The sequence below is a fragment of the Mauremys mutica genome, chromosome 22 (genome assembly GCF_020497125.1).
Source record: "Mauremys mutica isolate MM-2020 ecotype Southern chromosome 22, ASM2049712v1, whole genome shotgun sequence".
Lineage (NCBI taxonomy): Eukaryota > Metazoa > Chordata > Testudines > Geoemydidae > Mauremys > Mauremys mutica.
Genome location: NC_059093.1, coordinates 21288734 through 21343113, shown reverse-complemented (window position 1 = coordinate 21343113; position 54380 = coordinate 21288734). Strand labels below are relative to the sequence as shown.

General features: G+C 50.2%; 1 long non-coding RNA gene and 3 other non-coding genes across 4 annotated transcripts; 3 read left to right on the top strand and 1 right to left on the bottom strand.

The window, feature by feature from the left end:
- The first annotated feature begins 12839 nt into the window (after positions 1–12839).
- On the top strand, positions 12840–22161 carry LOC123354908. The gene is made up of 3 exons (XR_006574956.1): positions 12840–12874; positions 20226–20339; positions 22109–22161. It is a non-coding gene; the product is annotated as an uncharacterized LOC123354908 (long non-coding RNA).
- Positions 22162–28888: 6727 nt separating this feature from the next.
- TRNAT-UGU lies at positions 28889–28962 on the top strand. Its single transcript has one exon. It is a non-coding gene; the product is annotated as a tRNA-Thr (tRNA).
- Positions 28963–30646: 1684 nt separating this feature from the next.
- Positions 30647–30728, bottom strand: TRNAS-GCU. Its single transcript has one exon. It is a non-coding gene; the product is annotated as a tRNA-Ser (tRNA).
- A 13289-nt stretch (positions 30729–44017) lies between these two features.
- TRNAR-CCU lies at positions 44018–44090 on the top strand. The gene has a single exon. It is a non-coding gene; the product is annotated as a tRNA-Arg (tRNA).
- The last annotated feature ends 10290 nt before the right edge of the window (positions 44091–54380 follow it).

The window sequence follows — 54380 nt, the reverse complement described above, 5'->3', positions numbered from 1 at the left end:
ATTATAACAAATCATATTCACTACCTTAGTGCCTAAGGACCAACTAACAGTGGGTTCCCATTGTGCTAGGCAAAGTACAAACAGAGAATAGTAGATGGCCCATGCCCTGAAGAATTTACAATCTAAATCAGGGGTAGGAAACCTGCGGCAGCGAGCTGATTTTCAGTGGCACTCACACTGCCTGGGTCCTGGCCCCTGGTCCGAGGGGGGGGCTCTGCATTTTAATTTACTTTTAAATTAAGCTTCTTAGACATTTTAAAAACCTTATTTATTTTACATACAACAATAGTTTAGTTCTATATTATAGACTTATAGAAAGAGACCTTCTAAAAACATTAAAATGTGTTACTGGCACACGGAACCTTAAATTAGAGTGAATAAATGAAGACTCGGCACAGCACTTCTGAAAGGTTCCCGACCCCTGATCTAAATACACAAGACAGACACAGAATAGGGGAAGGGCTAGAACCCACTGTTAGAATAGACATATTCAGGCCTGCCTGTAAAGCCTAGACTTTAAGAACTTAGGGGTATTTTTATCACTTTGTCTTTATACCCCTGTAACTAGCTAAGAATCAAAATCTCAGTCTGCCTGTGTCTGGGCCTTCTCTCACTGTGACAGTCTGAGGCCTTGTTCTTAGGCTAAGGCCTTTGGCTAAGCAGCAGGGGCAGCCATAAGCTGGGAAGCGAAGGGTCACATCCTCACATCCCAAACCAGTCACACTGAAATAAGGTGCTATTGGGCTGTTAGGAAGATGATCCTGTCCTGATAGCGCCCATCACCACCAGATAAAGAAATAGATCTTAAGATGGTTAATGAAAACTTAGTCTGACAGCAGCCTGTCTGGCAAGAAATCACTTCTCAATGGTTGTGGTTCTGAAACCCTCATTTTTGTATTGTTTTATCTTTATGGCCACCACTTTTACCTTGTTAATCAGTCTGGTTCTCTAATTGTTTCTGTCTGCTGCATAATTAATTTTTCTAGGTGTAAGTTCATTAGGGCAGTGGAATATGCTTGCTTGGAAATAACCCCAATAAACATCGCATTATCTGTGCTTCAGACTTCTGGTCTTTCGCTGCTTGCTGTCTGCGTGACAAGAACCAGGGAAGTGGGAGGGTGAAGGGAAAACCCTCTAACAAATGGACATGACCTGATAACCAAGAGGTGAGCCTTTAAGGAAGGTTTTAATACACTTTGGAACGGACCAGGGATTCCCCTGAAGACTGAGAGGGAGCGATGGTAAACACGCATTTAGATCCTTTTCTTGTTTTATATCTTTTCCCCATAAGGCTTAACCTCTGGCACACTGTCATGGATCCATAGGATCTCTGCAATGCCCTGGCTTTTAAACAGTCCTTGGGAGGTGCCTCTTGAGTGCACTAGACACCCAAGGGGTCCCACTCTTCCACAAGGACAGGCCACTTAGTTTCAACACCTGAGACTGAGCCACTTCCTCGGTGCCCTTCCTCCACACTCCTCTCCACTTCTTCCCATTACTCTCAGCCGGCACCACCTGCCGGCACCTTGGGAGATTCTTGTGTTCCCTCTTCACCTCTCACTACCTCGTCCCTCCCTGCTGCTTCTTAGCTCTAACCCTGCACACACCCTCCCCATGTCCTGGCACCCCAGAATTATCTACTCCCCCCTTCTCCTCCCCTCCCATAGCTCTGTTCTCCCTTCACCCGTGGGGTCCTGAATGGCAACATTATACGCTCTCCTATCGAAAGAGGAGCTCATCTGACTGTCACACAAGCCATGCATGAGTCATACATTTACTCAATTTAGAATTCTACAGGAGGTATATTTTCCTCTTAAAATGAGGAAAAGGCATGAAAGCTACAGTTATTAATGTATCCAATAAGGATACATTAAATTCAATTTTAAAATGACTGATGGCACTAAAAAGGCACATGTCCAAAATGATACTAGTGGGTGGGAGATAAGGCAAAAAAGGGGGGGGCAAGGAAACTTGTCAAAACTTGTATGACAAATAAAGGTATAAAGTTATCACTACTCGGGTTCTTTAGAGACCCCACAGCTTCTAATAACCCAGGGGACAGGACTCCTTACCCAGCGAGGTCACCGTCTCATAGTTCTCCTGCATGACACCCCTGTAGAGGGCTCTCTGAGCGGGGTCCAGCAGAGCCCATTCCTCTCTGGTGAAATACACAGCCACCTCCTCGAAGGTCACCGGCCCCTGAAAGAGCAAGAGTCCAACATTCAGTACCTGCTGCTCCACTCACAGTCCCATTATTCACAGAACAGCAGCACCAGGTAAATGGAAGCTCCGGGAGGCACATGTTAACAGAGTCCCACCTCACCTTGTCTAGAGCAGCCAGGAGGCATCAGAGGGTGGAAAGAGAGAACCTCTGTGTCTCCCAGCTGACAGACGGAGGCAGGGTCTTCACGTTTATCACATACCTACTAGCCAGAGCTTAATATAGGAGATGAGGCTGTCTCTGGACCCTGCTGGTGGCTCCCTGGTAGGAATCCCAACACTCTCCAAATAAAATATATGGAAGAAAGGGGAAGTCAATAGTAAAGAATAGGTCAGAATTGTAGAAAGTTAGCAAGGGAAGCTATCAGAAATAAATGACCAATTAATGAAACAAGAAGGAAGTTTTTTAAAAGTATATTAAGTACAAAATTAATCCTAACAATGGAAGTGGCAAATTACTACATGGAAATGGCAGAATTATCAAAAATAATGTAGAAGAGGTAAAAGTGTTAAATAAATATTTCTCTCCTGGATTTGGAGAAAAACGGATGATGTAAGTCATATAAGACGTTGACGACGACAGTCTTTCCATTCCAACAATAACTCACGAGGATGTTGAACAGCAGCTATTACAGTTAGACATGTTTAAATAAGCAGGTCCAGATAACTTGTATCCACGAGTTTTGAAAGACCTGGTGGAGGAGTGTAGTGGACTGTTAATGGTGATTATAATTAGGACTTGGAACACTGGGGAAATTCCAGAAGACTGGACTAAAGCTAATGCTGTGCCAATATTTTAAAAGTGTAAAAGAGATGACCCAGCTAATTACAAGAGTGTTAGTCTGATACTGGGCAAGATAATGGAGCAGCGAATATGGATTTAATTAATAAAGAATGAAAGGAGGGTAGTATAATTAGTACCAATTAACAAAGATTCAGAGACAACAGATCCAACCAAACTAACTGGATATCCTTATTGGATGAGATCAAAAGTTTGGTTGCAACTAATAGTATTGATGTAATATACCTAAACTTCTGTAAGGCATATGACTTGGTTCAGCACAACATTTTGACTAGAAAACTAGAAAGATACAAAATAAACACGGCATACATTAAATATATTAAAAACTATGATTGTAAATAGGGAACCATGGTCAAGTGGATTTCTTTCTAGGGGGTTCCCACAAGGATTGGTTCTTGGCCCTGTGCTATTTAACATTCTTATCCATGACCTGGAAGAGAATATAAAATCATCACCGATAACGTTTGCAGTTGCCACAAAGATCGGGGTTGGTGGTAACTAATGAAGTGTCAGTAGGTTCAGGCTCCAGCACTGGGAGTCTGGGAAGTTTTCCCAGCCCTGGCTAGAGGGTTATTTCCTGTTCAACAAAGAGGGGAAGTTCCATTCACAACACCTGTGCCTTGAAATTAGGCCCTGACACTACACCCCACATTCAGCATAGTGGTATGATTATCAAATGATTAGGACATAATTATGATGCATTTTGTGCAAGATGCGTCATGTTCAGTGTCATTGGAAAAGTTATGATTTGCTGAATATGATTGTCCTATTTGTGTGCATGTTTCATATTCGTATCTGAAGTTATGGATATTGACTCTATATCTGTATTTCAAATGTGCTTACTCTGGGTAACATCCACAACGAGCCTTTCAGGTACAACAAAGAAGCCAGACAGTGTTCATGGCTCATCAACAAAGACAATGGACCATGGAAGAGCTTAGCCTTCCTGGGAATGTTTCAGCCAGCCTATGAGTCATGGCTACTATGACTCAGCAGGCCATGGTAGGGCCTGTGACCAGACCACATGACACTAAACTCCATTTTGGTACCTCTATTTTTCCACAAACTGGACTGGGAATTGAGTTTGGAACAAATGGTTCCTGCCATATGGAAAAGCTGCATAAGGTGGGGTGTGACGTCATCTCTTGGCCTCATTCCCCACACAAGAAAACTCCTGGAAACACCTGAGAACAAAGACTGAACTGGGGGAAAGTGTTGGTCCCAGGGTAAAGGGATTTCTAGCTTGTGTATGGAAACTTGGTGGACTGCTTCTATCATCAGTCAGGGTGAGAAATTGCTAATTCAAATTTTACCTAGATAGTATGTTAGGCTTAGTTTGAGTTTTTGGTTATTTAAGTAATCTGCTTTGATCTGTTTGCTACCACTTACGGCTGGGAAATTGGCTTTTGTCTTCTATCTGTCCTTGAGTGGCTTAGGTAAAACACTCAGGTAGCTCAGTTGGCTGCATGGCGCCACCTGCTGTCGTGTTGGGTGATAACAGGGCCTGGAGAGGCTGGCTGAATCTCCAGCAAAGCAGTGTGAGAAGGGCCAGCCCAGCTTGAGGGTTAGAGGGCACAGCGGTTCCCAGAAGCCCCCCAGACTGCACCCCGGGGTGACAACCCATCACACCCTAGAGTACACAAGTCTCAGCAGGTTTGTCACATCCTGTCCCCTCCCATTCCATACCCTAGATAGTTCCTGCCTCCCACCCTCCTGTACATTTACTGCTCCTCTCCCTCCAAGCAGAACCCACCACCAGCTCTCTGATAATCCCTTACCTGAGCCAGCTCCATTGCAGCCATTTCCTTCCCCCTGGGAGGAGGAGATGATTTGGGGCGAAACGTGGATGTTATTCTGTAGCCTGCCAGGGTGAGAAGGGCAATGTGAGAGAATTCAGACAGGGTTTCTGTCCTTTCCACATGTCGATTCCCCCCAGGATTTTCCCCTGCTAATGGACATTCTAGGTTCTGCCACACTGTGAAGCACAGAGTGACCTTATCCCAGTACAGGCCTAGCCCCCTCCCACCAGGGTGTAACCCTCCGAGACAGGGTGACACCCTCCCAGCAGCAGAGTGTCTCTGTTAAACTTATCAAGTTTGTGGGCGATACCAAGCTGGGATGGGTTGCAAGTGCTTTGGAGGATAGAATTAAAATTCAAAATCATCTGGACAAACTGGAGAAATGGTCTGAAGTAAATAGGATGAAATTCAATAAGGACAAATCCAAAGTACTCCGCTTAGGAAGGAACAATCAGCTCCACACATACAAGACAGGAAATGACTGCCCAGGAAGGAGCACTGCAGAAACGGATCTGGGAGTCACAGTGGATCACAAGCTAAATATGAGTCAACAGTGTTACACTGTTGCAAAAAAAAGCAAGTATAATTCTGAGATGTATTAGCAGGAGTATTGTAAGCAAGACACAAGTAGTAATTCTTCCGCTCTACTCCGCACTGATTAGGCCTCAACTGGAATAGTGTGTCCAGTTCTGGGTGCCACATTTCAGGAAAGATGGGGACAAATTGGAGAAAGTCCAGAGAAGAGCAACAAAAATGCTTAAAGGTCTAGAGAACATGACCTATGAGGGAAAACTGAAAAAATTGTGTTTGTTTAGTCTGGAGAAGATATGATCAGCTTTCAAGTACGTAAAAGTTCGTTTCAAGGAGGAAGGAGAAACATTGTTCTTCTTAACCTCTGAGGACAGGACAAAAAGCAATGGGCTTAAATTGCAGCAAGGAAGGTTTAGGTTGGACATTAGGAAAAACTCCCAAACTGTCCGGGTGGTTAAGCACTGGAATAAATTGCCTAGGGAGGTTGTGGAATCTCCATCGTTGGGGATTTTTAAGAGCAGGCTGGACAAACACCTCTCAGGGATGGGCTAGATCAGGGGTGGCCAACATGTGGCTCTTTACAATTTAATATGTGGCTCCTTGTATAGGCACCAACTCCGGGGTTGGAGCTACAGGCACCAACTTTCCAGTGTGCTGGGTGTGCTCACTACTCAGCTACAGGCCCTGCCCCCAGTCCACCCCTTCCCTGAGCCTGCAGTGCCCTCGCTCCATTTCCCCCCCCACCCCCGAGTGTCTTGCATAGCGTGAACAGCTGATCGGGAGGTGCGAGGAGGGAGGGGGAGGTGCTGATTAGTGTGGCTTCCCATGGGTGGGAGGCACTGGGAGCAGGGGGTGGGAGCTGATGGGGGGCTGCTGACGTATTACTGTGATTCTTTGGCAATGTACATTGGTAAACTCTGGCTCCTTCTCAGGCTCAGGTTGGCCACTCCTGGTCTAGATAATACTTCGTCCTGCCTTGAGGGCAGGGGACTGGACTAGCTACCTCTCGAGGTCCCTTCCAGTTCTGTGATTCCATGAACCAAAGGCCAGAGATGAGCAGAATCAAAGGAGTCACTCTGGGGATTCTCCCTGTCACTGTCCCCAAGGCAGCTCTCTCAGGTTAACTAAGTTGTTGGATGCTCCAGCCTTTATACAGTCTCTCCTGGGAGTGCCCCTTTCATGGGCTGGGCCTAGTTTTAGCTTTTGGGAAGTGTGACCCCGGGGGCACTGAGACTGGGCCTTCTTGCCTCAGCACATCTTGTTTCTTTCTGTGGCTCCCCAGCGAGTCCAAATGAGTAGATACTCCTCAGACAGACTGTGAACATAAGAATGTGTTTAGTGTTCAGACTTCATTGAATGCTTGTGAGTTGCTGCCTGGGTTAACATCTGACTAGTTGCATTGTGACCCTCTGTGACTCTGTAAATCATCAGACAGGAGAGAGACTTTACCTGTGCAAAGTGCTGATTGGCAACAGAATGCATTGCACCCTGCCTGGCAGGAAAGGCCCATCAACATCAGAGAGACTATTATGGGACGTTAACGAAGACACAAAAAACTGTTGTTGTGCTCTTGATTTCCCATTAGCTGAGTTTCCAGGACAGATCACATGGTAGGAAGGGGATATAAAACCCCATGCAGAAGGAACTGATGATCTGTATGCTGCTTGGACTCTGGGGGGCAAAGTTTCTAGGCATAAGCAAGAGATCCCCAGCTGCTTAGCCGGGGTTAGTCCTAAAGAATATGTAGAGCTTGCTTATTATAGAAGCTTCTATTACCTTTGATATTTAAGACCACAACTCGTCTGCATCTATAGGATTACCTGCTTTAACTTTGTAAACAACTCTCCTTTCCTTTTAAACAAGTCTTAATACAGGTTATGACAGGACTGGCTACAAGTGTTGTCTTTGTTGGAGATCTAAGATTCAATTGACCTAAGGAAGTGACTGGTCCTTCGGGACTGGCAGTAACTTGAACATTGCTGTGATTCGTGGGGTAAGGCAGGGGTTCTCAACCAGGGGTCTGGGGCCCCCTGGGGGGCCGTGAGCAGCTTTCAGGGGGCTGCCAAGCAAGGCCGGCATTAGACTCGCTGAGGCCCAGGGCAGAAAGCTGAAGTCCCAGCGCATGGGGCTGAAGTCCAGGGCCCTGAGCCCCACCACCAGGGCTGAAGCCAAAGTCTAAGCAATGTAGCTTTGTGGGGGCCCCTGTGGCGTGGGGCCGCAGGCAGTTGCCCTGCTTGCTGCCCCTAATGCCAGCCCTGGCTTTTATATGCAGAAAACCAGTTATTGTGGCCCACATGGGCAGTGGAGTTTTTATAGCATGTGTGTATGGGGCGGGGGGTGGGGGGGAGCTCAGAAAGATATATGGGATCACCCAAGGGGACTGTCTGTGGTTCCATGTTAATGCTGTTACAGAGCCTGAAGTGTTTACACTGGATTCTAGGTTGGTGAAATCTCCATACAGACCTCACACCCAATTTGGGGTTTGTTCCCTGCTTCTTACCAGTCTGCCCAAGGCTGGTGCTCGTGCTCTCGAGTCACTGGAGACAGCGTTACAGAGAGCGGGGCTGTGACTTCCCCACGGTCACTAAACAGGTCTGTGACAGAGCCAGGAACAGACCCTGTTAGCTCCAGAGCCCCGTCACCCGCAGCTTGGGAAGGTCCCCCGAGCACACTGGATTAGGCTGCAGGAAGAGGTGTGCAGGGACTGCAGCTGAGCTGCCCTGCCAAGACAGCCTGTGCATCCATGGACAAACCACCTCGCTGGGGGAGTCTCCCCTGGGTCAGGAGAAGTCAGTGTCCAGCCCTGTGGGGCTGTGCTCCTGGCTCATACCTCCAGCGCTCACTGCTGCCCCTCCCTTCCCAGCTGCACTGTTCAGCCAGCCCCAGGCCTCTGTGAGGTCACTTCCCCCCACCCCCACCTCAAACCTTCAAACTGGGACATGGTGCACCAGTACCAATCAGAGTGTACTAGTGTAAATTCTGTCTGTACTAAGGGTTTGCACCAGTGCCTAAAACACCAGTGTGACAGAGACCTTCAGTGCCCAAAACAGCAGTACGGTGGCACTAGAACTCGGATCTATTTCTAGCTCTGTCACGGACAGCCTGGGTGACCTCGGACACGTCAATTTTTCTCCTCCCAACTTCAGTCTCTTTACCCAGCTGTCCACTCACTGGGGTCTCCTCTCTCTGCAGAGCTGCTCACCACTAAACTCTGTGTGGGTGTCCCCAGAGCTAAGGCAGTTGAGCTCTGGAATAGTCTTACAAGGGGGGCTGGGGAGTCTCTTTCCCTGGAAGTTTTTAAGAACAAGTAGGACAAAGCTCTGTCAGAGATAATCTACAGAGACTTGGTCCTGCCTCGGCAGAGAGAGCTGGACTTGATGACATCTTGAGGTCTTATCTAGCCCTACATATCTAGGATGCGATGCAATATATACATATAAAAACCCAACATACAGAATAAAACCCACCACAACATAATGTCAGGCAATTCAGGGGGGAAAAAACACAACCTGCACTCCACAGCATAGAATGACAATACAAAGGAAAAGAAAGCAACACAATGCAAACGACGACCTCCTAGGACAAAAGTACACAATGGAAAATAGCTCAACTCAAACCAACACAGCACAGGCACCAAACAAGCTGAGGCAAAACAATGCACCATAAAACTGCTACACAACATGGTGCGATCACAGTTCCAAACGGCACCATGCAAAACAGCTCAGCATAGAACAGGGCACAGCACAAAACAGAAATATTTCAGTGTAGGCCTGGAAGGAATCTTGAGAAGGCGTCTACTCCAGCCCCCTGTGCTGAGGCAGGACCAAGTATCCCTAGACATTCCCAGACCGGTGTATCTCTAACCTGGTCTTAGAAACCTCCAGTGAAGGAAATGCCACAGCCTCCCTTGGAAGCCAATGCAAGGCAGACACAGCCCCAAACAAGCTGTACACACACACGCTGGGCTTAGGGTTAAGGGGAGAGGCAAGAATTCAAACAATCTGGGTTCAGTTCCCAGTTTTGCCCCAAATTCTCCATGGAAACTTGAACAAATTACTTCAGCTCTTGGAGCTTCAGTTTCCCCATCTGTAAAATGGAGACTCGCCTCCCACCATTGGCCTATTTAGCCTCTGAGCTTTCTGTGGCAAGGCCTCTCTGTCCCTGTGGGGACGTCTACACTGCAGTCAGACACCGGCGGCTGGCCCGTGCCCGCTGACTTGGGCGCACACGGCTCAGGCTGTGGGGCTGTTTAATGGTGGTGTCCATGTTCCGGCTGGGGCTGCAGCCCAAGGTCTGGCACCCTCCCACCTCGCAGGGTCCTACTGCCTGGCTCCAGCCCGAGCCCAGACATCTACCCGCCAATTAACCAGCCCCTTCGCCTGAGCCCTGTGAGCCTGAGGCAGCTGCCACGGGCCAGCTGGGGGGGTGGGGGGGTGGTTAATGGCAGGGTAGAGATACCCTGGCTGTCTGTTCAGCACCTGTCACAATGGGGACCCTGATCTTGGTCGGTGTCTGTGCAGAGTCCTGACCAACAGGGGGGTGGACCTCAGCTGGGGGCTCTGCAACTCCCGGCATTACAGGATCCCGGATTTTGTTCGGGGTCCCTGGAGCATCTGGTAAAATGTGGGGCCAGGATCTCTGTCAGGGTCTGTGCAGTGCCCATTACAGTGGTGGGGTGTGATCTGGGTCGGGGTCAGTGCAGGGCCAGGCCCAGCGGGGACACAGATCTCAGTCGAGGTCTCTGAAGTGCCCAGCACAATGGAGGCAGCGGTTTGGGTCGCAGTCGTTCGCTGCCCGGCACAAGGGGGGCCATGATCTTGGTCCAGGTCTCAGTTTTACCTGGCACAACAGTGGGGTCTGATCTCACGTGGGGTCTCTGCAGCGCCTGGCAGAACAGGGCCCAGATCTCAGTTGGGGTCTCTGCAGCACCTGGCAGAACAGGGCCACGCTCAGTGTGATAAGAGCCCTGATCTCAGTCACACACCTGGGGAGAAAAGGGGGAAGATTTTTGAACATTCGATATCAGTATTTCAGAACGGAGGAGAAAATGGGGCACAAACTAAATATTTGCCAATATAAGGGACAAGCATCAACAGGTGGGGAGATTTTGTGTCACCATTCAACCACTCAAGAGAAAAGAGGGGAAATTTGAGGCGATTATACAGCGATATTGAATCAACAGCAGAATGGGACGGATTCTTCTTGCCTCACATTCCCATGGCCGGCAGGGAGCCCTGGGTGATGTGGCTTTGACCGGGAAAGGAGTGGGGCTGGAGTCAGAAGGTCGCTGGCTGTGACTGAGAAAGTCACTGGCTGTGGGGTCTGGGAATGTGACGGGGGGGGGGAGGGGGGGCTGCTGGGTTGGGCAAGGTGGGGGAGGGGGCAGTAGCTGGATTGGGAAACCTGGGGCTGGGCCGTCTCCATGGGGGACACTTGTTCCTCCCCCCCCTTCCTGGGCCTTCCCAGGCCCTGTTGCCAGCAGAGAGAGCCCCCCCCCCCCACCAGCCCAGCCCAGCCCAGAGGTGTCCCTGTCTCAGGGCCCCCCAGCCTCTGCCCAGCTCAGGAATCCCTCGGGGGAACCATTTCCCACCCGCACAAGGACAAATCCCTGCAGGGAAAATGGGGGGAAACTCCCCAAACCCGAGCTCTGAACTGGCCATTGGCGAAGGGGAGAGAAAATGGGGCACAATCGGGGGGGGGGGGGACAGGGAACTTCTCAGGGGTTGGGGCGGGGGGGGTCACCCTGGGGGCTGCTCGTGGCTCTCTAGGGAGAAAGGGGGCAGGGCGGGGGGGGCGGGGGTCCCCACGGGGGGGGCAGCGGTAAATCAGAGGGGATCTCAGCCCCCCCCTTTCTCTCCCCGCTCCTCGGGGGTCACCGGCTCCTCCCCCCCGGCCATGTCCGGGCTGCACCGACACTTCCCCCCCCCGCCCCCTTCCCAGCCCCCCCGGGGGGGGGTCAATGGGCCCCGGGACCCCCCCCCCCGGCTGCCCCGCCCGGGCTCCCAGCTCACAATGCAGCAGCGCGCGGCGCTCACCCAGCAGCTGATCACACTCCGCCCCGCCCCCGATCTGCGCATGCCCAGAGCCGGGAGACACAAAACTCTTCTCTGGCTCCGGGAGAGGCGCCAACGGCCACGCGCGAGTTCGCAGTCCGGCCCCGCCTCCCTCGCCAACGTCACGTCCGGTCCAGGGAGCGTGAGGAACTACATCTCCCAGCCTGCCCCGGGGGCGCTTCCGCCCTCCCCAGCCCAGGGAAGGGAGATCCCCGGAGCCAGCCTGACCCTCCCCCCACCGCTCATCCTTCCCCCCGGCCCCGCCCCCTCTCCCAGCCGGTGCCTCTCAGCCCCCCCCCCGTCTGTTCCCGGGGAGCGGCAGAGCCGGAGGGGCTCGTGACCCCCACGTAATAACCGGCCCGGAACAGCCCCCGGCCCCGACCCCGACCCCGACCCCGCCCAGCAGGAGCGTGTCCGCCCCACGCGTGTCCCCGGCCCCGGGCCCCACCGCGCTGCCCCCGGCCATGGGGCACGGGAAGGGGCTGGAGCAGCCGGAGCGGGGGGGGGGGCGGGAGGAAGGAGGCAGGAGCGGGGAGCGCACAGAACCGGGAGCATCAGCCCCCGACAGCTCCCGAGAGACCAGACGCTGCTGCCTCCATGGGGAGCTGGGAGCTGAGCAGCTGCTGCTTCCCCAGCGGGGTCTGTGCGGGGGGGAGCCTGACATTAACCCCTCCGGGCCGGGCGGGGGCTGCTCTGGCTGCGGTGAAGCCAGCTCAGGTCGGGTTATTGGGGGGTGGCTGGTGGGTTCCTGCTGGAGGGGGAGGGGCAGTAAAGCAACTTCTGGGGAGTTAGGGCTGGAGGGGCAGGGAATTCGCTGGGTGAGGAGAGGGAGGGGACAGAGTGTGACAAACCTCCTGGGACTTGTTCAACGTGGGCCTAGATCCTCAGAACAAACGCTTGGGTGTTGGGGGAGAAAATTCCCTAATTTGTGAAACAGGAAACAGACAAAGCAACCCCCTGGGTGGGGCTGGGAAAACTGACCAGACTTCCAGTGCTGAACCCCTCAGCCTGGGAGCCAGGGGCTGGTGTGACATGGAAAGGGGGCACCCACCCGGGAGGTGTAGGGAAGATGTCCTGGCCCCTCACATCCAGCTGCTGGCAGTGGGGAGGGTGTTGGGTTCCTACCATGGGGCTGGATCAGCCTCTGGCTCCTAGGGGTGTGATGGATCTGCTGGCAGAGACAAGGGGTCTCTCTTTGTTCTCTCACCGTGGTGCCCCCCAGCTTTCTCGGCAGTGTGGGGATAGGACTCTGCTGACTGTCTCTGTCTCAGAGCTTCCATTTGATTGGTTCCTTTCCTCCATGACTAGTGGGGCAGCAGGTGTTGGACTCTTGCTCTTTCAGGGGCCGGTGACCTTCGAGGAGATGGCTGTGCATTTCACCAGGGAAGAGTGGGCTCTGCTGGACCCCACTCAGAGAGCCCTCTGCAGAGACGTCGTGCAGGAGAACTATGAGAATGTGACCTCGCTGGGTAAGGATTCCCGTCCCCTCCCTTCTTAGAAGGGGAAATGAAGAGTTAAGGTTCACATCACCCCCACAATGCCACCTCTGCTCTGCCCTGTTTCAGCATCACCCCAACATGCCAGAGAGACACACACTAGCCCTCTCCCGTCCCCGGTTACAGAGCGCTCTGGGAACAGAGCAGTACAGCAGAAAGTCTCACGACTTCTCTTTGCTAAGATAATATTCGGGTTCGTCTCCGTCATAGCAGATAGAAGCTTCCTCCCCCCGGCCTGCTCTCCAGTACTGAACCTCCTGCACACAGACCAGCTGAGACTGTCAGTGTTACCACCTCTTTGCCCTCAGCCTGAGTTTGCCTTTTGAGTCACTGCTTCACTTACCCCTCACTAAGCCCCACAGATCACTCGAACATACGCCGCCAGGGTGCTGACAACCCCCATGGCAAGAACACGCCCTTGGCCACCTTTGCTGACAAAGCCTACAACACTCAGCACAGAACTGAGGCAGAATTGGCCCCCCAGGTTTCACATGCACCTCTCTGCATAGCACAGGCACAGCTCTGCCCAGCTGCTCCAACCCATCCCTCTGTCAGCCAGTCACAGCTACAGCTGGCCCCGTGCACACAGCTGGAGGCATGCGGATAGATGCTGGGATTCCCACCTGTGAACACAGCACAGACAGTGGCACGTTCTCTTAGTCTTTCCTCAGATCGATGATAGGTTCATAGCTTTGAAGGCCAGATGTGACTAGGTCATCTACTCTGACGTCCTTTATACCACAGACCATAGAATTCATCCCGTTACTGCTGCATTGAGCTGAACACCTGAGTCCCTGTGGCACTTTGTTAACCTTTGCACGGCCCACACAGAACCATCCTCAGTGGTTCTTGCCAGGTTAAGGGTTGGGGGCAAAGTTAAGGTTGCATTGGAGGGGGGGCGTTTATATTAACTTCTCATTTCCTGGTTCGCAGAGGTTTGTTTAGTCACCATCTATACCAGAGGTGGGCAAAGTGTTGCATCGCAGGAGAGCATGGACAGAGTCTGACAACCCATGTGATCATAAGCAGAGAGTTCTTTATTCATTTCCAGCATGCTCTTATATACAATTATGGCAAGCAATCAAACAATTGCTAATTGGTTAATTAAATTTACACAGCCGCAGCTGTAACCCCATAGGGTAAATATCATCCTGTCCCACTTTCTAACTTATTATCCTGTTTACTGCCTACCAGCAGATAAGAAGTAGCCTCAACCTTGAAACTTGCATGTCAGTTTCTCACACTCTCATGCACAACAATCCCACACCTCCCCCCTTTTCTCATAATAAAAAAGGGAAGGCACAGTAAAACATTCCCAGCTCATAGCATCACATTACTACAATCTATTACACAGCAAAACTAAAAGCAAATCTAAACACCAGCTGCCTAACTAAACCGTAACAATATCTTCCGCAGTGCCCTACTTTTACCTATACATCCCTCCTCCAGGTAACGCAAGTGGCCCAAGGGGCCAGGAGGGTTCTGCCTGCTGTCGCGCCCGAGGACGCAGCCAAGGCCGGTCCCACTTCGCCGGAATCCACCTTGCTTACTGATTTCCCATTTCCCATGCAACTTATCTGATCCCAGTTAGGCCACCTGGCATTTGCCTCGCTCTGGCAGTTCCCTACTTTTTCAGAACAACTTTATCTCATCCCTCTGTTCTTGTGACCACGCTGCTGTAATTTTCCACCAAGGCAGCATAGGGAAAATGCAACCGAACATCTCCCCCCTATTCTTATACACAAAAAAAATTAAAAACATCCAAAAAACTACTCCAAACTGTATAGCAAAAGGCATACAAAACAAAACAAAAAAAAATAATATATCTTATGCTACAGGGCTCACCTATAACCATGCAATTCATAACATACAACACCAACAACATGAAACAGAACAAACATAAATCAACAAAAATAAAACAAATAAACGGTGTAAATTCTGCAGGGTTCCCCCATACTCTATTGCACACCATCTTGTGACAAATTTTTATTACCAATTCATCCCTCATATGTCAGGTGATCAAACTGACACTGAGGGAGGGGGGGGTCCTAGAGAAAACACAACATAAACCACAAACATTTTAACAACACCACAGCAATTCTGGCCAGAAAACACACACCACAAACAAACATAAAACATAAATTTAAACTTCATAATAAATGCATGGTCCTTATTAATTTCAGGCAAAACAGGGGAATCACTTCAGCAATTAAATCATTTACAGTAATACAATTGCATCCTGGCTTACTTCTAAATTCAAAGCTATTCACAGCTTAAAAATTCTTACTATTAACTTCTACTTTTAAACACTAAAAAAAAATCACCACTTATATGCCCTTAGCCTAATACAATTACAATTACATAGCACAATATACAATCTTCAACTAATGCAACAAAATATTTATGGCCAGGCAATTGCAAACTAATTTCTTTGCCTAAATTCATTTACAAACATTTCAAAAACACCAAAAACTTTTCTCTTTAGCATCTTTACAAAATTCAACTGCTATTCCCTCCAGCAATCACAGAGTTAACTTTTTACTCTGCCTAACATTACTCGCTTGTAGTTAATTACCTTTTCTATCAACTACACCCTCAAGGTTATCAACCAGTTTTCCAAGCTTGTTGTCTGTCGCCCGCCGCCTGGGCCCGATCCTTTTTTCCTCTTCAGCTTCTCTGTCTGTTGCCTACCCGCCTGGGCCCGATCCTTATTTCCTCTTGCTAAACCGTTCCTTTCATGAACACCAACTTATTTCACTATCAATTTAGCTAGGAGGGTGTACTTCTTAACTAGCCCCCACCCTTCTAATCTCTACTGCGAGCAATTATCTATACTTTCCCACCATGGGGGCTACATTTTTATGCATAACTTTAATTACAACATCTGCATTCAACCTATCTATTATAATATAGGCTACATCTAATATCAAGCAATCTTACAGCTACCAATAATCAGCACATAACACAAAATTTACAAAAATCTAAAAAGGCTAACAAAAGCACTTTACATAAAGGTACTTTGGGTCACATAAATTCAAAGCCATTCTCCCAAATTACCTAGATTTATGCCTAGTAACCTACAACTCCCCCCTTTGAGAATACTCAACAAACCTTTTGGCCGAGTTTTCTAAAACTCTAAAAACAAAAAACAAATAGGCTCTAAAAAACAGGGGTTAGTAATGGGGGGGGGGGTAATATCATTTACAATCCAATTAGGGAGGGCAATACATGCTAAAAAAAAATTCCACAACACAGGGCGCAGCCTGTAAAATAAACCCCAAAATCCAATTAATACCACATTTTTTAGCAGGAGTCCCAAATTTCTTCCTGCCATTGTGCAATTCTTTGCTTCTTTACCAGGGTCAGTTCTCAATGTCCTTTTAGTCAGGAATTTCTAGACATTGGCAATATCAATGATGTAAGTGTTTTTTCTTCTTTTCCACCACCGTTGTGGTTCAACTTCTACGGGGGAAATTATCAGGACATCATCCTATACATTCAGGCAAAGCAAAAATTATCTCAATCAATTAAATTATTCAGGGAGGATCAAACAAAAAGGATCCTGGCACAGCTAACAAGCAGTTGTCCTCCAGGGGCTCAGGTTGTGTAAATCTTGTTGCTTTCTCAGTCATTCCATCCACCATTGCAGCAGTCATCTTTGATACTGACACTGTTGCAGTTTCTTCAGTCCTACTGTTTGCAGCCTCAAATCCCGAATGAGCAGTGGTAATATCTTGGACTAGTTTAGGAAATAGTTTTTCAGGCACTGCTTCTAAAGGCTTTAAAGTTTCAGCTGAGGTTTCCATAGATGTTACAATTTCTGCAATGATTTGTTCTTCAATTGCTGCAGCTGTAACAGGCACAGATGCTTTTTGAGCCTCAGAGCTTTCAGTACTAGGAATGGGTGAGCCAATATCTTCCAGCTGCACTGGAGTTGAATAAAGTTTATCACCGCTTGCAAGTTCTAATTTTCCAGATTAAAACAAATCTTTTTCCACTTCCGTCATTAGCTCAAACTTGGTTTCCTCTCGCTGATTGTCATTTGAACTTGTCGCAGTCAGTAGAAGTGTTTGTTTTGATACTAGGTTAGATGGCGCATCTTCTACATCATTCTGCACGGGAGCCTCAGCTGCAACCGCTTCAGTGTGTTTTAATTCCAAGGTAAACACAGTATCTTCTACCTCTGTCTTCACAGGCGCCTCAGTTACCCCACTCTGCATTGCATCCCCAGTTAAAGCTTCCTGAGTGATCTGCCGCCCATCGGATCCCTGAAGCCGAGCAGTTCGGGTGGGCTTGCGCAAAGTGATGTCCATAGCAAAGGCAGTGTGGGGAGGGCCAGTGGATCCAAACCCTCGAGACCCGCGGTCAATCGGGGTCGATCGGGGCACACATCCCTTGAAAGGTATTAACTGAGCAAGACGTGTACCAGCAGTTATAGTCACAGGGGGACAGAGGGCACGTACCATTATCCCAATATTCCCCGTATAGTCGGCATCAATAAGGCCAGGCAAAACAAAAATACCTTGTTTCGATGTTAACGAACGGCCAATCAAAAGGGCACTCAGTCCAAATCCTAATGGACCATCGATGTTGGAAGGAAGAACTTGAACCTCGTCAGTCTCTAAAACTACATCTGTCGCTGTGGCCAAGTCCACTCCGGCACTGCCACGGGTTGCTCCGGTGAGGCGTTCCAGGCAACCGGGTTGCTGGTTGGAGGCACTTGTGTCGTCGCGCTCCTCCGAGGGGCGCTCTGAAATCCGTTTCCCGGCAGCGGTGTTCCATCCTTCTTGTAAGGCGACCAACAGTCAACGGCGCGATGTCCAAACTTATCACATCGTGTACAAGCGCCGGTAGCGGCTTTAGGTGACACATCAGAGGCCCGCTGCCCAGTTTGCATAGGGCAGTCGCGCCGGAAATGCCCGGATTTTCCACAACCAAAACAGGGGCCGGCTGGCCGGGTCGGTCTTCTAGCCCCCCGCTGTCGCCCGAGCAGGGGTTGTAACGCCATGGCCAGTGTAGAGGCCTGTGCCTTAGCATGAATTGCCGCCTTATCCGTCTCCTCAAGCATAGCGGCCCTACCACATGCCTCAATCATTTCCATCAGGGTCGCAGTCTTGGGCAAGGTGGCTAATATACGGCGGCAAGTGGGATTTGCATTCTGGGTGGCAAGATCAAGCCCAACTGCAGTTCTGGCTTCTGGCGTCAGATTGGGAGATCTATCAATAGCCTCTCGAAGGCGATCCAAAAAGGTGGAATACGGTTCCGATGGGCCTTGTGTAATTTTAGCGTAGGGAGGGACCGGCTTTCCCATCTGGGGCACCGCTTTAAAGGCAGCCAAAGCTAGTTCCTGTGATTGCTGCAGGATCCGGGGCTCAAGACGAGCTTGCAAGTGCGGGTCAACAAAGCGACCGGCTCCCAAAAGCATCTCAGCAGTGGCCACGCGCCGAGGATCATCATCCGATAAATCCAAATTGCGGACAAGAGCCAAGTCAACCCTCTTAGCCCAATCATCTTTCCACAACAGTTTCTGTGTAGGCGTAAGAAGCATATCAGCCAGTTTAATCGCATCGTATGGGCACATTGCTTGTCCAGCAAACACCTGTTCAATGAGAGACTGTACATACGGATTATCTAGTCCATAAGCCATAATCGATTTCTGCGCCTCACGGATCAACTTCCAGTCCAAGGGAGCCCACTGTCGATGATTAGGATGTCGAGGGTCTGGCGTAATCACTGGAAAGGCCTCGGGTGTCAAGCCTTCAAGAATAGCTTCCCTTATAACCCCATGCCAGCGCTGTACCGGGTCCGGAGGGTCCCCGGTTGGAGGGTCCCCGGGGCCAGGCGGGGCGGGGGGGCGAGTCGAATGAAAGCACTTGTGAAGATGCGATCGCGATGATCCCGGTGGAAAACCTTCCAATTGGTCCAACTTGTCACACATATGCTGCAGCTGTCAACCCTGGCGCTCCATCTCCTTATAGAAGGCATCAGACTGAGTAAACTGAGTAAACGTAGTCAAATCGGGATATGGGTTTGATGGCACATGTTCCACCCGAGCCTCCTCTGTCCCCCCGCAATCGTGGCACCCCCAGGCCCCGTGGACACGGCATGGCTTTGGAGGGTGTGCATACGGCAAGGCTGTCTCCATAGGCTCGGGTGTATCGGGGGGTAACGGGACCGTAGCAGGATCAATCATGTCGGGGCCGATAGCCACATTGGAGGGTAGTGGGGCCGTAGCAGGGGCAACATCATCCATAGGGTAGGGGTTGGAAGCCAAAGGTATCACCGTGTCCTCACCACCGAAAAACTCTCTGGCTCCAACCGGCAACACAGAAGGCATTCCGGGCGTTGGGCGGCAGAGCTCAGAAAGGGCCGCCTGCACTCCTGCCTCGGCCACGAGAGTTTCTACTATCTCCTTCGCCTTATTCCATACTGGACTCAGGGAGAAGGCCTCCTTATCGCCCTGAGCCACCGACTTCCAAAGCTCGGAGCCTAGCCGCTCCCAAACAGTTTTATAAAAAATTGTACTTGGTTGAACAGAAAGTCCCCTTCTCCGTCCCCACCGCAGCAGACGGGATAACGTATCAGAGGGGAGCTTCTCTCCCTGCCGCTCCGCGATGCGCATCAAATATTCATGCACCGTCCTTTCTTCCGCTGATGCAGCGGTTCCCATGTTAGCTGCTCACCTCTGGGCTGGGGTGTGCCTCCCTTTTCAGACGCCCTGCGGCTTGCCGCTCGACACTGAGCTCAGGTGCGCCCCTCTCTTCGGACGCCCTGCGGCTCCTAGCCGCTCGACACTGAACTCAGGTGCGCCCTTCTTTTCGGACGCCCTGCGGCCGCCGCTCGACACTGAGCTCAGGTGCGCCCCTCTTTTCGGATGCCCTGCGGCTCCTAGCCGCTCGACACTGAGACTCAGGTGTGCCTCCTTTTCTTCTTTTCAGTTCAGGCCACCAACACTATCCTCATTCAATCACGTCGGGGTCACCATTTGTTGCATCGCAGGAGAGCATGGACAGAGTCTGACAACCCATGTGATCATAAGCAGAGAGTTCTTTATTCATTTCCAGCATGCTCTTATATACAATTATGGCAAGCAATCAAACAATTGCTAATTGGTTAATTAAATTTACACAGCCGCAGCTGTAACCCCATAGGGTAAATATCATCCTGTCCCACTTTCTAACTTATTATCCTGTTTACTGCCTACCAGCAGATAAGAAGTAGCCTCAACCTTGAAACTTGCATGTCAGTTTCTCACACTCTCATGCACAACAATCCCACAGGCAAAGTACCCTCCTGCCTCCCTTGTTTTCTTTCCCTTGAGCAGGGTTTCCAGTTTCCAAACCCTACGTGATCTCCCAGCTGGAAGGAGGAGAAGAGCCGTGGGTCCTGGATCTCCAGAGTTCAGAGGAAAATGGGATCCTGAGAAGTCCCTGGACAGGTGAGTAAACATGAAATCAACCCAGAAACTGTCAGTGCCTGAGAGAACCGGCTGGGATTCACCACACAGACTCTGTGAGCTCAGGACGGTCCCCAGCAGATCTCACTCCTGGCTTCCTACAGATGATGACTGACAGCTTGGCTGGAGCTCCCTCCCTTCCTACTGAGTGTCGGGATGGGATGTGAGCAGGACCGGCCTTGGGGACATGGCACCCTGGGCAAACTTGCATTTTGGTGCCCCTGGCTCCCATGGGCGTGGCACTCCCCCTTCCCTCTGTCCCCCATGGGCTCCCCAGGCTCCTCACCCTCCCTTCCCCCCAGCCCCTGCACTGTGCCCCCTTGGCTCCAAATACCTGCTCCCCCTTCACTCCTAACTTCTGCCCCCTCCAGCCCCTCCCAACCCCTGCTCCCTCCTGTGCCCCTAAGCCCTGCACTGTGCCCTTTCACCCCAACCCCTTCCCCTCTCTCATGTGCCCCTAATCCCAGGACTGTGCCCCCTGCACCTCCCTCCTGCACCCTGAACCCCTGCATGGTGCATACCCCCTTCACCCCAAACCCTGCCCCCTGCACCTCAACACCTGCCCCTTCCTGAGCCCCCAGCCCCTGCACTGTGCCCCCTTTGCCCCAAATGCCTTCTCCCCCTCCTGCACCCCTAATCCCTACACCCCCTTCAACCCTAACTTCTGCCCCCCGCATCCCAACCCCTGCCCCTCCTGAGCCCCCAGCCCCTGCACTGTGCCCCGTTTGCCCCTAACCCCTGCATCCTCCTGCACCCAAGTGGGGAACCTGACCTGGATGCACAAAGCAGCTGGCATTGCTGCTCGCTCCCCCACTGGACTGCTGCTCCCCCGCCCCACGCAGCCCTGGGGGGCTGGGAGAGGGGAGTAAGGAGCCACGTCAGGGCTTCCTGCACCCAGGTCACTTTCCCTGCAGGCTGTGTAAGGGGAGGGCAGGAGAGCAGCTGCTCCAGATGTCTCAGCTCAGCCCGGGGGGCAAGTGACTTGGATGCAGGGAGCCCTGGGGTGTGTGTGTGTGTGTTGAGGGGAGTGTGTGAAGGACTGTGTGTGTGTGCGCCTGAGTGAGTGAGCGCACTGTCTCTTTAAGAAAGCTCTCAGGGTCAGGAGCCTGAACTAGGCTTGTTCAGACACAAGCAGCTGCCCGCAGCTCCGGCCCCAGAGAGGCAGCAGCACACGCAGATTCCCCCCTGTCCTGTCACCCCAGCTCAGTGGAAATCGGGTACCCGGTTGGGGGGGAGGGGACACCCCGCCATCAATCAGCACCTCCCCCCTGCAGAGCAGTCAGGAGGATGCTCCCAGTCGGGAGTGGACGGGGCGACTCTGGGGGTGAACGGGGGGTGGGGGGCCAGGAACAGCAGCAGCTGCACACGTGGAGCAGGGCGGAGGAGGGGCCCCTCCGCTCCGGAGCAGTCACCTGGCTCTGACGGCTGGTCGCCCCCTGCAGCTCGGCTCTCTCCCACTCCCCCACGCTGCTGCTTATCTGCCTTCCATGCCACTTTCATCAGCCCAGCGGCAGCAGGTCAGGCAGGAATCCAAACCCTGCGCCCGGCACCCCCTTGGGTGGGGCACCCGTACGGCCCCCCCTAAAGGCTGGTCCTGGGTGTGGAGCAGAATTGATCCCCTCCACTGTCCTCTATGGGGATGAGTTTGGGGGAATTCAGTCCCCGATTTTTATTTTCTGTGTCCTCAGCACTTACTTGGGTTTGTTCTCTGCCTCTCCATCCCCCATTCTGAGATTTCTCCTCCCTTCTAGCAGGTGATGGGGTGGTGATGGAGAGCGAGGAGCAGAATCCTCCCCAGGAAGATGCTGAGCTCGTCGAAGCGAATGGGGAATTACTGCGAAGAGCCAAAGGGAGTGTGTCCCGCCCCCGTGAGCAGGGAAAAGCTGGTGAAAGTTACCCCAGACCAGAGAGAGAGCAGGGAAGCCACTCAGAGGAGAGAGTGGATGAACCCATTGATTGTCAGGGAACTCACAGGGACCTCACGGAAACTACATCCCAGGAGAAAATCCTCAGGGAAAAGAGAGAGACGACATGCAGTGAGTGTGGGAAAAACTTCCATTACCGCTCAGCCCTTATTCGACATGAGATAATCCACACGAAAGAGAGACCCTACAAATGCTGTGAGTGTGGGAAAAGCTTCAATCGTACCTCAGCCCTTAGTAGGCATCAGCAAATACACAGAGGAGACAAACCCTATGAATGCTGTGAGTGCGGGAAAAGTTTCACTCAGAGATATACCCTTATCTCTCATCAGAGAATCCCCACGGGAGAGCGACCCTACAAATGCTGCAAGTGCGGGATAAGCGTCACTCAGAGATCAGCCCTTATCTCTCATCAGACAATGCACACGGGAGAGCGACCCTACGAATGTTGTGAGTGTGGGAAAAGCTTCTCTCAGAGCTCAAACCTTACTGTGCATCAGAGGATCCACACAGGAGAGACACCCTATGAATGCTGTGAGTGCGGGAAACATTTCACTCACCTCTCCTCCCTTATCTCTCATCAGAGAGTCCACACGGGAGAGAGACCCTATGAATGCAGTGAGTGCGGGAAAACCTTCTCTCGGAACTCAACCCTTATTACACATTACAGAATCCACACAGGGCAGAGACCCTATGAATGCTGCGAGTGTGGGAAAAGCTTCACTCATAGCTCAGGCCTTTCTAAACATCAGAGAATCCGTAAAGGAGATAAACTTCATAAAAACCTTCTCTAGAGCTGTCAGAAGATTTTTTTTTCCTTGAATTCTTTTGACAGTTCCCAGATAGTGACTATTAAGGTATTTGCATCTTTTGCACATTGTGGTCCCTCAGCTCCCACACATGAGTTGCCCAGTTTTGAAGCTCACCTGTCTTTGGGGTTATCCTGTGATCCTTTCTATCAACTCCATTGTCCTGCGAGTCATGGGAGTGGATGTCCTTTCTACCAGGAATGTCCGTCACCCCAGGTGAGGGAGATAGGGGGTGTCTTCAACCAGTTACATTGAGATAAAATCTACCTGGGCCTCATCACTATGGTTGCCATGGAGTTAGCTAGCTTGAGCTCACTTTCCTGATGTAAAAAGAGAACTATTCTTGCACTAAAGATATGGGCCATGGAAAGTAGGTGGAGTTATCTTGCACATTTCCTCCTGATCTGACCTAACCACCGTCACATTTCCTTGTCTAAACAAACCTGGAGATTCACATTTGTACTCCTCCTCCCAGTGCAAAGTTATTGTTCGAGTTGCCACATTCCTCTTTGAGGACAGATTTTCTCATTCCCAGTTGTTGTCACATTACCCTGGATTGTGCAGAACAGCAGTTATTTTGACTTTTTTTCTCATTTAAACTATATTTAAATATGATGAAGAGCTGGAGCAGTGTCAGGGAAATAAGTGCCATTTTAGGCTCTGTGACACTGGAAGGAGATGGGGAAGGATGAAATCTCTGAGTCACCCCATCACCCCAGAACTGTTACCTTGTGCCTGAGACATGCAGAGTTCACCCCTTCATATTCCTTCACTTCCCAACGTGTCCGGTGAGGTCATGTTCTTGGCTGTCACTTGGGAATGGTGCTTGTACGTCTTTGATCCTAAATCAGTCAGTCTGGCAGGAGGTGAAAGTGTCACAGACTTGGAAGGGGATTTCAAATGGATCCCAAGCACTGTTCAAATCCCCTTTTCCCTCTATTGGCAAAGCCACTTCTGGGAAGGTCAGCTGTTTTTTCCACCCATTATGAAGGTGCTAAAACTTCTGTAAATAACACTAATGAGACAGCTCTGGGTGAAGCAGGTTTCAGTGGATCATTGGAGAATTTCTCATCCTGATTCTGAGACATCAGAAGTAACCTAGTCTGGAATTTCACTTTAAATTAAAATGAAAGTGTCTTCTACCTCTCTGTGATATGAGTTTTCCATCTTTCATGAAGGGTCCTTGGTCATATAACTGCATGTTCGTGGTGTTTGACAGATTGTAGCTCAGATTTATTGGGAAATTTCAGCCAAATGACCATCGTTCTTTACTTTAGGTTTGTTTTTCCCCTATCCCTGCATGGTGACATGGAGAAAATTCAAATGCAGTTCAGTCAATAGGAGAGAATACTCCAAGCTGCTGGACATATTATCAGAGAAACAGTCTGGTTTTAAACCTCCAGTCTGAAAAGGTGAACAGCAACAGACCCCAAACCATGTAACCGACGGAAGTAAGTGCACATGGTCACAGGGTAGTTCGATTGTTTAAGTCAATATTGTCTCAGATGATCCAGGGATAGAATTCCACAGTAAGTGACTTGGAACTAGGCAAAATGCCCAGGTATTTGGTTCCCAAGGTATTTGTGACCCAGTCCCTACAGGAGGTTACTCCTGAAGAGATCTCCTAGCTAATCCCAACATTTGGGAAATGCTGTCTGTGATGAGGTGTATCAACCTTGAACTGGCACTGCTAGGGTTAACTGCGCCATGTGGGCTGAAGAGGCCACACCCCCTCACCCTCTCTGGGCATGCGCCGACTGGAGGCAGAGTATAAAAGGGAGCAGCTCAGCTCAGCCTGGGTGGACTGAGGAGGAGAACCAGCCTATGTTGTGGGCTCCTGCCAGGAAGCTGCTGGACCCCCAGGCTGCACCATCCAGCCACCCTGAGGCCCCTGCAGACACCCAGTTGACCGCCAAGGATGCGACGCTGGATGCCGGGACATTACCGACTCCGGACGTAAGGGTGGGAAGTGACTCAAGGAACGGGACTGTTGCAGTGAGAGATCAACCCTGGACACAGGAGTATTGGTTCCTCAAGGCCCTGGTGGAGTTGGGTGGTCCGAGGTCCCTCTACCCCGCACTGCACCCACCACTGGATGGAGTCACCACCTGAAGACAAGCTGTCTTGACCCAGGGGACAGATTTCCCCTCCCCCCTCCCCCCAAATCCCTGCCTTCTTCCGTACATGGCCGCACACCCTGTGACAGGATGTATCAACCCCACAACACTGTCCATAATGATGTAGATGTGGAGGAAACAGAAGTGGTGTTTTTGTTGAACTCACCATTTGTGAGTGATGGAACTGTGTGTAGAACGAAATCAGTGTTGTATGTGAGATGGCTGCATTTTTAATAGGAACCTCATCTCTGTTATTTTACAGAGATTCTGATCCAGGACTGTATCTAATCCAGGGGTGGGCAAACTACGGCCAGGGGGCCGCATCCAGCCCTTCAGACATTTTAATCCAGCCACTGGGGAGCAGGCTCTAGGGCTTGCCACATTCCGACACTCCAGCCGGGGAGCGGGTCGGGGGCTTGCCCCGCTCCGCATGTGCTGTGGCTCCGTGCGGCTCCTGGGAGCACTGGCATGTCCCCCCTCCAGCTCCTACACATAAGGGCAGCCAGGGGGCTCCACACACTGCCCCCACCCCAAGCACCACCTCCACAGTTCCCATTGTCCGGGAACTGCATCCACTGGGAGCTGCCTGGCCATGCCTCCGTGTAGGAGCCAGAGCGGGGACATGCTGCTGCTTCCAGGAGCTGTTTGAGGTAAGCGACAACCGGAGACTGACCCCATCCCTTGCCCCAGCCTCCCACTCTCCTAACCCCTCAGTCCCAGCCTGGAGCACCCTCATCCCCCCCCCAACCTCTCCTCCCTCACCCCACCCCAATCCCCTGTCCAAGCCCGGAGCCCTCTCCCACACCCTGAACTAATTTCTGGCTCCACCCCAGAGCCCACTACCCCAGGCAGAGCCCTCACCCCCTCCCATACCCCAACACCCAATTTTGTGAGCATTCATGGCCCCATACAATTTCCATACCCAGATGTGGCCCCTGGGCCAAAAAATTTGCCCACCCCGATCTAATCCCTAACCACACCTGTACTCAAGGGTTCACTAGTGGAAAGGGGGATTAAAGGAAAACTGCCATATATGAGAAAATTCTTTAATTGTTGAGGATTTATTATTACCAATGAAAATGAAATTAAACACGAAGTTGCTCTTTAACGGAGAAGAGACTTAATTGTGTGATCAACTGAATTATACTGGAGAAATAAAACTTGTCTTGTTTTTCTTTTTGTTAGTAATGTAGGAAATGGGGGCTAATCCTGAAAAGCTTCTTTGATGTAACTTACCCCCCTTGGCCTAAAATGTCCGGCTGTAAAACCTCACTCCAAAGGTTGGGGTGGGGGAATGTATGTGAGAAATAGAGTAGAGGAGAAAACTGACCCAGTATCGATTTGAATGATTTGTATTTCAAATGGAACTTATTTTGATTAGCTTCAAAGTCAATTTCTACGTAGGTGTGTTAGCAAAAAGAAGGTGGTCAGGGAAAGTGTGGGACCCTTATTGAATGGGGCAGGCAACCTAGGGACAGATGATGTGGATAAAGCTGAAGTGCTCAATGCTTTTTTTGCCTCGGTCTTCACAGACACGGGCAGCATAGTATGGGGAGGAGGTGAGCAGCCCTCAGTGGTGAAAGAACAAATTAAGGACTATTCAGAAAAGCTGGACATGACCAACTCCTTGGTTCTGGATCTAATGCATCTGAGGGTCCGGAAGGAGTTGGCAGATGTGATTGCAGAGCCGTTGATCATTACCTTTGAAAACTCGTGGTGATTGGGGGAGGTCTCAGATGATTGGAACAAGGCAAAACTAGTGCTTATATGTCTGCACTGCAATTTTAGTCTTGCAGCCCAAGCCCCAGAAGCCTGGGTCACACCCTGGGTGTGAGACAGGTTCCCTGGGTGTTTTAATCACAGACATAAGGCTACATCAACAGTGCAATGAAACACCCATGGCTGGCCTATGCAGGGGCGGCTCTAGGCACCAGCAAAACAAGCTGGTGCCTAGGGCGGCAAAATCTAGGGGGCGTCCCCTGCGGCCGGGGGGGGGCGGCAGGCTGGGCCGGCGGACCTGCCACAGTGATGCCTGCGGGAGGTCCACCGGAGCCCTGGGACGACTGGACCTGCCGCAGGCATGACTGCGGAGGGGGCGCTCGTCCCGCGGCTCGGCTGGACCTCCCGCAGGCATGACTGCGGCAGCTCAAGCGGAGCCGCCAGACCCGCGAACCGTCCGCAGCCACGGGAGGTCCAGCCGAGCCACGCGGGACCAGTGGTCCCTCTACAGTCATGCCCGCGGGAGGTCCGCTTCTCCCGCGGCTCCGGGGCACCTCCCGCGCATGACTGCTTGGGGCGGCCAAAAACGTAGAGCCGCCCCTGGGCCTATGTCACATTAATCAGGGTCATGCAGCTTGATCTGGATAAAGTTGCAGTGTCCGTGTCTTGGCTCAGGCTCAGTCCCCTGCTCTAGAAGCCCAGAAGGTTGGGAGGGAGTTTAGCGAGTGGAAATGGTGAAACATTACTCTGGACTCAATGGCATTTCTCCATTGGTCTGTCTGCTCTGGGGCAGGGACAATAACACGTCCTGCTGCATTCGTTATTTCAAAGGGAGGTTTAGGATTTTCATTCTCTCACACGGTGCACAAAGCAGGACTCAATCCTTGGTGTAAACTAAATGAGCTGCCCACGGATTCTGGCAGCCAGAATGAGCCATTTGGTGTGAGAGCCCAGACCTGCCCCTGTCCCAGAGGGAGGGGGTCATCTGTGACAGGCTGAACTACTGACCTATCAGCTCTTAACTCCCAAACTTTCATTAACTCTATTATCAGTGCCTGTGAGCATAATTTAAACCATACTGGACTGGACCAAAGGTCCATCTAGCTCTCTGTTTTGTCCTCTGACAGTAGCTAATACCAGGTGCTCCAAGAGGTACTCAACAAGGCACCACTGGGAGTTGAACCCAGGATCTCCTGTTTACAGGAGAGGTGCTTTAGCCAGCTAAGCCATGGTGCCTGCCTGTGGCTAAGGGACACTCTCTGCTCACACATGACTCCCTGCCATCCCCAGTGGGGACTGACAAGCTTTCCATGTGTTTGGATTCTGCAAAGCAGCGAAGCAGGTGAGGTTTTCTTTGCAAGCTGTGTCTCTGTGTGTGAATCTTTGGCCAGGTCTGCACTACAAAGTTATTTCAGCAGAATTATATTGCTCAGTTGTGTGAAAAACACACAACGCTCCCTCGGTCGGCACCCTTCTCCTCTGTCCCAACCCACAGCCCCTCCTATTCCCAGTGCCCCGCAACCCCAACCTCGACGAGAGGCCTAGAGCTTTTTGCAGCAAACTTCAAGCGACAAAATGTCAGTGTAAATGCTGCTGTTCATTATATCACCATAAGTGGCCGCCTCCAGTATCCCACCATGCCTGCCGTGAACTCGCCTGCCCTGCATTCCTGCTACAGAGGCTGGGCCCCTCCCCTTTCATAGCTCCAGAAAGTTCTGACAGCTGAGCCACTATCTACACCGGGATTAGGTTGATAGAACTGCATTGCCAGCCTAAGTAATGTAATTACACCAACCTAATTTTGTAGCATAGACCTGTGCAAATAATCACTCACACATCTTGGGAGTAAACCTTCCCCTGCTCCTCTGCTTTACAGAATCCAAATACGAGCAAAGCTTGTCAGGCCTCTGTGGGGATTGGCAGAGAGTCAGGTGTGGGCAGAAACAAGGCTGTAAGTAACAGCAGGTACCATGGCTTAGCTGGTAAAAGCACCTGTTTTGTAAACAGGAGATCCTGGATTCAACTCCCAGTGGTGCCGTGGGGAGTGGCTTTTGGGGCACCTGGCATTGGCTACTGTCAGAAGACAAGATTCAGAGCTAGATGGACCTTTGGTCTAGCCCAGTGCGGCTGTTCTTATGGTTTAAATTACACTCACAGGCACTGATAATAGAGTTACTGAACGTTTGGGTGTTAAGAGCTGGTAGGTCAGTGGTCCAGTCCCCTCAATGCGGTTTCACCATTTCCACTCGCTAAACTCCCTCCCACCCTTCTGGGCTCCTACAGCCGGGGACTGAGCCTGAGCCCAGACATGGACACTGCAACTTTACTCCAGACCAAGCTGCATGACCCTGATTAATCCGACACGGGCCAGCCAAGGGTGTTTCATTGCACTGGAGACGTAGCCTAGTGTTATGTCTACACTGTGATTAACACACCCAGGCCACCTGTCCCAAAGCCCTGGTCAGCTGACTCAGGGTTATGGAGCTGGGGCTGCAAGACTATAAAATTACAGGGCAGACAAATGGTCTTGAGCCCAACCTCTGAGACCCCAGCAGGGGTGAGGGTTTCTGAACCCAGGCTTCAGTGTGAACACAAATATCTGCACCACAGTTTTTAGCCCCTCAGCTTTATGTCCAGGAGCCCAAGTCAGATGACCCAGGCCAGCCCTGCTGCCATCTTTATCCCAGGAGAGATGGACTCTAAGGGTACGTCTCCATTGCAATGTAAGCCCAGGTGTGGCACGATGTGCTCAAAGCAGCACCTGGAACCCCCATATTCACCACTCTCATATAATGATGCCATGGTTTGTACAAAGTCTGCCTGGTGAGGTATCATTTCAAAAGTCTTGATCTGTTGAACATTAATATCGTGTTGGATTGTGTGTGCTCACATTGGTTGGGAAGTTATGAAGTTTTGCTCTGTGTGTGTTACTGAGATATGTTATGAGGTTGGGAAATGCCCCCCACCAGCCTTTCAGGTGCGACAATGGAGGAGCCAGACTCGCTGCTGGCCCATTGAAGGGATCCACACTCCCAAGGACTATCCCAGGAACCGTGTACAACGCAGGCTTCTCCGAGATAGCACAGAGACAATGGACACTGCTTGACTCACATGGTAGCAAAGGAGCTTCCTAGCAAGTTGGAAGAAACTATGAAAGAGGGGAAGAGACATCATGACTTGGCCTCTCTCCCCCACAACTCAGCAGCTGGAAACACACCTGGAGGACAAAGACTGAACTGAACTGAATCAGAACAGAATAATAACAATAATACTTTCAAACCAAAGTCCCCAAACAGACTAGTATTGGTTTTTCAGCAGAAAATTTTCAGTTTGGGGAATTTTGTTTTCTCAGTCAGACCTTGCCACGGGAAGCAGGGAGAAAATGTTTGAGTTGCCTCCTTCAGAACAGTTTGGCCTAGACACTAGCTCTGGTTCACTGCTCTGGCCTTGCTCGGGTTGAGGGTATTTTAATAATTTGGGCAGGTCCCAGGGTGTTTGGGGGAGATGATGAGGATGTTTCCTTTTGAGATAAAAACTAAGAAATACAGCACTAGAGAATTTTTTTCTTAAGAAATCTGGGATTTAGCCATTTTATTTAAACCAAGGGAGTTCTGACTTTCTGAGATGGTTTTTGTTTGCAAGAAGCAACATTGTTTGATCTGTCATTGTACCAAAGGGGGAAGATGGTTGTCTATAAAGGAGAGGTGAAGACTAAATGCATCCGATGAGGATGGGATTTGAACCCATGCATGCAAAGCACAATGGATTAGCAGTCCATCACCTTAACCACTCGGCCACCTCATCTCAGCTGTCAAAAACACACACAAAAGGAGAAATCTAAGGGCAGCAGAGATAGGGACACTATGGAGTTTTTAAATACTAAGCAGAAGCAGGGTCTGAATGAGCTCCCCCCTCACATCTAGTGAGGAGCTGGGGGAAAGACTTCAGGAGCAGACCGTGTTTGCATAGACACACCTACTCTGCCTAGCTATGCAGCATGATGGGGCCACTTTCCCAAAATGACCCGTTTTGGCTGGTGGCGGGTTACAAATCACTTTAGGATTGAGTGGAATGAAATGTTATTATCCTTCCTGCATGAGTGAAGGGCAGCAGAACATACCTAGTCTGTCCTGATGGAGGGGTAGGTGGCTGAGGAATTGCTTTTATTGGACTTTGTAGACGTGATTGAGAACATCACCCTAAACCAGTGGTCCCCAAACATTTCACACTGTGGCCTCTTAGCCATGGCTGTGGACCCTCGGAAGCCGCAGTCAAAAACCGAGGTTGGGAGTGGGTCTGTTGCTTGCTGGGGAGAGGGGTGCAGACAAGGGTAAGGGGGTTGAGGCCAAGCTGGGCACCAGAGTCCCAGGCTGAGGGTGGGGTTGGGGAAGAGCTGGGGCAGAGTGGGGCTGAGTGCTGCTCCCTCCATGGGGGCTGGCTCAGGCCCTGAGGTGTCCCCATGAATGTTCCCCTGTGTCCCCCTAGGAGTCATGCCCCACATTTTGGGAACCACTGAACCCTACTCGCTAATCAGGGGCTAGTGATGCCAAAGCCCAGGGAAAGGGAGAACAAGTGCGGGGCCCCCAGCACTGGAGCCATGTGAAGGGGCTGTAGGAGAGGGGCAATGGCTGGTGGCACAGGGAGTTAAGGGCAAAGGGGGCACAGGAGGGGGCAGGAGTTAGGGGTGAAGGAGGTGCAAGGGTTGGGAGTGCAGGAGCTAGTGGTAAAGGGGGAGTGGGGATCGTCCAGGGGCAATGGGGAAGTGCCAAAGTACAAGCTTTGCCCAGGGCACCATTTTCTCTAATGCTGGTCTGAGCAAACAATTGGAAATGACCCTTCAGTGAGAACAGAACCATAGTGTAGAAAAGCCCCTTTGTTAAGTGTTGGTGGCTGAGGGCTTAGGGAGATGGGTTAGAAAACAACAGGCATCTTTCTGTGGAGGTTTGATTCTTGCCTGCTAGACAAGGCTGGCGTGTGGTGTCTCCCTGGCTGTACTTTCAGTGTCTGATAACCCCCAGTGCCACAGGGAGCCGAGACATATTCAGAGGCTCTATGCCAGGGTTTCTCAAACTTCCTTTCACTGCAACCCCCTTCTGCCAAAAAAATCTTACTACATGGCCCTGGAAAGAGGGACCAGACCCCTCCACACTGAGCAGAGGCAGGGGAGACAAAGCCTGAGCCCTGCCCCAGTTAGGTAAGGGCAAAACCAGAGCTTGAGGGATTCAGCCCTGGGTGGTGGGGCTCAGACTTTTGACTTCAGCCCCAGGCACCAACAAGTCTAATGCCAGCCCTGGCGACCCCATTAAAACAGGGTTATGACCCACTTTGGGGTCCTGACTCACAGCTTGAGAACCACTGCTCTATGCTGAGGGGAGAGAGTTTTCCTGTGGGTGCAGTTAATCCACTTCCCAAGAGGTGGCAGCTATGTCAGTGGGAGAAGCTATATTGTTGGGTGTGCAAGCTGTGGTGTTTACCACATTTAAGAAGTTTAATCAAACCCCATTTTTAAAACCACCTGTGGTCTGGGAATGGCAAAGGAGCTCGATGAAGCAGGGTTTGTCCTTCAAAGTCCTGGAGATCATGAGTCCATACTTCTGTTGTCATGGGGGTATAGCTCAGTGGTAGCATGCTTGACAGCTCATTAAGTGCTCTTTGGTTCAAACCCCAGTGTTTTCTTATAACCTTTTTTCTTTTTTTTTAAAAAAAGGAAAACATTTTCATTTCCATTCTCCATTATGTTCAGGAGCTTCACTATACAGGGGGGCTTGATATGAATGTAAACAATCAACATTTTGCTGTCCAAATGCATAAAAACCTAGCAAAGCTGTCCATCAGCTGAAATCAGTTCCAATCCTCTAAGTGTCTAGTTTATGTTTTCATCATGGACAAATAACCAGGGAGGAGTATAAAAGTATTGCTCAGGCATGCAGGAGTGAAATCAGGAAGGCCAAATCACACTTGGAGTTGCAGCTAGCCGGAGATGTTAGGAGTAACAAGAAGGGTTTCTTTAGGTATGTTAGCAACAGGAAGAAAGTCAAGGAAAGTGTGGGCCCCTTGCTGAATGAGGGAGGGAACCTAGTGACAGAGGATGTGGAGAAAGCTAGTGTACTCAATGCTTTTTTTGCCTCTGTCTTCACAGACAAGGTCAGCTCCCAGACAGCTGCACTCTGCAGCACGGTATGGGGAGGAGGTGACCAGCTCTCTGTGGAGAAAGAAGTAGTTTGGGGCTATTTAGGAAAGCTGGACGAGCACAAGTCCATGGGGCCGGATGCGCTGCATCCGAGGGTGCTAAAGGAGTTGGCCGATGAGATTGCAGAACCATTGGCCATTATCTTTGAAAAATCATGGCGATCGGGGGAGGTCCCGGATGACTGGAAAAAAGCTAATGTAGTGCCCATCTTTAAAAAAGGGAAGAAGGAAGATCCAGGGAACTACAGGCCAGTCAGTCTCACCTCAGTCCCTGGAAAAATCATGGAACAGGTCCTCAAGGAATCAATCCTGAACCACTTAAAGGAGGGGAAAGTGATCAGGAACAGTCAGCATGGATTCACCAAGGGCAAGTCATGCCTGACTAACCTAATTGCCTTCTATGATGAGATAACCGTCTCTGTGGATGAGGGGAAAGCATTGGATGTGCTATTTCTGGACTTTAGCAAAGCTTTTGATACAGTCTCCCACAGTATGCATGCCAGCAAGTTAAAGAAGTATGGGCTGGATGAATGGACGGTAAGGTGGATAGAAAACTGGCTAGATGGTCGGGCTCAACGGGTAGTGATCAATGGTTCCATGTCTAGTTGGCAGCCGGTATCAAGTGGAGTGCCCCAAGGGTCGGTGCTGGGGCCGGTTTTATTCAATATCTTCATTAACGATCTGGAGGATGGTGTGGACTGCACCCTTAGCAAGTTTGCAGATGACACTAAACTGGGAGGAGTGGTTGATACGCTGGAGGGTAGGGATAGGATACAGAGGGACCTAGACAAATTAGAGGATTGGGCCAAAAGAAATATGATGAGGTTCAACAAGGACAAGTGCAGAGTCCTGCACTTAGGACGGAAGAATCCCATGCACTGCTACAGACTAGGGATCGAATGGCTGGGCAGCAGTTCTGCAGAAAAGGACCTAGGGGTTACGGTGGACGAAAAGCTGAATATGAGTCAACAGTGTGCCCTTGTTGCCAAGAAGGCTAATGGCATTTTGGGTTGTATAAGTAGGGGCATTTCCAGCAGATCAAGGGATGTGATCATTCCCCTCTACTCAGCACTGGTGAGGCCTCATTTGGAGTACTGTGTCCAGTTTTGGGCCTCACACTACAAGAAGGATGTGGATAAATTGGAGAGAGTCCAGCAGAGGGCAACAAAAATGATTAGGGGGCTGGAGCACATGACTTATGAGGAGAAGCTGAGGGAACTGGGATTGTTTAGTCTGCAGAAGAGAAGAATGAGGGGGGATTTGATAGCTGCTTTCAACTACCTGAATGGGGGTTCCAAAGAGGATGAATCTAGACTGTTCTCAGTGGTAGAAGATGACAGAACAAGGAGTAATGGTCTCAAGTTGCAGAGGGGGAGGATTAGGTTGGATATTAGGAAAAACTTTTTCACTAGTAGGGTGGTGAAGAACTGGAATGGGTTACCTGGGGAGGTAGTGGAATCTCCTTCCTTAGAGGTTTTTAAGGTCAGGCTTGACAAAGCCCTGGCTGGGATGATTTAGTTGGGTTTGGTCCTGCTTTGAGCAGGGGGTTGGACTAGATGACCTCCTGAGGTCCCTTCCAACCCTGAGATTCTATGATTCTATGATCAATTAAACAAAGGTATCATATGAATGTACATTTGCAGATCCCTCTTCTCCAGAAGCTATGCTGTGCAGAAGAACAAGCTACAGTTCAGGAGTCTGATGACCAAAGAGGTACCAAATGTTCTGAGGGCTGGAGAAAAATGCCTTCTAGGGAGCTATTGAATGAGCTCAACCTGTTTAGCTTATCAAAAGAAGATTGAAAGGTGAATTCACTGAAGTGTTGAAGGGCCTTAATGGAGAGAAAAGATTGGGTATGAAAGGCATACCCTAATCTAGCAGAGAAAGGCATAACAAGACCCAATGGATAGAAAGTGAAAAGAGACAAATTAATATTACAAATAAGACACAAATATTCAACACCGAGGATGATTTGCCACAGGAACAAGCTACCAAGGAAAGTGGTGGATTCTCCATCTCCTGATATCATTTAATGAAGACTAGATGCCTTTCTGGAATGTGTTTGCCCCAAAAGTAGCTATTGTGTCATACAGGAGGCCTGTGATATGCAGGGAGTCAGATTAGATGCTCTAATGGTCTCTTCTGGCCATAAAGTTGACTAATTTCTGAAAAACTGAGTGTAGCATTGGGAGCAGCGTCTGATGTTTTCCTATCTAGCTGGCTTGCTTCCCAGAACGAACGCTCCTTGAGTGGGGTGATCCACAGGGAGTAGCTCAAACCTCCAAAGTGCCTGGCCAAGGGCAGGACATTAGCACAGCAAGGGAGGGGTGTACAGTGACATCACAAAGGCTTTTTGCAGGACCTCAGACTATTAGTCAAAGGTGGTGTGGAGGTGGTGACCTCACAGAGAGATGCTGACATCAGCCAGGCAGGACATGGACTAGGGGTCAGGGAAACCTCAGAGACTCCTGTGGCTTTGCTTCAGCAAGTCTCCTTCTCCAGGTCTCTCTTTGAGGACTGAGAGAGTATTCGGGTTCACGTACGTGAGCGCCAGGAGGAACCTCTTTCGAGTTTTCTCCTTCCCTTTTAGTGATTTTACTAGAAAACAGCCGTCCCTGTTTAGAAGGTAAGAGCCTCCTCAAGGTTTGAAACCTGTTCAGTATGATCCATCTAGTGACAGTTGAATTTTAGGCATGGAAAACACGAGCTTAAGGAGGCAGAATTTTATTCTGCACCTGGGATTTTGTCCCTTAGAACCACTGGGGACATTAGGGTTTGTCCTTTTTGTTTCACCTTTTCCTGCATCCCTCCCCCCCTCCTTTCTCTTCGTCTCTTGCTTCTTTTGTCCTTTCTCCTGTTCCCCTCCCAACACCAGGAAGGGTGTGTGTGTGTGTGTGTTGCGGGGGAGTGCTCGGCAGCTTCCACTGTGGAAGGGCCACCCAAAAATGTGGGGCTGAAATAGTGCTCGGGCAGTGATCCCCACCGGTGATCTGGGCCATCCTTTGGGCTCTCTGGTGAGAACCCTCAGCCTCCCGTCCTCAGTCTCCACCCTGGTTGGCTGAGCAGGGGGTTATTGACAGGGAGGAGACTCAGGTCCTTTTGTTCTCTTTTAAGCCCAAGGAAATAAGTCAGAACCAGTTCTATGTTTGATGAATTTTGCTGCTTCGCTGCATTAATGGTCTCTGAGCAGTTCATGATTCTCTCTAACATTGCAGTTCTCCTCAAATACTTGCTGAATAATTCCTGTGTGTTATGTCCTTGGGGCAGCCGGAGTAGGAAGCAATCACTTGAGGCCAGAGAGCAGACAGCTAACCAAAACCTCCATTTTATTTACAGACCATAATACTCTAACTCAGTTGCCATAGCAGCAAAAACCATGACAACCAAATACACAACATATTCCTCCCCCCCTAATAAGAACATCCCCTAAATAAAAAAAAACACACACTAGACTAGAGAAGGAGGGTAGACTGCCTCCATTCCCGGCTAAACCCTGGGGATTATTTTGCCCCATAACCGTGGGTTCGCCCTAGCTAGAGATCCAGCCGATGAGGAGGCCTTCTGTCTCTAGGTGGATTACGGCGAACTTCTGGTGTTATTGCACCTGAAAGCACTAGGGGCTCAGGATCCGCAGCACGAACTGGTGAGGAGGTGGTATCAGCTCGTGCTGGGCAAAGGGGTATCTCAGCCGCCGGCAGTAATGGAGGAGAACAGTCAGGAACAGGTGACTCGTGATTCGGTGCCTCACCAGAAGAGGTGAAGTCAGACCCCTCAACTGCAGATGGGTCCTGAGGACTGGCATGACCTGGCAACAGCTGATCTACATGTCGCCGCCAGGTAACATTCTCTGCAGTCCGGACTGTGTAGGAAACAGGTCCTGTTTGAGTGATGACTGTGGCCGGGACCCATTTAGCTCTGGAAGTATAATTCCGAGCCAAAACTGGCTGTCCCGGGCTAAAGGTTCGGTCTTTTGCTCTGGGTGCCCGTCTGATGACTTGATATTGCTGCTGATGTTGCACAATTTGTCGGGGTTCAGAAGGTTTCAGCAGATCAAAGCAAGTGCGCAGCTGTCGTCCCAACATTAGAAAGGCTGGGGATGCCTGGGTCATAGCATGAGGGGTGTTTCTGTAGGAAAGTAAGAAGATATCCAGACGCTTTTGAATGGAGTGTTGTCCCCTTGCTGATTTCAAAGCGTTTTTCATTGTCTGCACAAATCTTTCAGCTAATCCGTTGGTGGACAGATGATATGGTGCTGACGTGATGTGGTGTATCCCATTTGCCTTCATAAAATTTTGAAACTCCTGAGAAACGAACTGCGGTCCGTTGTCGCTCACAAGTTGTTCTGGCAGACCAAAACGACTAAAGAGTCCTCGTAGTTTTTGGATAGTACTCTCTGCAGAAGTGGACTGCATTATAGAGACTTCTGGCCATTTAGAATGGGCATCTATTGCCACCAAGAACATGCTTCCTTCAAGGGGGCCAGCAAAGTCAACGTGAATACGGTGCCACGGGTTTTCAGGCCAGTCCCATGGGTGTAGGGGTGCCCATTGGGGTGCATTCCTCACACCCTGACATGACATACAAGCTTTTGCCTTCTCTTCAATAGCGCTGTCCAATCCAGGCCACCAAAAATAGCTTCGTGCAATTTCCTTCATGCGCACTATTCCACAGTGACCGGAATGTAGCTGTTCTAACATCTGTGATCTCAGCGGTGGTGGAATAATGACACGTCTCCCCCACAACAAACAACCAGATTGGACCGATAACTCCATCCGTTTGGACATGTAGGGAACAAGGTCGGATGAGACCGGAGAGGTTTGTCGAGATTTTCCATGCATCACCAGGTCCATAACTTGGGACAATACTGGGTCAACGCGAGTTGCCTTCTTTATCTGAGTAGCAGTGATGGGTGTATTCTCTACCTGTTCAAAGTAAAAGATTTCCTTTTGGGCACTATCTTGATGTTTGACCGGCAAAGGCAACCTCGAGAGGCCATCTGCATTGCCGTGCAGAGTGGATTTCCAATATTTGATTTCATATGTGTGTGCTGAAAGTAACAATGCCCAACGTTGCATACGACTAGCAGCTAGTGGGGGAATGCCTGTGTAGGGTCCAAAAATTGACGTCAGAGGTCGATGGTCTGTAAGAAGAGTAAACTTTCGCCCAAAGAGGTACTGATGAAACTTCCGAATTCCAAAAACAATTCCTAATGCCTCACGTTCGATTTGGGCGTAGTTAGTTTCTGCTTTGCTTAGAGTGCGTGAAGCAAAAGCAATAGGTCTCTCTTCTCCCGAAGGCATAATGTGTGACACGACTGCTCCCACTCCATAAGGGGAGGCATCGCAGGCCAATTGCAGGGGTAAGGATGGATCAAAGTGCGTTAGAACTTCAGAATTTAACAATGCATCCTTAACTTTGTTAAATGCAACATCACAGGCTTCAGTCCACTTCCAGGCCTTGTTCTGCCCAAGGAGCTCGTGAAGTGGTTTTAGCAGTGTGGCTAACTGTGAGATGAACTTTCCATAATAGTTCAGTAGTCCTAGAAACGAGCGCAGCTGGCTTACATTTCGTGGTGGGGGAGCCTCCACAATAGTTTTAACTTTTGCAGGGGCCTTATGAAGACCTGCAGAATCGATTATGTGTCCCAAATATTCAACAGAGGGCTTGAAGAATTCACACTTGTCTTTGCGAACTCGTAGGCCATACTCTTCCAATCTTTGTAGGGTAGCCTCTAAATTCTTTAAGTGATCCTCTTCATTTCTTCCAGTGACCAGGATGTCATCCAGATAGCACTGAACTCCTGACAAGCCACACAAGATCTGGTCCATAGCTCTCTGGAACAGGGCGGGAGCCGATGTTATTCCGAAGGGTAGGCGACAGTATCGATAAAGCCCCTTATGAGTCACAATAGTCAACAGCTCTTGGGACTTTTCATCGACGTGCATCTGTAAATATGCTTGACTCAGATCAATCTTACTGAACTTTTGTCCCCCAGCCAGGCCTGCGAAGAGGTCATCGATGCGGGGAAGCGGGTATTGCTCTGCACACAACACTGGGTTGACAGTGACTTTAAAATCACCGCAAATCCGGAGAGAGCCATCTTTCTTCACGATTGGAACGATAGGAGTGGCCCATGAGCTATGGGTAACTGGTATTAGGACTCCATTGGTGACCAGGCGCTCCAGGTCTGCTTCAACCTTTGGCCTGATGGCATATGGCACAGTTCGGGCTTTCAGATATTTTGGTGGACTGCCAGGTTTAATGTTCAATGTCACAGTGATTCCCTTCATACTTCCCAAATCATCTCCAAAAACAGCAGCATGTTTCCTTAGTATAGGGGTTAGACTGGTTTCTTCTTTAGTCATCCGGTGCACTTCTGCCCAGTTCAGTTGAATCTTCCCAAGCCAAGACCTACCCATTAAGGCTGGGTAGTTACCTCTCACCACAAACAGTGGCAATCTAGCGGCCTGTCCATTGAGCTCCACCTTAACATCAATAGTGCCCACCATGGGCACAGCTTCTCCCGTATACGTCTTCAGAACAGTTTTTGTTGCCTTAAGCGGAAGATGCTGTAGCTTTTCTTTATACACAGTCTCAGAGACCAGCGAGACAGCTGCACCGGTGTCCAGTTCCATGCGTATAGGTTTGCCCTCCAATAAGGGGGTTACCCAGTATTCATGTGAGCCCATTGCCAAAGACAAAACATGCAGTGGCACTTCCTCTTGTGATGAGGTGTCTCCTTGATCATCCTGGGTCTGCTCTAGAGTATGCAAGGTTCCTCTTTTTGTCGGCCAGACCACAGGCCTCTTTTTCTTTTGTTTACAGGCACACTCAATGTGTCCCTTTTTGCCACAGTGTCGACACACCAGGTCCTTACACCAGCATTCTGATGCCTGGTGTCCTGGCTTACCACAGCGGTAACATTCTTGACTCTGCACAGTTTTGTGGGTCGGTTCTTGTGACACTTTTTGCACCCTAGGGGGTGCACCGATGTATTGTGCCTCCCTTGTAGCCAGTTCCATGGAGACAGCAATATCAACAGCCTTCTGTAAGGTAAGCTGAGCCTCTGTCAGTAGGCGCTTCCGTATAGCTTCACTGTACAGGCCACACACTAACCTGTCACGCAGGGCATCATTTAACATCTCTTTAAATTCACAGTGTTCTGCTAGCTTTTTTAAAATGGCTACAAATTGTACAACTGTTTCATCTTCCTTTTGGTCTCTTTTGTGGAACCTATGTCTTTCAGCAATTACCAGTGGTTTTGGGGAGAAATGAGACCCCAGGATTTCCACAATGTCACTGTAAGATTTAGTCTCAGGCTTAACAGGGTGTAGTAAGCTGCGTAGCAGGGAGTAGGTTTTAGCCCCTACAACACTTAAGAATATTGGCACCTTCTTCTCTTCTGTAATGTCATTTGCAATAAAAAAAAGCTCAAAACGCTCAGTATACACATGCCACTGCTCTGTATTCTCATCAAAAGGCTCCAGGGGCCTGGTCAGAGTAGCCATGATTTTTAGTTTCACTTTCACAGTCAGTGCAAAGAAGCAGCTTTTTTTCTTTGTTTGGTCTTTACCTTGACTTCTACTTCCTTCTGTTACTGGAGCAGCACCAGGATCCCACCCTCGTCGCCAGTGTTATGTCCTTGGGGCAGCCGGAGTAGGAAGCAATCACTTGAGGCCAGAGAGCAGACAGCTAACCAAAACCTCCATTTTATTTACAGACCATAATACTCTAACTCAGTTGCCATAGCAGCAAAAACCATGACAACCAAATACACAACACTGTGCACTGTTGTTGGTCTGGAGCTCATCTGAGAGCACTTTACTCAGGTCATATAATGTTTGAAATTCAAAATCCGATGGTTAGTTTCAAAATCAGGGCTCTTGGGTCCTATTCCCAACTCTGCCACTGGCTGGCTGTGTGACCGAAGACAAGTCAATTCTCCTTTCTCAGCCTTTGCTTCTCCCTCTTTCAAGTAGGGATAATAATGATCCGCTCCTACCTACCTCACGGTGGGTGGATGATGGGGATCCATTGGAGAGTGTTACTAGGAGTAGTGCATAATATGAGGTGTCCTATCATGTTTACTCAGAGCAGATTATGACATAATAGAATAGCTGAAATTGTCTCTTTTATCTTTTTATCTGTATTGGAACTTAACTTGCCTGCCTCTGGCTGGCTCTGGTTGTACAAGATGGATGTGCAATCGGAGTTCAGTTGTGCAAAAAAGAGTAATCGCAGTGCAGGGGATGTTGGGCAAAAGAGAACTTTGTGTGTGATGATGTAAGGTTTTAAGGACCTAAACTGACACTCATGGTTTGTAAAACTCTTGTTTTGAAGGTTTAAGATGAATTGGTTTGGTTCTGCTTTGTTCGGATTTTTTTATAATGCCTCTGAAAATCCATTTGAATCATTCAAAGTGGCAAAACTGCCAGACACTTTTTGCCAGACAGAGGTAACTAGTGTTGTTTGGGTTTGGTATTTAGCATGTAACCGTTACAGTACCTCACTACTCTAAAAAGTTCAAGACCAGAGTTATGGCTGTAGTAAGGGGCAGCCAGAACCAGAATGATGGAGAAAGAAACATTATTGGACAGCCAGATGGATGGACAAACCGAATAATTAAGCCTCTGTTAAAAAAAAAAGGCTTAAAAACATGAAAAGGAAAAAAGGGGCAAAATGTTTCCCCATTTACCAAAAAACCTCAGCCTAGCTCTGCCCTTGGGGTTTGGGGGTGGGGGGCGCCGATTCCAGGGTTCGCCTAGGGCGCCAGGTGCTGGCAGCTAGTCCAGGGCTGCCCCTGCCCAGAGGCCTTTATTCCTCCAGCCTGTGAGGACAGAGGGGGTGTCAGGAAGTTGCCCCTTCAGTCCCACACACAAAACCCCTTCTTAGGAAAGGCAAAATCCTGAAGAGAAAAAGTAACATCAAGAAGGACTCCAGAGACAGAGCTTTTTAAGACCTTGGGGAATAGATGAACTTCTGACCAGGGACTTGAACCCTGGACCCCCAGATTAAAAGTCTGATATTCAGCCCCCTGAGCTAGCCAGGTGCACAGAGGGAGTAAGCTAGTTCATGCAGAGGAGAAACTACAGAAGAAAAAGAGCCCAGGAAACAATAGAGGAAACCTGCTGCTCTCTCTCTCTCTCTCTCTCTCTTCCCAGCCCTGGTCCTGGCCTGCTCCTCCCGCCAGCACCCTGAGGCATTTTGCCAGCACCATGCCCCAGTCAGCTCCACCCTCCCCAAACGCTGGGAGGCCCAGCTCAGGAACCTGGCCACTCTTACAGCCGCCTCTTCCGCCCTGACCAAGAGGGAGGAGGATTGAGTCTCCCTCCCTCAGGCCCACCCTCAGCATTCCTGGGGAAAGACCAGCACCGCCAAAGTGGCTTCCTGTGCCTGGCTGCAGCCCAGCTGCAGAACTCAGAGTAAACCCAGTTCCCATCTCTCCCCGTGGGGCTCCAGGCAAGTCACAACAGCCACCAGGCAAAAGCCTGGCTCCCGCATCATTTGAAAGAGCAAGACAAAGCCTTGAAACTCCACCTGTGCTTAGGTATGAAGCCACAGGTCCCAGAGTCCCCCTGAGCTCAGCTTGCACTATTCAGTGGAACTCGGGCAGCTGTCACTTGATCCGGTCATACAGTCACATGCTGACTGGCTCCCCAGCCTGGATGCTCTTGTGGAAATCCCACAGGTGACGCTGCAAGACTTGGCACCATTGGTTTCTTTAATGTTATGGTGTTTGCCCGACTGCCGGAACAAAGCCGCCAACTCCTCCCTCACCGACTCCCACCAATCCCCCCGGTTGCCATAGAACCCTCTGCTAGGACGTCATTGGGAGCGGCCCATGAAGACAAGACTCGCTTTGGCCTGCCTTGCTCGGCTTGACTTGCTGCCTCACCCCGTTCCTGCCCTAGTGCCCGGGTTGACCTGGTGGTGGAAGGGGACGGGGGGCCAGTGGCGCGGGGAGGAAGTTGAGCTGGACCCTGAGCTAGACTAGACCCTGGTGGTGAGAGTCTGGCCACCACTTGCCGCCCCACCCTGTTGTCCTGGCTTCCCCCACTGGGTGTCACTTCGGGAGGGACGTGGGGCTTCTGCCTCCCCTCCCCGATTTTCACACCGCAGAGGAGTGCGAACAGGAAAACGAACGGCTGCTCCACACTCCCACCGGAGGAACCCGGCGCCCTTAGCTGCTCCCCCTGCTCCCCCCCCAGCTGTGCTACTGAGTGGAAGTGTCCTGTGCCCATAACACAGAGGTTGATTAATCAAAACCCTCTTCTGCCAGCAACAGGCCTCCTGCTTCTTACACTGGGCCTGCAAGCGAGGGGGCGGCTGGCACAGCACCAAGAGTCTAACCTGTGTGTCAGGAGGCGGCTGACGCCCGCAGCCTGCTGGGGAGCTTCCAGAAGTTATTAAGGGACAGAGACTCCTCAATGCCCTTAGTAACAAGGGTTTGGGGGTCACCAAGGCCAGTAAGGGGTCACTATGTCGGCCCTATAACCCTCGGTGTCAGGTCGCTGTGCAGCTTTGATCTAGAGCTCGGATCCCAACAACCAACCAGCAGCCCACAGCCTCCCCCTGGGTCTGCCCCAACTGGTTCCTCCTTACAGGCTGACCTTACCCCCCTTCCAGCCCCGGATTCACCCCCTAATCATCCTACTGCCACTCAGAGCCACAGCCGTGGAGGTGCTGAAGGAGGGAGGGGTGACTCTAGGGTGGGGTTCTTCTCTAAAGATGGCTGGCAGAAAGGTGGTGCTCAGCTCTGTGAGCCACCTGCCCAGTTGCCTCACTGCCAAGGGATGCAGACGTTTCTGTAAGGCCATTAAATGGGGTATTTGGCTTCTGAGTGAATGTGAGGAATGTGCAATCCTGAGAGGGAATTTCCATCCTTCTTTCTGCTGCTTTTTAGGGCCCCAGTGGCCTAATGGATAAGGCATTGGCTTCCTAAGCCAGAGATTGTGGGTTCAAGTCCCCTCTGGGGTAAAACACTCCTTTCTTCTTGTATATTGCAAAGAAGCCTTGGTCTTATTTTCACCAAGGAAGCTGGGAGACGTTTGAACACAAAGTACTGGATCTTGGGAACAATCCCCCAGAAATGGCATCTTCCACTTGACAAATGCTTTCTAGACCCATCAGTAGCAAACAGTTAATACTAGTATTTGTCTGAGAATAGAAGGAAGAAAAACAGAAAAACAGACAGAAAGAACAAGGCCGTCCTGAAAGAGAATGGATCTGTCTGGAGACGAAGCAGAACCTGAGAATGAGCCAACAGTGTGAAAAGAAGAACTTCAAATGTGTGTTAGGTGTTAGATTGGTCTGGCAAATTTCAAGAAAATACCAATGCTCGTAGACTGCTGCAGACACTGGCTGCTTCTGATCTTTTAGTGAGAGTGCATTGAGAAATATTTTCCTTAACTATGTTATGGAATATTGGGTGGGCTCTGAAGGCACCATTCCTCCTGCTTTCGCCCTTCGAGACAACGCGGCTACATGGCATGCGGCCAATGCTCACCTTCCAGTCAACTGCTAGAGCAGACAACACAGACAGGGACGGTAGCAAGGCAGCCTGGAGCTCCACAGAGACGGTGGGACCAGGTCTCGTCAGTGGGGAGGTGGCCACCCCACCATGCACAAGGCTGAGCCAGCAAGTGCAGCGTGTGCTTCACCGTGCCCCTACTCACTGCACATGGTGGTGGAGGGCAGTTACTTAGGGTACGTCCAGACTACCCGCCGAATCGGCGGGTAGTGATCGATTTTGCGGGGATCGATATATCGCGTCTCATCTAGACGCGATATATCGATCCCGAACGCGCTCCCGTCGACTCCAGAACTCCACCAGAACAAGTGGCGGTAGCGGAGTCGACGGGGGAGCCGCGGACGTCGATCCCGAGCGGTGAGGATGGGAGGTAAGTCGGGATAAGATACTTCGACTTCAGCTACGGTATTCCCGTAGCTGAAGTTGCATATCTTACCTCGACACTGTCCCCCAGTGTGGACCAGGCCTTAGTTCGGTTGGTCTGGCAAATTTAGGGCTTGGCTACACTTGCAGATGTAGAGCGCTGGGAGTTAAACCACAGCAGGGAAAACGCTGCCGTGTGTTTACACTGACAGCTGCAAGCACACTGGAGTGGCCACATTAGCAGCTCTTGCAATGCCACAGAGAGCAGTGCATTGTGGTAACTATCCCAGTGTGCAAGTGGCTGCAACGTGCTTTTCAAATGGGGGACGGAGATGGAGTGTGACAGGGAGTGTGTTGTGTGTACATGGGGGGAGCAACAGTGTGTTTGGGGGGCTGAGAGTGTGTCAGCATGCTGTCTTGTGTGTTCAGACAGCAGCAGACCCCCCCTCTCTCACACACACTCACAACAGCAGCATTCCACACTAATGGTTGCTTTGTCCCGGAGCAGATAAGCAGCTGGCTGTCAGAAATGGAGCTTTGAAAGGGGATATCCACATGCCTGCAGCTGATTTCAAAACAATGACCAGAGTGGGCACTTGACTTCAGGGGATTATGGGACGTTTCCTGAGGCCAATCACAGTGCAGTGATGCAACACGTCATCCACCCTGACGCCCGGGCATTTCAGCCAAGGCACAGTGAGCTTTTTGCTTCTCATGGAGGTGGATTACCAGGAGCGCTCCAGCTGCAGAGCTCAGGCGCTCCATGTGCCTTGCCAGTGTGGACACCTCAGGAGTTAGGGCCCCCGGGGCTGATTTAATGCGCTCTAACTTGCAAGTGTAGCCCAGCCCCTAGACTATGTCACTTGTGTGACTTACTTGTGCTATTGTAATAAATACAATAGATGTGAAATGGCCAGAAATCACACCAGCAGAGAAGTATATTGCAGGGAAACCGTAAGGAAATTAAGAGTTGAAATTATCCTCCACATGTCCCGCGTCCCACTAAAATGAATCCAACCCACAGGGCACATGGGCAGAAGTATCGGTGTCAGGATGCTACATTGTTAGCACAGTAAATGAAGCTGCAAAATAAATGATGTTTAAATGACCTCACTCAATTTTTTACAATCCGGTATTAAGAGGTAATAGATATAGATGGACACCAGGCAGGGTCGTTTGGAGGATGAAGCCTTTATGCTTCCATCTCCCACCACTGTCAAGTTTGAGCCAATTAGGACAAGTCAGCAAATAAGAACAACCTCAGGTCTCAGTAACTGCTACAGGTAGCAAAGTCCTACAGGGAGCAGTTTCTGGCACTACACCTGTGCAGCTCTGCTCCCCGGCTCTTCTCGGGCTCCTGCTCTCTCCTTAGCTCTGCCCCACTCTGGCCCAGGCAGTTCCAGCTCCCACGGAGGATGGGACCCCCTGGCCTGGTGACTCCCTCATTACACTGCCTGGCATGTCAGTGCGGCTAACTTGGAGCTTTGGCCTCTCCCCATTGCCCCTGGGGACTGTCAGTCTCAGGGTCCTGATTTCCCATTCGCCCTTCCCCCTTCTATTGGTGCTGGGAACCAGTCAACCAACCCCCCACTAACTTTTAGTAAGGGGTCAACAGTCCCTTACTTGAGCCGGCCCCGTGAGGGTCACCGATTCACAGAGACAGCAGCATGAGCTGGTCCCATGGTGTAATGTTCCATGGGCATCCTGCTAGATTGCCAGATGCTTTTCAACTGCAGTGCGGAGACTGTTTGTGTGTGGGGAGAGATAGTGTGTGTGTTGGGGAAGAGTGAGTGTGTTGAGGTAGGTAGGAGCGGATCATTATCATCCCTCCTTGAAAGAGGGAGAAGCTAAGCCTAAGAATGGAGAATTGACTTGTCTTAGGTCACACAGCCAGTCAGTGGCAGAGGTGGGAATAGGACCCAAGAGCCCTGATTTTCAAACTAACCGGCAGATCTTGAATTTCAGACATTGAATGACCTGAATAAAGTGCTCTCAGATGAGCTCCAGACCAACAACAGTGCACAGTAATTATTCAGCAAGTATTTGAGGAGAACTGCATTGTTAGAGAGAATCATTAACTGCTCAGAGACAATTAATGCAGAGAAGCAGCAAAATTCATCAAACATATAAGTGGTTCTGACTTATTTCCTTGGTCTTAAAAGAGAACAACAAGGACCTGAGTCTCCTCCCTGTCACTAACCCCCTGCTCAGCCAATCAGGGTAGAGACTGAGGACGGGAGGCTGAGGGTTCTCACCAGAGAGCCCAAAGGATGGCCCAGGTCACCGGTGGGGATCACTGCCCGAGCACTATTTCAGCCCCACATTTTTGGGTGGACCTCCCACAGTGGGAGCTGCCGAGCACTCCCCCACAACACACACACACACACACACACACACACGGCTCCTGGTGTTGGGAGGGGAACAGGTGAAAGGAGCAAGAGACAAAGAGAAAGGAGGGAGGGAGGGATGGAGGAAAAGGTGAAACAAAAAGGACAAACCCTAATATCCCCAGTGATTCTAAGGGACAAAATCCCAGGTGTGGAATAAAATTCTGCCTCCTTAAGCTCGTGTTTTCCATGCCTAGAATTCAACTGTCACCAGATGGATCAGACTGAACAGGTTTCAAACCTCAAGGAGGCTCTTACCTTCTAAACAGGGACGGCTGTTTTCTAGTAAAATCAGGAAAAGGGAAGGAGAAAACTCGAAAGAGGTTCCTCCTGGCGCTCACGTACGTGAACCCAAATACTCTCTCAGTCCTCAAAGAGAGACCTGGAGAAGGAGACTTGCTGAAGCAAAGCCACAGGGGTCTCTGAGGTTTCCCTGGCCCCTCGCCCCTGTCCTGCCTGCCTGATGTCAGCATCTCTCTGTGAGGTCACCACCTCCCCACCACCTTTGACCAATAGTCTGAGGTCCTGCAAAAGGCCTTTGTGATGTCACTGCCACACCCCTCCCTTGCTGTGCTAATGTCCTGCCCCTGGCCAGGCACTTTGGAGGTTTGAGCTACTCCCTGTGGATCACCCCACTCAAGGAGCGTTCGTTCTAGGCAGCAAACCGGTAGTTTTGGATCATCTCCAAATTTTGTCTGCTCACTGTTTAGCAGGTTGTTTATGAATATGTTGACTAGTCCTGGTCCCAGTACAGACACCACTAGTTACCTGTTTCCATCCTGAAAACTGACCATTTATTCCTACCCTTTGTTTCCTGTCTTTTTACCAGTTATTGATCCACGTGAGGACCTTCCGGAGGTGAAAGTAAGCCGGTATGTTCCGGTATGGGATACCAGCAAGAGCCAGTACGCTGTGCCAGCCCGGCCCGGCTTCCCCAGGCTAGTGATTTAAAGGGCCCAGGGCTCCCTCCAGCGGCCGGAGCCTTGGGCCCTTTAAATAGCCTTCTGAGCCCCCCTTCCGGAGCCCCGGGGAGCAAATCACTGCCGTGGGTGCTGCTCTCTCCCGCTCTGCCAACACAGAGCAGGGGTGGCAGAAGCTTCCTTACAGTGGGGAGGGCACCGTTGTCCGAACTGTGGCACCCCCATGACACCCCTTCCCTAAGGATCCCCACTCACACCACCTCTCCCCCCGAGGCCACACCCACAGACGCCTCTTCCCCAAGACTGCACTCTTCCCCCCCGCATCATTTGTCCTAACAGCCAGTAAAGAGTGGTGGGGCCATGGCCCTCTAAACCCCCTGTTCCAGCACCTCTGACACAGAGCTAAGCAGGCAGCAGTGTGTGTGTGTGTGTGTGTGTGTGTGTGTGTGTGTGTGTGTGTGTGTGTGTGTGTGTGTGTGTGACAGAGAGTGCTGTTCTGAGCTGAGCCAGTGAGAGAAGGGGGGCTGATGTCGGGGCTGTCCCCTGCCTCAGGACTGGTTGCTTCCAGCAGCTGTCTGAACTTAGAGACAGTGTGCGACACACTCACTCTTCCGCAACACACACACTGTCTCCCCCCCACACACACACACGCTCTCTACCCCACCACGCACATTGCAGTTGGAAAGCAGCTGGCAATCTAGTAGGATGCCCATGGAACAATGGGATAGAAACCTGCATCATGTGATGCTGTACCAGCCCGTGAGGCATTGCAAACCCTTCCCAAAGCACCCTGCAGCCAGCTGCACAGTGGGATAGTTACCCACAATGCACTGGTCTCTGTGTCAATCCAAGAGATGCTAGCATGGATGTGCTCTGGTGACACAGGGTGGACATGCAACAGCTGTTCAGTTAAAACACTTTAACTAAAGCCAAGTTACTCTTTCATGTACACATAGCTTAAGAGTGAGACAAGACCCAGCTCCATTGAAACTAAAGAACCACAACTTCCTCTGTAGTTGACAGGATTTGAACCTGCACAAGGAGACCCCAGTGGATTTTTAGTCCATTAACTTAACCACTCATCCACAACTACTTGCTGGATATGTGGTTCTCACTACACTCTAGTTCTGTTCTCACTGAGTGATCAGTTCCAGTTGTTTCCTCAAACCAGCTTCCACAACACACACACTGCTGTGCCCTTGTGTAAGTGTGTCCATGGCTGAACTGCAAGAATTCCTGCTCCTTTCCCTTCTGGCTGGAGAATGAGGAGAGTGTGTTTGTGGTTAATGATGTTGCTGTAGATTTTTGTCCATTTCCTGCCTTGATCATTCAGACAGTCCCTTTCCCGTCATATCCCCAGTACATCACTGATCGCGGTAGCAGGGGGCAGGTTTTCTCTGGGGCACTGAGCTTTGCCAGGGGGTCGGTGGCTCCTTTCTTTCCTCACCCTGGAGTAAACTCAGCTTTTTATTCCATCCTTGATGTTTCAAGGAATAAGAACAGATGACCAAAGAAAGAGGTGGACAGGGTGGGTCTCAGGGGAGGGGGCCAAGCGGTGTGGGTGATGGGCAGGGTGGGTCTCAGGAGAGGGGGCAGAGAGGTGTGAGCGATGGGCAGGGTGGGTCTTGGGGAGGGGCAGAGAGGTGTGGGCAGGGCGGGTCTCAGGGGAGGGGGCAGAGAGGTGGGGGCGATGGGCAGGGTGGGTCTCAGGGGAGGGGGTAGAGGGGGGGGCAGCAGGCAGACCTTGGGGTAGGGGGTGGAGAGGCGCAAGGAGGCCTTGGGGGAGGAGAGGAGCGAGCGACCAGCAGGCCTCAGCCAAAGAGCAGGTGTGAGAAGTAGCCAGATGGGAGTGAGGGCGGATCACAGGTGGGGCCTCGGAGGGAGAAGAGCGAGGGAAGCGGGTGGAGTGGGGGGGCAGCACCACGGTCAGGGCAGGGGCCGCCCACAGGATTCAGGGGGCCTGGGGCAAAACAATTTCAGGGGCCCCTTCCATAAAAAAAAGTTTCAATACTATAGAATCCTGTATATCCCCTGGGGACCCTGCAGGGCCTGGGGCAAAGTGCCCCCCCTGCCCCCTCTCTGGGCGGCCCTGCCCTCAGCCTCTCCTTGTAAGTCTCCTGCCCCCTAATCATTTTTGTTGCCCTCCCCTAGACTCTCTCCAATTTGTTTCTGGGGGGGGGGGCGGGAACTGGACGCAAGGCTCCAGATGTGGCCTCACCAGTGCTGACTAGAGGGGAATAATCACTTCCCTCGATCTGCTGGCAAAGCTCCTACTAATCCAGCCCAATATGACCAGTTACCCATATTGAATGCAGACACAGCAATATCTGATACATTGGTTCCTGTCCATTCAGGAGGTTATTTCCCACCTATTCATAAATAATGAAGCTGCTCTAAGCGGAGGGGAGAGAGCTGTCCCATCTGTGCAGTTAATCCATCTCCCCGAGAGGTGGTAGCTATGTCACTGGGGGAAGCTATGCTGGTGGGTGTGCAAGCTGTGGTGTCTACATGTGTATATAAAGTTTAATCAAACCCCATTTTTAAAACCCCTGTGGTCTGGGAATAGAAAAGGAGCTCTCTGAGGCAGAGCCCGTCCTTCAAAATCCTTAAGATCACTGACTTGCCTATGCAAATGTCATGGGGGTATAGCTCAGTGGTAGAGTGTTTGACTGCAGATCAAGTGATCCTTGATTCAAATCCAAGTGACCCCTTACAAGCATGTTTCTTCAATAAAAATAATTCCATTTCCAGTATGCTCAGGAGTGCCACTCAATAGGGATCCCAGACATGAATGGACACACTCAATGTTTTCCTGTGCAAATGCATAAAAACCTAGCAAACGTCCCCCAGCTGAAATCAGTTCCAATCCTCTAAGTGTCTAGGTTTGTTTTCATCAACTAAACAAAGGCCCATGAAGACACATTTGCAGGTCCTTGGCCTCCATGGGCTACAATGTGCAGAAGAACAAGAACCACATCCACGTGGGAGGCATGGACTAGTCTGTATTACATTTGGTAAGTAAGTTGCCATTGGGACTGAAAACTCTCCTGGGGGTGGACAGGAGCCTCTTAGAAAAAGAAAATAACCAAGATTTACCAAACTAACTGTTACACATTCAATCCTCTCTTTGTGCACACGGCATCAATTGGGGCTCTAATAAATGGCAGCCTTCCTTTAACACAGATCGTTGTTCCTTGTAACTTTCAGATTCATTCGAATGGCAGCTGTTCAGAGGTCATGTGCTGCTAGTTCATGAGCAGCAGCAGAGTCTCTGTACGTTTACCAACCGTAGAGCTGGGTGTGTCTGCATCCAAGTAACTGCAGAGTCAGTGTAGTCCCAGACAGTTAATTGCACAGTCTCACTTTCTGGTCTCATTGATCATTTGGGTAGAAACAGCAACGGTTTGGTGGGTTTTGTTTTTTTTCCCCTTCGTTTTCTCCTAAGGAATGTGTGATCTTGAGCATGTTAGTTTAAGTTCCCTGTGGGTCAGGAAAATTCCATCTCCTTGAAATAGCTGGGAAGTGACCTGTTTGTATAACCTAGAATAAAGGAGCTTTTAAAGAAGAAACTGCTTTACAAATATGCTGGGATAAAAACAGTAAATTCCATGGCCAGACACCAGGCCAGAATCAATTGATGAGGCCAGGATCATTTAATTACAGAAGAAACAAACTCTTGGGAAGTAGCTGTAATTTGTCCCCAAATCTTTCCTTGTTCTCATATGCTATCACGGATTCTCTTCTAGAGGGCAGAGTTAAGGTTATCTTGGCATGTACCCTCACTCTGTATTCCCTGTTTCTCCAGAGTTTGAGTTTTACTGAACTCGATGTTCTGGAAGGTAAGAGATATTCACAGTCAAAGTTAACTCTGTTAACACAGGTTTTGTTACTGGCAAATAATGAGACTAAGCCCTCATTGCGGTAATTCCACTGACTTCAATGTGCTCTTTCCCCATTTCTAGTTCCAAAAAAATAAGCAAATTAAAACAACCTTAAGAACTAAAATGCTGTGAGAAAGTGGAAATTTTAGTAGCTCAAATAATTCAGTTTCTTCTGTGTCTTGTGCGTGTGTAAATGGCACATGTTAATTTATAAGCACATCTTTCATAACTTCTTTAAATATTCTGTAGTACATTCACTAGACCAAGTGGGTTGTTCAATGCAGTGAGGTTTTCATGCATTGCCCAAAACATATTTTTCATATTATGTAAATGAACACAACTCATTGAACACAAAATTGTGAATTTCATGCTGTGAACTGTGTCAGTAGCTCAAATTAACAGGTTTATTTTCTCTCTCTCTTTCTCTCTCTGTGAGGCACAACAAAATAATTTAGTGATGCTGAAAATGTTCCCTTCTCCTCCAGAACTGCCTTGGAATCACCTTCCCTTTGTAAATTAATCTGCCCCTGTGTCTCTACAAGGAAAATATAGTTTCTATGAAAAAAACACTAATTTTTAATTAAAGGGACTGAGACAGAATAGGTTACTCACACATAGGTTAGGGGGTTGTTATAGAAGTGGTTGGGTGAGATTCTGTGGCCTGCATTGTGCAGGAGGTCAGACTAGATGATCATAATGGTCCCTTCTGACCTTAAAGTCTATGAGTCTATGAGAATAGCCACATGATGGTGACACATCAGGAATGCAAAGCAACAGGTTCCTGGTTTGCACATTGATGGTGACAAGGGATTAAACTCGACTCCCTTCTTTCCACAGACACATTTGTTTTATTCTCTGAGGTGAAACATAAGTTTAAATGTTGTACTTAGTCCTCTGCCTTGTAGCTTCAACAGCCGGAGATGCAAGATGAGTTACTGCAGCCTAGACCTTGTGTCCATGTTTAGGTGGTTTTCACCTTAACGTTCAAGCAGCTCACAGTAATGTCCCGAGCTCCCCAAGTCCCACTGACAACTGAGCTCTTCCTGCCCACTGAGCCAAGCCCAGACAGTGGGTGGGGGGTGAGTTTGTACAGAAATAACTGACAGAGCCAAGCAAGGAGCAAAGAAATGTTTGCTTCGGTCACTAGGTCTGTGTTTCTATTGCTCGTTTGCTCTCTCCCCTTCCCTGATAAGGAGCAACGGTAAGAGAAGAAGGGGTTAAAACATGTGCTAGGTGGTGGCTGGGTTTGGATGACAAATTTAAAACCATCACAGCGCCCTCTAGTGTGACAATGACACCATCAGATTCTCACCTTTCACTCACACTTCATTAATAACAGTTTCCCTGAACTACTTTGCTATGATTATTTCAATGGCTCCTACACTGATACCTGCTGCCCCTTCTGGCTGGTTAATTGCAATATTTGGAACCTGCTCCTAAAATTACACCCTTCCTGGGAGCAAGATTCAGAACTGCCCAAGGAAACCCCATTGGGTTTCAAGTGCAGCCCAGGCAGGGTGGCAAGGGGACAGCCCAGGGGTCTCAGAGCTTCTTCTTCCTCCTCACAGAGAGAAGGTTAAGGGGGCTACTAGTTATGACTCCTGGGTTTTAGTCCTGGCTGTGGGAGGAAAGGGGTGTTTAGTGGATTAGAGTTGGGGGCTTAGGAATCAAAGAGGAAACATCTCCCTTTTCAGCTTCAATGCACATTGAACAAGAACATGGCTTCTCATCTCTTCGGTTTCAGAGGAGCAGCCGTGTTAGTCTGTATCATCAAAAAGAACAGGAGTATGTGTGGCACCTTAGAGACTAACACGTTTCTTAGGTTCTGTTGCCATCATGTGGCCATTTCATTTCACTTCTTATTGTTAAAAGGTCTGGGTACTTCAATGAGGCTAATCATCTAGTGGATCAAGCTCCGCAAGGGACGTGGTTAAATCCCCATCACTGCCCTGTGTAAATCAAGACAGCAGCTCTTGCTGCAAGCAGGGGCGGCTCTAGAAATTACACCGCCCCAAGCAGGGCGGCGCACTCGCTGCCCTTCCCCGGTCCAGCGGCAGGGGCAGAAGTGTCTGCAGCGGGTGCGCTGGTTCGCGGCTCCGGTGGAGCATCTGCAGGCATGCTTGTGGGAGCTCCGTTTTAGACGCGGGACCAGCGCACCCGCCGCAGTCATGCCTGCGGCAGGTCCG